Here is a 60,948-nt window from a genome sequence, read left to right as displayed (position 1 = left end):
TTCATATCCTTTTCTCCTCTATGAAATGAGCAGTTTATCATACCTAAATGCTTATTCTGAAATAAAAAAATTATACAATTTATTTATTTTAATTTAGTTCTATACCCTTGGTACTCTTAGCAATACCCATTTATTAGCTTGATGAATTTGAGAAAAATTAGTGCCGGCAGGTGACACTATCATGGATGTGAAACCTGTGTGAAAACAAGAATAAAACACTGTAATCTAACCGGGGTTTTGATCAGACGTGAAACTTGATTCGGACATATGAAAATCTAATTAAAATTAAAACTTGTCAGTACGATGGCCGAATTGGGAAGTCCGTAGTGATTCAACCGGAATATAGGCTTGCCCGATCCTTCCGTGAACCTATATTATCTTTTTGTTTTGTTTTGTTTTGTTTTTTTCTATATTTTGTTCGCAACATCAGAATGCAATAAAAAAGAGATTCCATTCAGGATTCGAGTTGAAGAACCGTCCGTCCACCTCTTACTCATTTATCAATTCCTACTCAGTAATCTGCCAGGGACTGAGGCGGTCGATTCCCGCCCTTTATCACGTCAAATGCGTCCACCTTGAGTTGTAGGAAGCCGTTGCCCAAAGTCCTAGAGACTCGAGAGGGAAGAAGATGGACTCGGTGCTGGAGGGACTGTGGGGCTTGGCCGATCTCCACGAGAAGAAAGGGGAGATTGGGAAATCGGTGAAATGCCTGGAAGCTATTTGCCAGAGCAACACCTCGTTGTTGCCCATCGTCGAGATCAAAACCCGTCTAAGGATAGCTGCGCTGCTGCTAAAGTACACCTACAACCTGAGCCACGCCAAATTCCACCTCGAGAGATCCGTAATTTCTTAGACCCATTTTGTTTTTCTTCATTTTTACGATTAATTCTTTCTTTATTCTGTTTATTTTGATTGTTACGTTTGGGAGCTAGTTGCATATCGCTGAACTGGAACTTGACCATGACCCTGGCTCTATCTATTCAAAACTTCGCTGCTTTAACATGGCGGCACTTGGACGTGTGTCACTCTTTATCTTGCTCCACTGGACCTAGAACTTAAATTTCTTAAGGGGTCATTCGGGAAGAGGCAGCTGTGTTATTATTACTAATATATGCTCACCTCTTTGGTATTCATGAAGAAGAAAAAAGAAAAAAACTGAGAACTTTAAGATTTGTTGTTCCGATAATGTTTGGTTTGACAGTAGCTGCGAAATTCATTAAAAGCATTTACTAACTACAATTAGATATTTTGCAGCAATTGCTTTTAAAATCCATGCCTTCATGCTTCGAACTGAAGTGTAGAGCTTATAGCTTGTTGAGCCAGTGCTACCACATTATGGGTGCCATCCCCGTTCAGAAGCAAGTCTTAAACAAAGCTTTAGAGCTTACCACATCTTCTGGAGATGGGTATAACTTCTAGTCTTATTCTACTTAAAACATTTTTATATCATAGCTATTTATTTGTTGGTTTATTTTCAAATATAGGCCTCTTTTATGTTGTCTTGGAAATGTGGCCCTCTAATATGATCTATAATTAGAATCTAGCGGACAAATATGCCCTCGTTATTAGCATGCCTAAAAAAACATTCAAACTACCGTGCTCCTTCCTGGAGGTGGTCATGCTGCCCACCTTCCCATGACAGAAAGGTGGGGAAGAAGGGGTGGGCGCAGATAAATAAACCGTCGGGAGCTTGTATGAGGATGGGGCACCTGTCCTCCCTCCCCTTCTCTGGTGGGTGAAGACAGCACCTTTCTCTCACCAGAGAGAGGAGAGGAGAGAAATCGGAGCCATCCCCCCTACCTCTCAAAGAAAAGGGTCCGCTTCTCCCCTCTTTTTCTCTCTGTAAGAGAAAGTGGGTTTCCCTCTTTCTTTTGAATGAAAAATTTAATGAAATGTTTTAAAATTACTTGTTTACCCTCGATGTCGACAGATTCATTAGCATGTCTGGAAGTTGGTCATATTAGGGAGCGCAGCAGCTAGGCGGCTGTATTTGGAAATACAATATTTAAGAAGACCTTATTTGGAAATTACATTTTTCTCCAAGGACCTTATGATGATTGTTTATCACATAACATAATTATGAAAACTAATATTGTTTACCTTGTCTACTTAGTACCACAACTATTGCCAATTAAAATGGTGATGATGTAGGAAGACTTTTATCGGATCCCTCCCTTACTTTTTGCCCCCGTTGATCCAGTTGAAAACTTAAACATTAAAACATTGTTTTGCACTGATCAAGAAGCATAAAGTGGGATGACTTTCTAATTGGTACCTCGTGCGATCAAAGTTGTGGAATTGGTGCCTCCTGAAGGTGAAAGTGGATCGACATTGAAAAGAGGTTTAGATGCTGAAGTTTATTTGCATCCTAAGTGGCTTAAGTTAAGTTATTAATCATTTTTTTAGTATTTTAGTTTTCTAACGTAGTAGTAACTGCAATGCACCTTTCATTCTCCTAGTAGATAATGTGGAATTAGATTGTAATTACACATTTGGAGTGAAATCTTCTTATAATGTAAGCTACAGGTCCAGTAAATTGTTTTCCTTTTTTGGAATTTCAATTAGTAAATTAAAGTGAAGCTACCTAAGGCCGTTTGGTCTAGTGGTATTCTCTTTACATTAGGTACGTCAGGTGGCGAGTTCGAATTGCGCCACGCCCCTCTAAAAAAAAAATAATTAAAGTGAAGCTGGGAACTAATCATTGAGTCATAAAAGATTTTTTTATAGCTGTTGACATATTTCCTTTAAACAGAGATCAAATTTTGAGCTGCATGAAAGTACTCTTCCTTGTCTGGGCATGCTTCAATTCCGTTTCTTCTTTTCTAAATATAAGTTGGATTCAGAATATGTGTATCTCTTTTCTTGAAGTTTGACAGGGAAATTGTGGGCATGCAACTTCAATTCACAGCTTGCAAACAGTTTAGCAGTTTTGGGGGACTATCGAAGTTCTGTTTCTGCTTTAGAATGTGGATATGCTTGTGCTACTGAGATGTGTTATCCTGAGCTTCAGGTTGGTAAGTTTGCTTCACTGATATAGTGACACTGTTTTTTTTTTTTTTTGAACATTGACGCTGTGTTTTGGTTAATCACTATGCAATGTTACAGTTTTCTAAATACATGTAAAAATATATTATAATTTCTAAATGTTTTGGCATGTTCTTGTTGTTTAGATGTATTTTGCAACGTCAGTATTACATGTTTATCTCATGCAATGGGAGAATGTTAATGTGGTAGAGAAAGCTGTTGAGAGATGTGATCAGATTTGGAATTCCATCCAGCCCGATCAAGTAAGTTCGCTTCTTCATACTAATATTGACTTGTTATTATTCATTTATCAAAATAAATAAATTATTTTCAATCAGAGAAGGCTTGAAACATTAAAAAAATGATTATATGTAATACATGCAACGTCCGGTACCTGATATTTGTTGTATGTGTTCCATCCAGAGACAACACTGCCTTGGTCTGTTCTTCTACAGTGAACTGCTGCAGACGTTTTATAGACTTAAGATATGTGACTACAAGAATGCAGCTCCACATGTGGCCCAGCTGAAAGGCCTCATGGAGAAAGTACGAGAGGCCCAAAACTTGAATGCCGAACTTGATGCCATAAACGAAAGGATCTCTGAATCTAATCCGCACCATAAGGAGAGGTTACAATTGTATGAGAAGCAAAAAGAGATACTAGAGCAGTTGAAGCTGCTTCCTGTGTGGGGCGATAGGTTAGAACTGGCACCTTCCCCTCTAGATGGTGAATGGCTGCCTAAAAATGGTCTTTTTGTGTTGATTGATCTCATAATTGTCATGTTTGACCGTCCAAAGGGGTTATTTAAGGAGAGTGGAAGAAGGATACAGTCTGGACTCCAAGTGATTCTAGGTAAGCTTTACTATTTTCTGTTTAGTGTGAACAAATAGCCTGTCAATCACTGAATTAGCTGAGGTGTAGTGGTACACTTCAAGTAGGAAAGATTAAGGGGGTAAAACTTTTGTTTTTTTAAGACAATGAGAAAGGTGAACTTCCTTGCTCATACATATTAATCTGGACAACTTGGTGTGAGATTTTGTTGGGGTATAACATTAAACCCTTATTCATCTACTTGTCCTCTAGTCATAGTCAAAAAGAAAAGGAAAAAGAAGGCACCATGGATATCAAGTTTTCTCTCATGAGGTAATGGTTATGCTATGGTGTTTTGGTTGGTATTAAGAACCTAAGTTGAGAAAAATCTGAGCAAAATTATGAGTTATTCACATTCATTACTCAAACAAGTGATTGTTAAGGATTCTTTCCTCCTCACCATTTGATCTGTAAAAAGTTTTTTTCTTTGGTTTATGTGCAGAGGAATTGGGGAAGCTCAAAATAACCGATGGTGTGACAGGTAAGCTCTTTTGCTTGGTACTGTGAAATTTCATGATATTACAATAAAAAGACAAGAAACGTGGGAGGAGAGAGAGAAAGCTGGAAAAGAGTAATTCACGTTGATTTGTGGGAAGAAGATTTGTTATGGTTCCCTCTTGTCTACTATTTTTAACATAAAATAATGATAAAAAACACTAATACCCCTCTCCCCATACACCCTTGGAAATAAGTTTCTATAAGAAAATACTTTCCTAAAAGGCTAATTAAATAGAAATTACATCTTCTAACACTCCTCTCAAGTTGGAGTTTACAACTTCAGCCTGTTGCATAGCATATATAAAAAACCATGATAAAAAGATTTCCCACTTGAGTCTTCGATATCTTCATAGAAACAATGAGCTATCAAATTTTCAGCTTGCATTTGGCCAATTCTCAAAATCTACATCTTCCGATCTCCTCCTTGGATATCTTGAGAAAACTTGACTATGGTCACCAACTTTGATAAAAAAATACCTCTTGGAACACTTCATTGTAAGCTCTCCCAAATACCTCATTTCTTTGTACTCCTACTTCTCCCCCTCAGGCTAGGGATCCATGGGACCCAGTTTGCAATAACATATATGAGAGAAAAAATCACTCCTAGCTAGACAACAAATCCATTACTCCTTGCTGATTTCTTAACTCACCACAATCTCTTGCAGTGACAAAAACCAAAGCCAAGGAAGAAGGTCATGCTCATCAACTTTGGTTAGATGTACTTCTAAGCAGCAAAAAAAACATGTACATCCTTGAATTCTATAGAAAAGGCATGTCATAAAGGCTGAAATGAGTAATGGGTGTGTGGGCATTGCTACGAAGTGATAAAAACAAAGCTAATGAGTATGTACTACTAGAGGTTTCACAACCTACCATTGAACAAAAACTCGATTGCTCAGCCATGAGACAAATTCTAACAAGGTGACCAATGTTGCCATCAAGGAGAGAAGGAACTGCGCACATCCTAACGGGACAATAGTAGCTTTAAAAGGACTCCAAAACTAGGAGAAACGAAACACAAAAACACACTGGCAATTTACCAAACAACAAGACAAATTAGGCCAAAGTTAAGCAAAGAAGCCATGAGGAAGAAAATATGAAACTCATATTACAATAAGAAACTTGAAACTTTCCAAAATAAGAAGTTCACGTGGACATGGAGAGTTAAAGAAACTAACATGTATGGAGAGAAAATAGAGGAGAAAAGATGGTAACATGGAGTCAGTCTGACCAAAATTCTTTGATTGGAAGAGAAATTTGCCTAAAAGAATAGGACACTAGGAGAAAAGAAAACTCAATTCACGTTATTGCATGAAGAAGTAATAGGAGAGAAAATAGGAAAGGAGAGATTTTTGGCATTATTGACCTTCTTGAAAAACCTATCTAGGGGTATTTTGGTTATTTCACCTCATAAGTAGGTTTATTTTTTGATGTAATCTTGTTCCTCATGTTGAATTATGTCTATGGTTCAAGTTTCATATACATAGGACATATAGAATGGAAGATATAAGTAGATAGGCATCTTGTTTAAGTAAGGGCATTTTTGTAACTTATTAAGACCCACTTAATTAAATAGAGAAGGGGTCGTGCACGACCCTGAACTAGCTCTAATTTTGAGCTTCTCTTCCTTCTCTCCTCTCTTCTACTCCTCAATCTTCAATTTTGAGATGGTTTCAGAGTAGTAGATCATATCTGGGAGCATCTTGTTTCAATAATCACTCTTTGAAGGAGCAATCTTTTAGAAGAGGGATTTCTCAAGTTTTTCGGTTACTAGTTGGTAAAAACTCAAGCTTTTTCTCTTTTTTCTTATGACCCTAGCATTACTGGTTCTACTTCTCATTGAGTGGTTTCTTATGATTTGACTTCCCTAAGAGGGTTGACTGGTGCTTCCTTGGGATGTGCATCACCTATTCCTGCACCCTTGCTTGCCTCATCCTACTCTAGGCTGATGTCAGCCCTAATTAAGGGTTGTTTGATATTGTTTTCTTGGAAATTGGACTTTATGTACTGATTTGGGTTTTTGAAGTGCGCACATCCTACTTTTGCCCTAACCCTGATTTCGTGAGGTGGGCCCACATTGGTGATATACTAGAAACTACTTGGGGAGTATATTATTGTGTGGATTTGTGATGCTATACATATAATATGGTGGATTCAGGTGAAGTGGGTACACCATCTAGAGATTTTTTGGGGTTAGATGAAAGGATAAAATTGTTTTTTTTTTTTTTTTTTTTTTGAAAAAGATGCATTTATATTAACAAGAGAAAAGTTACAAAGGGAGAGGGAGCAAATCCTTAACAACAAGAGATTGCAGCGTCGCTCCCTATTGGTTAGCACATCTGCTGCCGAATTTGCATACCTGGGATGTGAGATCAAATACAAGAAAATAATGAGGTAATTTCTAAAATCTCCCGAAAGATGTCCCTATGGCTCCACGGGGGAGGGGAAGCACACTCGCACCGGCTAATGACCACCTTCGAGTCCCTTTCGATGTGAAGGGGACCACTACAATTGTCTCTGAAAACACGAAGTCCATTGAGGAGGCCATGGAGCTCAACTGATGTTGAATCGGAAATGCCTAATGGGCCGGCATAAGAGAAACACTGATTGCCGGATGGATCCGAAATAACTCCCCCAAAGCCAGTGATCCCAGGATTACCGAGAGAAGAGCCATCAAAATTCAACTTTAGGTAACCAGCTTCCAGGGGAGTCCACTTCTGCATGACTTGGACCTTGGTCCCTATGTGCATCTTTGCCAAATTGCTCTAGTTTTCACAGATAGAGGTACCCTCAAAGGAGGAAAAAGACTTCTTAGTCAGAAGCCAAGTGGAGATTAGGCCCGACACCCTGTCCGCTACTCTTACCACTGATTCACTTCTAGTATTGAAATGCCTTCGGTTATATTCATTCCAAAGCTCCCACAGAACGAAAGTGGCATAGGCGGAGATCATCACTTTTTCGAGACTAGGAATGGGATAGCCAATGAGCGACTTGCTGAAGGAGATAAGATCAGTTGACATACAAAATTGCAACCCCAACCTGCAGAGAAGGACTATTGTAGCAGTATGTGACTGGTGGTTTCAACCTCTGTGTTGCAAAAAGGACAGAGGGGGTTGATAGATGGGTGACCCCTTCTTCTAAGCACGTCTATCGTGAGAATCGTACTTTGGCAAGCGCTCCACATGAAGAATTTTATCTTTGGCGGTGCACAAAGACGCAATACAAAGTATATCTCATGCTCCTTTTGAGTCGAATCCCAACCATTGATGTATTTGTATGCAGATGAAACTGAGAAGGTGCCGCTTTTGTCAGCCACCAAATGAGCTTGTCAGCATCGGAAGGTCTAATTCTTACAAAATTTAGAGAATCCATCAAGTGGCTTGCTTCCAAAGCCTCTGTGTCAGAGAGACCCCTTCGGCGATGTAGACTCAGACCAACTCCCTCCAAAGCATCAACTACTGATATCTCCCTTTGTGTAGAGTGGAAGAATAGATTCTTAAAAGAGATTCGTAGAGGTTCCTGTCTTGACCACCAATCATCCCAAAATTTAAGGGATCTACAGTCTCCAACAAACAATGTACTGACTGAGGATTGTTTTTGAAGAAGTGAGTATAGTGATTCTCTAGATTGAGGATTCGCTACCCAAAAGATCGGCCTGTTAGGAGCGGAAGACAGGTACTTAACCCCAGAATCGTAAAAGTACACCCACCTTCACGAGTTGACGACCACAGCGACCGGGATTAACACACGCAGCCGCCGGCCGGGATTAATCACACGTAACTTTCGGGATGCCCGGGATTAATACACACAAACGCCTTGCGCGGGAGTCGAACTCGGGACGTAGCGCCAACTTTGATACCAAATGTTAAACACCTAGCCAATACTACCCAAAAGACCGACCTATTAGGAGAGGAAGGCATAGGTACTTAACCCCATGACCATAACAATAGGCCTCTCTGATTATCACCTGACATCCACCATGGGGAATTCCAACCAAGCTTGACAAGAACCATTTCCTTCCAAAGGTTGGAGGAAATTGTGTTGAACTTCCATATCCATTTTAGGAGCAGAACTTGGTTCATTTCCTTTGATTTCCGAATCCCCAGCCTTCCAATCTTTTTGGCAGACAAACTTCATCCCATCTGATCAGGTGATATTTAAATGCATCGCTCGATCCCCTCCTGAGAAACCTTCTTTTTAGGTTATCCATGATTTTACATAGAGAAGAAGGGCAAGGCATAAAGGAGAAAACATAATTCGGGATGTCCGCAATACAAGACTTAAGGAGGATGAGCCTTCTAGCTTTGTTGAGTAGATGCCCCTTCTAGGTTGCTAATCGGGACTCAATCTTTTCAACCACCAGATTCCATTGACTTTGGGATATGCGGCCATTGAATAGGAGCAGGCCAAAATAAGTTGCTAGGAGGCTAGATGTTGTACAACCAAATATATTTGCCATCTCTGCAAGAAGTTCAGGGCCAACATTGAATCCCATGAGAGATTTTTTCCTCCAATTAACTTTCTGCCCAGAGGCTAATTCAAAAAGGCCCAATACTGCTTTGATCCTTCTGGATCCTTCTATATTTTCGATTCCAAATATAATGGTATCATTTGCATACTGAAGTATGGGGATATTAAAAGCCCGTTGGGGACTAGTGGGGGGAAGCCATCCAAGGTTAACAACCGAATAAAACATAGAGGAGAGGAATTCTACTACCATGTTGAATAAGAGCGGAGAGAGCGGGTTACCCTGTCTGATCCCCCTGGTACCTTTGAAATACCCACAGTCCAAACCATTGAGGATGAGAGAGTAGGAGGCCAAGCCCACACAGCTTCTGATCCAAAATCGCCATTTTTCACCGAAACCCATTTTTTCCATTATCTCATCAAGTAGGATCCAATTAACTTTGTCGAAAGTTTTTTCCAGATCAAGCTTTAGGTGATTCTCGGGTCTTGGTTACGGTGGAAGTGATCAATAAGCTCATGTGCTGCCATTGTGGTATCTAAGATTTCTCTCCCCTTAAGGAAAGCGCCTTGCCCTCTGTGGATGACAATAGGGAGCAAAACCTTTAAACGGTGAGCCAAAAGTCTGTCAATTATTTTGTAGGCACTCGTAACAAGATTGATTGGGCAAAAATCTTCTGGTTTCTCAACATTTGCTTTCTTCAAAACCAAAGTGATAAAAGATGTGCCAATGCTGTGGAAGGTGATGCCATTTCTGAAAAAGCTATGGATCATTGCTATGATATCCTCCTTGAGACGGGGCCAAAATCTTTTTAAAAAATCTCCATTGAAACCATCAGGGTCAGGGGCCCTATCACTTTCCATGCCCAAGACGGCCCGCTCAATTTCTCCAGTAGAGAAGGGAGATTCTATCAGTGAGGCAGCTGGTGGAGAGAGACGAGAGAAGCTAATGTGTTGAAGCTTTGGCCTATTTGGACACTCCTCCGAATATAAATTAGTGAAAACTTAATCAATTCATTAGTGATCGAGGTCTGACATGACGATACCTCATTATTAATACATAATGAGGTAATTCAGTTGGATCTCCTCTTTGCCGATGCAACGGCGTGAAAAAATTTAGTGTTTGCATTGCCCTCCTTTAGCCATTTAAATCTGGCTTTGTGCTTCCAACATATCTTCACTTGATGCAGGATGGTATTGAGATTAGAATTTAGAGAAACTCGAGAAGAGAACTCAGCAAGGTACCTTTGTTCCTCCATCAGGTCCAGGGCAGCAATCTGAGAGAGGAGGGAAGCCTTCTCGGCACCCAAAGAGGTATGACGAGTTGCGGCCCACTCCTTTATTTTTCCTTTTATGAATCACTGCTTTAGAGGGAAGGCCCACTCCCTTCTTCCAAAGATTGAACCCTTCGTCCACCATCCATCAATAAGAGCTTCAAATTTTTTCTCCACCAACCATGAATTTTCGAAATGGAAAGGAGAGAGCCCCCATTTTTCAAAATAGGCGGTCAACATGATAGGCTAGTGATAAGACCCAACCTTATGGAGAACTCTTTCAGTAACATTCCCGAAAAGTTGCAACCAGTCATGACAAGCCAGGAAATGGTCCAATTTTGAGAGGATAGGTTGTTGCTGGCTGTTAGACCAAGTATAGTTCTTTTCGGAAAGAGATATCTCATCCAGCCCACATCCGCCAATGAAGTCCGAGAAGCCTCGCATTGAGGCAAAAATGCGGGTTGTCGGAGGTTTCTTCTCATTACAGTATCGGATAGCATTGAAATCACCCGCAAATAGCCAGGGGAGATTCCATGTCTAGTGAAGCTCATTGAGCTCTTCCCAAAAGAGTCTTCGCTCCATATATCTGGTCGGACCATATACACCACCCCCACACCATATTCTGTCGGAGGAGAGATCCCAGAGCTGGATACCCAGAGAGAAACGATCCTCAATGACATTGAGAGAGTCAAAATTCGCTGAGTCCCAGGCTACAAAGATTCCTTCGAAGTGGTCAATGGCGTTTACCACCACCCACTTGATTGAAGGGCACGACCTGAGCTCCTTGGCTATGGCATCGGTCATCTCTTGACATTTCGTCTCTTGGAAGATAAATATGGAGGGCTTGAATTGAGAGAGGAAGCTAGATATCATGTCGCGCTTCGGATAACACCAATTCTTCTAACATTCCAAGATAACAAAATCATTTGTTACCTCGTCTCTAGACTCTCGACCTGGTACTATATCCAGGCAACTGACCTCTATAGACAACACCCATAAGGCGCTCCAAATTCATCATCTGATGCCATGTCTCATCATCATATCTATGACATTCCACTTGGAGTTCCTCCACTAGACAAGTTGATCTGTCATTTGGGGGAGGGGGAGGTTGAGTACTGCTATCTCTCTCAAGGAGATTGGTTGAATTGGATTCACCCTGAGGATTATCATTTTCCTGACTCCTTCTTTGATATGTAGCTAGGATAGGGGGGGGGGGGGGGACTGGGTGTAGAGTAGGGGAGGTTTCTGAGTCTGGATGATCTGGATGCCGGGGCTCCATGTGAGTGTAAGGGGGTGAGTCAAGGGCCGACGGCCTTTTAGTTCTCAAAATGGGGGGAATCTTGCTCAACAGGAGTAAGATAGAAGCTGGAATCAACGAGAGCAACTCCTGGTAGTTGGTCATTCCATTCCTCGAAAGATACAAAGTTTGAGGGGAAGAATGCTTTGTCAACTAGAGGATTCCCGATATTCTCGGTGCTCGAGGTGTCAAACCACGAGAGTTGGCTGTTGATAGCACGGTTGGGCTTTGGGATGAAGCGTGGGTGGGGAACTTGTCTCGAGGTTCAGACTGACAATCTGCTTTTTTCTATTTGTCTTCCCAAGGTAATCAGTGTGCTTGTGACCAGCGGGTATCTCCCAAGATCTCGAGCTCTGCGGAAGGGTTTCTTGGGGAGAGGGGGGAAAGGTGGAAGTACCACTGTTCGTGAAAGGACTTTTTGGAAAAGAGGGTTGGATAGAAGGTTTGAATTTGGACTGGGGATTTTTTGGAAATTTGAAAAAAAGGAAGCGGACATGGGGGAATGTGCATTTTCGGGGTTCAAGAAAGCGGGGTGGGTAGGCATTTCTGACAAGGGGCTGGACGAGAAACCTAATGAAGTTTGAAAACTTGGAGCTGAAGTGCGAGAAGATTCAGCGTTGGAGATCGGGAAAGGAGGGATGGGGTCTGACATGTAACCAACTTTCCCTTTTTGGGACTCGGGATTTAAATTTGAATTAGTTGATGGAGTGGCCTCATTAACTGAGACCACAACAGAAGGGGCAGATCTCGGGGAACTCGCCAGGTGATTCAAATTTGAAAATTGAAAATTTTGGGCCTCGTTAACCAAGACCACAGCAGAAGGGACAGATTTCGGGGAACTTGCCAGGCTATTCAAATTTGAAATTTGAAAATTTGGGGCTGAAGATCGAGGTGCTTCCGCATTGGAGATTGGGAAAAAAGGGATGGATGGGGAATCTGACACGTTTCCAACGTTTTCTTTTTGGGAATCGGGGTTTAAATTTGAGACATCTAATGGGAGAACTTCGTAAGCCAGGACCACATAAGAGGAAACAGATCTCGAAAAGCTCTCCAAGAAATTCAAATATGTATTTGAGTTTGAGCCAGAACTCGGAAGCGATGTGGACTCACCTGAGCAAGAGGTTTCCTGTTGAGTGTCTTCTGAGTTGACTCGGCGGGGAGATAATGTCGTGAACTCAGGAGGGGTGCATCCCCTTCGTGTCCCGCGACACTTCGGTGGCCTCAGGATACAGATTTCCCGGAAAGACGCCTCGATGTGTACAAACTCATCGCCGAAGATTAATTTAAAAAAGAAAGACTCGATCCAAAGGAAGTTTGGGGCGACGAAAACCGTCGCGACATCTAGTTTTGTTCTCTCCGACATGGTTTCCGTTATCAGCTTTCCTAAGGAGCTGAAGATACACTTTAGTATCACTTCCGTCCATAGTTTGATCGGGAGGCCTCAGACCGAGACCCATTGTTCGAGAGGTTGACACAACGGGGTCTCCTCCCACTTCGACACAGACATCCCTTCTTCTTGCTCCCATTTTCTAGTATCTAGGGCAGCATCTACCTCCTCCCTCGATTTGAGGAAAACCAGCCATTTCTGAGATTCTATCGAAGCTATTTTGGGCTAGTACTCAAGTTGGAAAGAGTCTCAGATCCATGGTGCGAGACTTGTGCTATTCCATCAATCAGATTTTTTTGTCGCCACAATTAGGCCTGCATCGAGCATCTTCTTTCCCGTTACGAAAATGTCGGAGGGTAAGTGTATACTAGGGTTTTGAGCAGCGGGGTGGGGGAAAGGTTTTTTTTTTTATTTGGTGTCTTAGGGGTTAAACTTTCCTGGCCAGTAGTTGGAAGGGGAGGGAAGGGACAGAGGTCGTTTCTGGGGGGGATCTGGGATTTTAAGGTTCTCGCCGGTAGAACCTCTACAAACTTCTGTCCGATGGTTAAGATAGTGTTCCGCAACACTTTCCAACAAGGAGAAGAACCGAAAATTTCTGGTAAGTAGACGCGCTCCATGATGATCGTCCCCCTTCTCTTGATGATCTTGAGTTCTCTAATGCCCTTCTTTTGAAACACAGAAAGGGAGAAAGAAATCTCCCCGATTCGGATTTCACGAAGTCTTGGCGCTCTCCCCGTGTCCCCTTTTTCGAAACATCGAGCAAAGTCTGAAATCGCAGCCAAAGGGATCGAGATGAAAGATCTTCTTCGCCCATTTCTTATAGTTATACAGATTACCTTTTCACTTCACCCTTGTTTTAGTTCCAACAAAATCTCAGAGTTGCCGCAGACCCACGATGAGTCCCAGGCTTTACGTTTTTCTTTCCTCTCCGTAGTTCTTCCTCTTGCCGTGCTCCAAGGTCCATTGTCCTCCGTCACCATTGATTTGCCGAGGACGTCTTACCCCATATGAGTCACCACGACTGGAATCTCCTCATCGTCAGCAATTCTAGGTTGGGAAAGTCAATGTGTGTCACCCTCCTGCCCCTCGAAGCTGAGGAGAGTAGAGGGGCGACCCCAACCTCAGGCATCAATGCTTGAGTAAGAGTGGTTCTGAGATGAGCGCACTCCTCCCTACGTCATCTCATCGCGCTCCCAGGTGTTAAAATTTAACTTTTGAATGCTAAGTGGCTCACCATACCAACTCCATAGAACATTGGATCGGGATAAAATTGTTATTACTTTTGAGAAATTGACAGGGTCAAATTATCTTAATTGGGCCAAATCAGTTAGGATGTATTTAAAGGCCACGAAGAAGACAAAGTTCATTTGAGACGATCCCCCAATTCCAACTAATGATGATTGGGAAGCAAAGGACTACACAATTATGACTTGGATTGTCAACAATATTGATTCTACACTGATATGAGACTACGAAGGCTATGTGGGTATCTTTAGAGTCTCTGTTTGCTTAGGAGAGCAATCTTGCACGAGTGTATGAATTATACACAGACTTCTCTGGATTGAAAAGAGGAAGCAAGGTAATTATAGAGTACTATAGTGCATTTTTTTGGCAATTGGCTAGAGATCAATGTGTATCATCCATTCACTACGGATGAACATGAATTAAGAAAGCAGCTAAATTAGCTGTTGATAGCAAAATTTCTTCATGGTTTGGATGCTGAGTTTGATGGAATAAGGCCCAGGTACTAGCCTTTGATGAAATTCCTACATTATCCACCACGTTTAACAGGATTATGAGGGCTGAGAAAACAATTGTACCCAAGGCAGGTAAAGATGTTAGGATGATGGAGGCTACGACTCTTAATACCTCAGATATTGTATCAGGTTCATTAGACTCCTCTAGAGGTCGCACAGGTACTGGCAGAGGTAGAGGCTGTAGTGATGGTAAATCTGAGAGGAAGTGTGTCCATTGTGGATGTACCAACTATTACTCAGATAGATGTTGGTTAAATTTAGGTAACTCGGATGGGCTAACTCTACTATCACATGATGGTAGTGAGAATGTATCTGATGTTGTAACATTTGTTACACTGAGAGCCCTAGATAAAATGCAACAGTTAATTCAGCAACAAAAACAGATTGCACAATGTATGGCTCAAGTTTTAGTTGCTTCCTCTTCTGCATTGTGGCTCATGCTTCTTTTCCTACAACCATCGGGACCCATTCAGGTAAATCATCTCTGTTTTCGAACTTGAAGGAGTCCTTGAATATAAAGCATGTCAATCTTTTCGATGGGTCTATTTCATCAGTTCAGGGAGTGGGTACTGTCACTCCAATGTCTTTCATGTCACCTTAGTTAGCCCTACTTGTCTTGAAGTTTCCTTTGAATATATTGTCTGTTAGTCATTTAGCACAGTCTATGAATTGTTCCCTAACATTCTATCCCACTCAATTCGTGCCTCGCGGGTATTCCAAACTATTTTCTCTCATTCTTGCCATGCTCTGCCTCCATCAGTCGGCGCATTGACATGATCAAGAGACACTTCCTGTGGTGTGGCATCGGAATTGAGTTCTGTTACCATCTTGTCAGTTGGGATGATGTTTGTATGCCTAAGTCCTTGGGCAGTCTTGGGATCAGACGCACCAAGAAATGGGTCAGGCCTTGCTCCTCAAATGGTTTTGGAAACTCAACTCCCCTCCGGGAGCCTCCTGGAAGCCTATGGTGGCCTCCAAGCTTCAACATTTTGGTGATAGATAGATCACTGATGGCAGCAGACGTCTCCTCTCACCTATCTGGAAGGCCATGTTTCATCTGTTTGCCACATTCCATGGTGCTATTTGGTTTTTTGTTGGGGATGACTCTAGCTTTCACTTTTGCACGGATTGGTCATCGGGCGATGGTCCTCTTGCCTCTTCCCACCCAACTCTCTTTTAGATCACCTCTTGTCGTGACTTCTCGGTCTTTGATGCGTGGGGGAATGGCTCCTGGGATCTCCGTCTGAGACGTGGCCTTACTGATGTGGAGGCCATATTTGCATGTGATATGATTGATGGTCTTGGCATTGTTAAGGTTCGTCCTCTGGTGACAGATCAATTGATCTGGCTTTGTGATGACAGCGGATGCTTCTCGGTCTCTTCGGCATATCATCATCTTATGGGTTGGACTCAGCCTCTCGCCCCTCACCCGGCTGCCTTTGCTTGGCAGCTCTTGGCTCCTCCAAAGGTGAAAATTTCCCTCTGGAGTGTCTGTTGCAATAGGATTCTTACTGCTGACAATCTTATAAGGCGTGAAAACACTACTCTTGACCCTCTCTACCCCCTCTGCGAGGTGGATGCCGAGACCATTAGCCACCTTCTTCTCCATTGTGCTTTTGCCTGGCAGGTCTGGACTTCTATGATTGACAGCATGAGCCTCAGTTTTTGCATCCCCCCTGATCTAAGCACCACGTGCAGTTTCTCATCTGGGACTCATCTCCCCAGCCTCGGTAAACTTCTGTTAGCTGCTTGCGTTGCTTAAATCCCCTTGTGCCTTTGGACGGAGAGGAATTCTAGACGGTTTAATCGAGCATCATGCTCTGTTGTTGAGGTGATCGGCACTGCTACAGGCCTTATATCTACCTGGATTCGCTCTCGGAAAGAATTTGGCTGTCTATCATATGCCCCCTTCCTGCACCAACTGAAAGATTATTGCTCAGATGTCCACTCCCTTTGTGCCCCGTGGAGTCGATATTTGGGAGCCTCCCCCCACCGGTTATTATAAGTTCAACTTTGACGATAGCACTTTTGGGAATTTGTGATTGGCTGGCTTTGGAGGGGGGGGGGGGGGGGGGGGGGCAGTTTTTGATCCTGAAGGAACAACTATTATGTCATACCCTGGTCCTCTCAGCGTTGCGGACTTGACCACAACTGAGTTCTCTGGCCTCCTCCACGGGCTTCGCATCTTCCAAGATCACTTCAGAGGTCCACTTATCATGGAGGTGACTCCAAAGTCGTCATTGGCTGGTGCTCCACCGCCTCTTTCCCCTTGTGGCGTTGTCGGCAGTTTTTTCTTGATATTATGGACATTGTTTCTACTACCTTTTGTACTTGGTCCCATGTTCTTAGATCGGCCAATGCGGCTGCTGATTCGTGTGCTAAATTGGGTTCTTCTCTGTAATCTCTTGTTGTTAGGGGAGGCCTCCCTTGATGTATTCTTTTGCTTTTCTTCGTAATAAAATCATCACCGTTTAAAAAAAAAGGATCTCGTGACAAGGTAGACGATTGGTTTTGTTTGTGAGAGAAGCAGATTGAATTATTTGGAGAGCCACCCACCAAATAATATTTTTCATGCACTACACTATAGACTCACCTTTCCAGTGGCATCTGAGATTAGGTCATCCATCCCCAACAAAACTGATTCAAGTTTTTCTAAAATTTCCTTCCAATGTTTCTTTTTAGTGCGAGTCGTGTCAACTGGGCAAGCATCGCAAGAGTTCGTTTTCAATCTCACATCATAAGACCGGTCAACTATTTGAGATTGTACATTTACACGTCTAGGATCCTTGTCCTGTAACTAGTTAGTTTGGTCATAGGTATTTTATGTCGTTTATTACTGATTTTAGTAGGTGCACTTGGATTTATCTCCTTAGGGAGAAGTTTGAGGCTTTTGATGTATTCCATTTTTTTATAATGAAATAAATAATCAGTTTGTTGGCTCAATTCATCATTTGTGTATTAACAATAGTCTTGAATTCATGAATAAAAAATTTCATATTTTTTAATCAAAGCCAAAGGATCATTCATTAAACTTCTTGTGTATTAACTCCTCAACAAAATGGAGTTGCTGAGCATAAAAATCGTCATTTGCTTGAAGTTGCTCGTACTATGATGATTCATATGAATGTCCCAAAGTTGTATTGGTGATGTTGTTCTCACTGCATGTTTTTTTATCAATAGAATTCTTTCTTCTATTCTTAAAGGTAAGATCCCTATTTAGGTCTTGTGTAATGGAATAGGATCCAATGGGATATCAGGCGAGGTAGGAGGATGTGTGTAATCCTTGTTTTCTACAACAGAAGATGAAGCAACACCTGATATGATGCGACCACTATGTAACTGCATGTACTAGTGGATCTTAGCAAGTAAAGCCCAAACAAACTCAATGCACATTAAAGTTCGCTTGATTGGTGACTAATCAAGATTCAAATCAACAAAATTGCAAATTACTAATGCTGAAACTGCCACCCATGCCCTCTTACTCTGCCCTTTTGCCCATACTGTTTGGACTAACCTCCTAAATAAAATCGGTCTACAATACTGCTCCTCACAAAATCTGCCATCCACTATTCTTTCAAGTACCAGTGTTAGACTACCAAAGCTTGGGAAGCTGCTAATCTTATGCTGCGTTGGTCATATCCTTTGGGCCTTATGGAAGGAAAGAAATAGCCGAAAATTCAATTTTAAATCTATCCCTATTTTTTTTTATTTTTTTTTGAAATGTGGTGTATAAACTATTCAAAGATAGAGTAAAGTACAAACAAACCTAGCTAGGCGGGCCTTCCTCCACAATAAGGTGTTGGAGCGAAATGCCCATCTTAGCCTGAATATTTGCCAAATGATTGGCATAACGAGGAATGTGCTTCCACTTACAATTTAAAGAAGAAATTAAGTTACAAATCTCTGAAAACATATCCCAATGAAGCCATGGTGGTTTGATAGACTTTGCACACCAGTCAATGAACGTCTTTGAGTCCCCTTCGAAGCAAAGGGGTTAAATCAACCCCCATTCTATTGAAATATTGATAGATAATAGTGTTGGCCATGTAACAACTTGGCTCTTGACTCGAAAGGAGTTTACTAGCATTAGCGGCTCCAATCTTAGAGGGAACTGGCAGTAGATAATTGGTTTGACGCAACCTTCCCGTCCCCCAATTATGGCAATCTGGGCTCCCCCACCGGCAGGCCACTACAAACTAAACTTTGGTGGTAGTGCTTTTGGTTGTCCTAGTCCTGCGGGTTATGGCGGAGTTATCCATGATGAAAATGGTTGTCTCCTTTTCTCCTTTGCTGGGTCATTTGGAGTCTTCGACTCCACCGCTGCAGAACTCTCTGGACTGCTCAATGAGCTTCAGATTTTCCAAAGCCATCTCGCGGCCCCCCTCCTTATCGAAGGCGATTCTAAAATTGTCATAGATTGGTGTGCAAAGTCAACCCTTCCTCCCTGACGACATTGGGATATGTATTTTGATATATGTAATTTAATTTTTCTTCTAAACTGTACTTGGAAACACATCCATCCCTAGGTTTGCCAATCATTTGACACACACTCGAGCTTAGTTGGGTGTTTCACTCCAACAACTTGTTGTGGAGGAAGGCCCACTTAGTTAGGTTTTTTACTCTTCTCCCTCTATATAATAGTTTATACATCATTATTCAAAGAAAAAAAGATACCACTAAAATAAAGAAAGGATCAATCCTATGCAATGATGCAGATAGCACCGATGGACTGGGCTCTAAAAATTAACACTAAAAGATTGACCACATAGGTGCTACAATTACTCAAATGAGTTTTTTTTTAGCACAAATTTTGAGGTCAAATTCGGTTCTAGTGGGCCCTAATAATGAAGAAACTACTTATCAAATCTTGCCTCCATGGTATTCCTTCTTATCTTCTTTCTTTGTATCGATGCCTTGCTTCTGTTCAAAATAGAATTGAGTTCCTTAAAAGGAGATTTTTATGGGGTGGGTAAAATGGGGAAAGGAAATATTGCCTTGTTAAATGGGCAGATGTTTGTAAACCTATTGTAATGGGTGGTCTTGGGATCTGTGATACTCTAACAAAAAATTCTGCCTTGCTTATGAAGTGGATCTGGAAATTTAATATGCAATCGACTTTGATATGGCGAGGCATAGTTGCGGCCTAAGCAGAAAAAAATTCTGGCTAGTGGACAAAAGGTGGAAGATATTATAAATTATCTCGTGTGGAAAAATATTGCACAGATGTTGCCCGCTTTAAAAAATGCTGTCAAGTGTTACAATGGTACTGGTTGTCAGACAAAATTCTGGACAGACTGGTGGGTGGGCCCAAGCAGCTTCAGTACCAGCCATTGTCAAATTTTTTCTCTTGCTAGAAACAAAGATGCGACCATATCTACGATCGGGTTAGATTCTAGTGAGTGGAACTTGAACCTTCATAGAGCACTGACGGATGTCGAAGCTCTTGAAGCTGCTGATCTTGTGTCAAGTTTATCGTCGGTTTGACTCAGAAATGCGCCGAACTCTCTCATATGGACTCCATGCCCGCAAGGTACGTTTTCTACTTCTACTGCCTACAACTTCCTACTCTCTCCCCCTTCTACCCAATCCAACCATCTTGCTACCATAGCATGGTCCTTACTCGTACCTCCGAGAGCGAAGTTCTTCATTTGGACCTCGTGTCAAAACAAAATTCTGACATCTGATTCGTTAATTTGCCAAGGAACAAATGTTTTGGATCCCTTGTACCCGTTTTGCCAAACCACTTCTGAAACCGTGGATCATATTCTGTTACACTGCGATTATGCCCATTTAGTCTGGGCCGAACTCATTAACAAAATTGGTCTTCAATATTGTCCCTTTCAAAATCTCACATCTACTATACTCACTGTTACAAGCACTCATCTTCCTAAGCTCGGAAAATTACTTATCTCATGTTGCGTTGGTCATATCGTCCGGGCCTTATGGAAAGAAAGGAATAATTGGAAATTTAACAGAAAATCTCTTCCATGAAATATATTGAGCAATAGAATTGTTGGGCAAGTTACCTCCTGAATACTCATGCGGAAAGAATTCCAAAATCTTAAAGGAACAAATTTTCGTGGAAATTAGCAACTTATAGTGGAAATGTCTTACCCCTCTCGCCCCCTGGCCATGGAAACTTGGTCTCCTCCTCCAATGGGACATTTCAAATTAAATTTCGATGGAAGGACCTTGGGCTGCCCCGGACCTGCTGAATTTGGAGGGGTCATCCATAACGATAATGGAAATCTTCTGTTCTCTTTTGCTGGGCTAATTGGCGTGTCTGATTCAACCACTGCCGAGCTTTCTGGGTTATATAATGGTTTAAAATTTTTTCATCAACGACTGATGGGGCCTCTTTGCGTCGAAGGTGATTCAAAAGTCGTCATCAATTGGTGCAAGAAGTCTTCTAAGCCTCTTGGCAGCATTGGGATCTATTTGAGGATATCTGTAATTTAATTTATCATTTGCAATGTAATTGGAATTATATTCCAAGATCCGCTAATCACCTAATTAAGCTAAATTAGGTGTTTCCCTCCAACATCTTGTTGTAAAGGAAGGCCTTGTTTTGTAAAGTATTTGTTATTTTTCTTTTTAGTAATATATTCACACCTTTCTATTAAAAAAAACTAAAAAAGAAGCTAGCTACCAACACAAAATAGATACTTGATGCAATTTAAGACAAACAATAGAATACCAAGGAAGGGGTAGGAATGATGTCACCTCGTAAATCGATCTGGAACTGGCTGAGTTGACCTATGTAAAATAGGCAGTGAGTTGGAGCTGAAAACAGCAAGCAGACAGTCTTCTTCCTTTTTTTTACCTTTTTTTTTCCCGCATGTGTCACTTACTCTTGCTCACACGTGCGAGAGGCCTTCTCCTTTCCGTGCTTCTATTTAATCAGAAGCTCTATGGCCAACGGTGTGAAGGGTGCATTGGGGGAGTCCTCTGGTGATGGAAGTCTGGATGGTGTCGGCGGCTTCGGGTGCTGTAAACGATGGTCGCCGACGATAATTATGGACATCAGCGATGGTAAGAAGAATGGAAGAGAGAGGAGGGAGGATTGGTGATGATGTCTCACATACTTGGAGCCTCAACGAGCCTTTCTGAGAGATTTCGGCGCCGACAAACTTCCGTTCAAGGACAACCGCGTTTGCCGTCAGTCGAATAGAGGCTTGTGATTGCGAGCTTGCTGCTCTTCACCTTCTTTTATCCGATGACGATAGCGGCGAGTTGGGTTTTGAAGGTCAAGTGGGCTGAACGATAGGGTTTTGGGCGAGTTATGGCAATGATGGGAGGAGATGGTAGGTTCAGCTGTCTAGATGGGTTTTTAGCGATAGAAACGTTCGCTTTGATACCAATTGTTGTAGTGAATGTGAATGGAGAAAATAGAGGAAGGAGAAGAAGAAGAAAGGAAGAAGAAAACAGCTGGGAAAAAGAGAATTTTCAATCCTTCAATAATCCTCAATGACACACATAACGGATTTAAATAGCAACCCAAAACCCTAAGACATTTCAAAATGACCAAAATACCCCTGATAGTAAAAATACCCCTAAAGACCAAAACGCCCCTGAGAAAATAAAACAATTACTTCCAAGGACAGTACAAAATATAAAAAAATAAAAAAATAATTATTCTGTCCTAAACATTTCACTTACTAACTACAATGTGGTGGTTCTTGTCGTAGTCCGGTGTTTCCGAGTATAGACTTGTGTAATCGGTGGCACATGAGGGGTGTCCCCATCAATATCTTTTCCCATTTTAATAATATGTATGGTTCTTAATACATCTTTTTCAAAAAAAAAAAAAAATAGACTTGTAGGATGTAGGGGAGCCAACACCCTGCATATCCCCCTAATTTCTATTTGTGAAAAGGAATTTTCTTTTTTCTCTCTTCTGAAAAGTGTGAATTGCTTTATTGAGGAGACAAAGTCTATGGAAAGATGATTATTTCATACATTTTTATGGAATGCAGAGAAGGATTTGTACCGCTCTTCAATTTGCATGGCAGGCCTCTACTTGATGCTTCTGATGCACTTTTTGGAAAATAAAGTGGCACTAGAGCTTACTAGATCAGAATATGTTGAAGCACAGGAGGTAATCTTCTTCATTTTTCTAAGTTTTTCAAAAAATATAGTTGATTTGTCCTAAAATTCTCTGAAGCAACTCTTTTAGAGTGAAGCTACAACATGTTTTTTTTTTTTTTTTCCAGTTTTTTCTTTGGGCTTGAAATCCCTCCTAAAGCAGTTAAATATCTCTACAAATAGTGCAGTTACAGTACAATGCACTTGTTTCCAAATAAAAAAAGTATGTATTTATAGTATTTTGGGAGCAAAGCCCCACTACAGGTAGCAGGATAGGACCTTCATTGACAGATTACTCCCATTCCTTTTATGGGGCAGTCTTAGCAATATGTATTGCTTCTTTTTAATGGAAAGATGGCATTACGGATATCTCTATTTTGTTATATGAAGATTGGTGGCCATTCTGCCATGTTGTAAAAAATAATACTCCTTTTGGTGCCTTTTATTCTTTTCCTGGGTCTTTCTGATGTTAGTTGGAAATGTTATTTTCATTATGGGCTTGCATTAGTCTTCAAATGCCTGGTTCAATGTTTTGATCATCTACTAACTTGATGAAATGTGGACATTTTCTAGGCTTTGGTGCAGATGAAAAATTGGTTTATGCGGTTTCCTACGCTGCTGCCTGGATGTGATAGTATTATTGAAATGCTTAGAGGGCAGTATGCACATTCTCTTGGCTGCTTTAGTGAGGCAGCTTTCCATTTTATTGAAGCTACTAAGGTTTGTAACTCAATTCTTTGTCCTAATGACTTTGAACTGGACAGCCTGAGAGTGAACCTTCCTTGCACTCACAATTATTATATTTAAGAAATAAACTTGCTGAGGCACTGTGGTAGATATATAATGAAATTGAGTTATCTAATAATTTTAGAGGGACTATGATCTTTTAATCGTGAGATACGGCTGTGATACTGTCTAGCCGACATGTCATTGTAGTTGGATGAAAGCAAACTATGTTTTCAACAGTAGGTGAATTTTGTTAATAGCAAGGCCCTAGAATTGGCAGGCACAAAAAGATGGTGCCTCCTCAGCCTTCAGAAAATGAAAATAATCATAAAATTAGGGATCAAAAAACAAGTTATCGGTGGATGATAGTAAGAACTGTAGTCCAACAATAATAAGAATCATTTAAAAAAAAAACAATAATAAGAAGAACATAGTGATAAGATGATGCAGAAGAATAGGTTAAGGTTTCTTATAAAACATTGAAATCTCTCTACCAAAGATTTTACCCGGTAGTGTTTTTTCTTTTTTTCTTCAGGCAATATCTTATTGACTATATTTTTTCAGGGTATTGATAGCAAGTCGATGCAGACCATGTGCAACATATATGCAGCCTTGTCCCTAATCTGTATTGGAGATGTAGAATCATCTTCTCAGGTGATGAAGTCTGTTGAACCCTCTTTATTTCTTGATTACCAATAAAAACATCTCTGAATCTAAATCTTCTTGTTTTTTTAAGGCACTGGATTTAATAGGTCCCATCTACAGAGTGATTGATTCTTTTGTGGGAGTGAGGGAGAAAACTGGTGTGATATTTTCTTACGGGCTCCTGCTGATGAAACAACATAATTTTCAGGAAGCTCGGTATGCTTGGTGTTTCCTGTCTATCTATTTTTCTCAGTTTTTCATCTTGCCTTTCAAGGAAACAAGTTGGGTGTATGTGTTCGAGTATTCTAGGAACTGTTAAGAAAATTGATACTACTTAATTCTGTTTTTCAGTGTGTTCTATAAGATGAAACATTTGTTCTTGTCATGGTTTGAAGCAAGCATTGTAAACACCTTTTGTTTGGTTATTTTAATTGGGCGGCTTTGCTGTTTTCTCTTCCTGCGAGTTTCACGTACGATGGTTTTGTTTGGTATGAGGTTACATAAAAGTGACTATGAACTAATTGTAATGGATGTTGAATTTGTTGACAATGTAGTACACTGTATCAAGTATAACTATGTTGATTTGTAGGAGTGCAATTTCAGTGGAACATTTAAAAAGAAAGAGAAATCAAAGTTTTTACCGTCTCAAATAGATGCCAAAATGAGTATCAACCATAATTGGCCAATGATCAGAGACAACTCGATTGAGCACTTTGTCGGAGATATTGCTGTAGAGTTGAAGCCAATCATTGCTGGCCAAGAATCGATCTAACTATGTTTAATTAAATAGATGTTGTTATTGTAAAGTTGCAAGATTGAATGGAAGGAGAAGAAACGGAGAAAAGAAAGAGACCAGAGAGGGAAAGCAACAATGAAAGCTGTATTGAATGAGGGCTCAAAAATTGAGCCCTCTCTTTTAATAATCTCATTTAAGTGGAAGTTACATTAAAATGGACATTTTTACCCTTCATGACAAACATTCTCATAACTTTACAAATACAAGTCAGAATTCAATGAAAATTGAAAACTAGATTCCTAATATGAAGTCCACCTTTCTCTAGCCAAGTTTCTGTCTGTCTTCTAAATAGAATAGAATTCAGAAACTTCAGTGATACAAACTTCAGGGGAAACTCTGTCCCCCTTTTGTTCACTCTCATTGGAGAACAGTTAGCCGCAATGATCCGTCTGGCTAAAACGTCTGGATGGTTAAGCCCTGTCTCTCCTAACCCTGCTCTCGATATTAGCCTCCTCCAATATGCAGATGACACTATTCTTTTCTGTGATGGCTCTCTCAATCAAATTCATAATTTAAGTGTCCTACTGAGCTTATTTGAAATCTCAGCTGGGCAAAAAACAGTTGGGAGAAATCCTCTATCTTGGGTTACAATATTGAGGCTGGTCTTCTCAACTCTATGGCCAATTATCTTGGATGTTGCATTGAATCATCTTTTGGAACCTATTTGGGGCTTCCTCTGATCCCCTCCCTCCCCCGTCTCCCCTCTAAGGCTTCTTGGCACCCTGTCGTTGAGCGTTTGGAAGGGAGGCTAGCCACCTGGTGGGGAAAATTCCTCTCAAAAGCAGGCAAGTTAATTCTCATCAAATCATGCTTACAAGGAATTCCTAACTACTATCTATCTATGTTCCATTGTCCAACTTCAATCAGAAACAGAATTGAGCTCCTAAAGAGACGTTTCCTCTGGGGTGGGCCAAACGGTGAAAAAAAATATCATCTGGTTAAATGGGAGGAGGTATGCAAGCCAAAAGTGTTGTGTGGGCTGGGTATCCGAGATACCTCCACAACAAACTCTACTCTCCTTCTTAAGTGGGTTTGGAAATTTAATATGCATCTTGATTTGATTTGGAGAGCTTTTGTTATGGAGAAGGCAAATCTCCACTCTGGTTGGTGGACAGAGGGAGGGCGAATTCACTCTCTCTCACCCGCCTGGAAAGAAATAGCTCGACTTCTCCCCAAATTCGAAATGGCTACAAAATGTTACATTGGAAATGGAAATACAACAAAATTCTGGAAAGACTGGTGGGTTATTTGGCAGTCTTTCTCCTACCATCCTTTATTTGACTCTCACATACCCCTTTGGGCCAACCTCTTGTGTATTGCTTCGGTTGGTTTACCTTTATATATATAGGTATTTTAAGTCCATTGAGACTTTTTATATGTATCTGTGGGTCTTTTATCTCCGTCTTGTGTATGACAAGTGTTAAGGAATAGTCCCACATGGATTAGTGAGTACAAAGATTTTGAGTTTATTAGTTGGGAAAGAGGTTTCCTAAGTTGGCTAGTCATTTTGGGATAGGGCCTTAGGCCCAATTTAACATGGTATCAGAGCAGGTACTCATATGTGGACCTGCACCTAAAAACTATCTTCTTGTAGAGCCACAAAAGAGGGCCTACACCTAAACTATCTACTTGTAGAGCCACGAAAGAGGGCCTACACCTAAACTACCTACTCCTAAATTATCCACTTGTAGAGCCACAAAAGAGGATCTACACGTGAGGGGGAGTGTTAAGGAATAGTCCCACATGGATTAGTGAGTACAAAAGATCTTGAGTTTTTTAGTTGGAAAAGAGGTTTCCTAAGTTGGCTAGTCATTTTGGGATAGGGCCTTGGATCCAATTTAACAATAGGCATTACCCACTTATCAACCACCTTTGAGAGTCGGTGCCCAGGTTGGGACACCGTGATGGAGGAGCTTATTACTACATCTATATTATTTGGTTCAAGCTGGGATTGTTGCCATTACCTCCCAGCTTGAGGGGAGAAGTAGAAGAAGAAGTACAAGAAAGAGGTATTTTATGTTTTAGTAAGTTTTATGTGACCAAAATATTCAAGAAAGGGGGAGCACACAAGACGAAGTTTTTTCATCTATGAAGAATTGTATTTGTCAAGAATTTTTTTTCAGCAAAAGAAAATTGAAGACCAAGAATCCTTTTCATGGCAAACCGAAGTTATAAACTCCACCTTGAGGGGGAGTGTTGAAGAGCAAATATGGAAGAGTCTTACATGACTCTCACAATAAGAAGTCTTACAGAGCCACAATTATTATGGAAGGAGGTCTCACAGAAGAGTTTCAGTTTAAAGGTGTTTTAGTTATGTTAGTCTTCTATTTATGTTGAGTTATTTAATTATGCTAGGACTTAACTTCACCCCCCAGCTTGGGGTCGATCTCCGTTTCAATTTGAGAACTCTTGGATCTTTGTTGAATCCTTCAATTCCAATCTTGCTGTATGGTGGCAAGAACTCTCTCATCACCCTAACCCAGGTTGGACGCTCCCCCTTAAACTCAAAGCCTTGAAGGCGAAGATTCGCACATGGTCTCTCAACCACCGCGCTGCTGCTGCTGCCTCTCGGAAAAATTCAATTTGCCGCCACTTATCTGAGTTTGATCTCCTCGAAGAGCAAAGGTCCCTTTCTTCTCCCGATTTACTTCTTCGATATAAATTGAATCTAGTTTTCAAATCTTCTTCAAAATGATACCATGCACTGGAAATAGCAAGCTAGATTCTGCTGGCTGGCTGAGGGGGATGGAAATACAAAAGTTTTTCCATGCTATTGCCTCGGCTAGGAGGAGGGCTAACCGTATCACATCTCTCTATCTTGGAGATTAGGTGATCGCGGATAGCCCCTCCATATCTAACATTCTTGTCAAGTTCTTTTCAGATCTTTATTCAGATGAATGCTTCAACTGTCCTTCTCTATACCAGCTTGAATACAAGCGTATCTCCTCTTCTGATGCGGATTATCTAGAATGCCCTTTCAGTCCTAAAGAAATCAATCTGGCCTCTCTTGGCCTTCCTAACGACAAAGCCCCTGGTCCAGATAATTTCAACGGTGAGTTCTATCACAAATTATGGGGAGTAGTAAAAATTGATGTATATGCATTTGTTCAAAATTTCCACCGAGTCGGTATCACTCACAAAGCAGTTGGTGCCTCTTTCATTGCATTAATCCCAAAAAAAGCCAAGTCAGCTATTCCCCAAGATTTTAGACCTATCAACCTCACCACTAGTTTTTACAAAATCATAGGTCAAATTCTTGCCAACCGCCTCAGATCCCTCCTTCCCAAAATCATCAATCCTTGTCAAAGTGCTTTTATTCGTGGTCAAAATATCCTTGATTCAGCTATGGCAGCCCATGAACTCCTAGATTCCTTCAAAAAATCTAAGCTGCCCAGATTTATCTTGAAACTTGACTTTGAAAAAGCCTTTGACCATGTCAACTGGAAACTAATGGACCAGTTTTTTGACAAAATGGGTTTTGGGACCCGTTGGAAATTCTGAATGAGAAGTTGTATCTCTAATGTGTCATACTCTGTCCTTGTTAACGGAAAACTTTGTGGTTATTTTAGCTCAACAAGAGGCACTCGGCAAGGGGACCCTTTATCTCCTTTCCTCTTCACTCCCATTGTAGAACACTTGGCATCTATGGTCTATCTTGTAAAAAATTTCGGTTGGCTTACCCCTATCTCTGATGACCCCAGTCAAAATATTTCCCTCTTTCAGTATGCTGGCGACACCATTCTCTTTGGTGAAGGAACTATGAATGAAATATCTCATATTAACTTATTTAAACTCTCATCTGGACAAAAGGTAAGCTGGACAAAATCTTCTATCATTGGCTTTAATATTGATCCTAATGTGTTGAACTCTATGGCTTGTTATCTGAGATGCAAAATTGCTACACCTCCCTTTACCTATATGGGCCTCCCCATGTCGTCTACTCTGCCTTCCAAAAGCTCTTGGCATCCTGTTATTGAGCGTCTAAAGAACCGTCTGACTTCCTAGAGAGGAATATTTCTCTCCAAAGAAGGTAATCTTGTTCTTTTTAAGTCTTGCCTGCACGGTATTCCATCCTATTTCCTCTCATTATATCGATGCCTTGCTTCTGTCCGGAAAAGAATTGAAATACTCAAAAGGAAATTTTTGTGGGGAGGACCGAATGGTGAAAGGAAGTATAGTCTTGTGAAATGGGCTGAGGTATGCAAACCAAAAATCCTTGGAGGTCTCGGGATCCATGATATTGCTACCACTAATTCGGCCTTGCTGCTTAAATGGATTTGAAAATTTAATTTGTGCTGATCTGATTTGGAGGACTTTAGTTGCTGCTAAAGCAAATAAATTATCTGGTTGGTGAACAGAGGGTGGGAGACGTAATAGGCTGCCCCCATGTGGAAAAAAATTGTAATATTGTTACTTGATTTCAAAAAGGTTGTCAAATGCTACACTGGTAAGGGAAGTCTGACAAAATTTTGGTCAGACTGGTGGACAGGTCTCTGCAGTATCAACATCAGCCATAGTTTGATTTCAAACTTGGCCAATGGAAGCCTCTATCTCTGACCTGTGGACCGATTCTGGAGGATGGAATTTAAATCTGCGGAGAGCGCTTTCGGGCACAGAGGCTCTGGTGGCATCCAACCTTATCGCTAATCTATCCTTGATAAGCCTAAAAACTGTGCCTGATACTCTCATATGGACACCATGCATTTAAGGTACTTTTTCCACTTCTTCTACTTATAATTTCCTGAGCTGCCCCAACCCCCCACAAACCAATCATCCTGCTGCCATCGCATGGATCTTGCTTGCCCCTCCTCGTGCAAATTTTTTTATCTGGTGCACCTGTAGGAATAAAATCCTCACATCCAATTCTCTAATCCGACGAGGAACCCCTGTCCAAGATCCCTTATGCCCCTTCTGCCAAACTTCCCCAGAAATAGTCACCCATGTCCTCTTACATTGCAACTTTGACCACAATGTATGGACTAGCCTCTTCAACAAAATCGGTTTCCAGTACTGCCCCTCTCAAAATCACTCATCTACAATCTTCTCAGTTACTAATGTTAGCCTCCCAAAACTCGGGAAATTACTTCTCTTGCTGTGTTGGTCATATCATTTGGGCATTATGGAAAGAAAGAAACAATCGAAAATTCAAATTAAAATCTATCCCTAGCGATACACTGATAGAAAAAATTGTTGGCCAAGTTTCTATGTGGATCCTTTTGCGTAAGGAATTCCGAAATCTAAACGGCTCCAACTTTCGAGAGAACTGGTGGGTGATAGCTGACATGTCTTATCCTACTGGCGGCCCCCCCCCTGATTATGGAAATTTGGTCTCCTCCTCCGATGGGCTACTACAAATTCAATTTTGACGGAAGTGCTCTTGGATACCCAGGCCCTGCGGGTTTTGGTGGTGTTATTCATGACAGTAACGACACTCTTCTTTTCTCTTTCGTTGGGCCAATTGGAATCTCAGATTCAACCTCAGTTGAGCTCTCCAATTTACTTAATGGGCTTCAAATCTTTAATCGCCATTTTGTGGGGCCTCTCTGCATTGAAGGCAATTCAAAAATTGTTATCAATTGGTGTGCGAAGTCAGCTCCTCCTCCATGGCGACATTGGGACATGTTTTTTGATATATGTAATTTAATTTCTCTTTTAAACTATTATTGGAAGCACATTCCTAGGTCAGCTAATCATTTAGGCTAAATTAGGTGTTTCTCTCCAACACCTTGTTGTGGAGGAAGACCCTGTTTAGCTAGGTATTGTAATCCTTACTCTTTTAATAGCTTATACATCTTCATTTAAAAAAAAAGTGTTAGAGTTTGGGTGTAATTGGGACAAGGGTAGTTTAATTGTAATTGGACTCTACTACTTTCCTCTATTATAAATAGGGGTTCATGTACTTACATCAAGTCAATGAAGTTTTTCTTTTTTCCATAAATTCAACACATTACAAATTCTCGTAACTTCACAAATACAAGTCAGAATTCAATGAAAATTGAAATTAGAGTACTAATGTGAAGTTTAGCTTGTTGTGACATACAAGTTTGCAAAATGACCAAAATACCCCTACATCAGTATTTTAGAAGTTAACAAATTTTAGCTAAGTTATCTTTAACTGAAATTCGGTACTGTTATTTGATCACGGATAATAATTATAGTAGTTTGTAAAAGAAAAATATTATATTGTGCACATGGATTTGCAGAGTCTATGTTCCATTTTTGTTTTATTTCCTACCTATCTTTTCTAACAATATGCACACTAATCATTTTCATAGTGAGGACAGTCTCCATAGTGGGCATGTTTTTTTTTTATCATAAAAATATGTGCACTAACCATCGAGACTGACCTCACAATGGAAATGTGAGTACGTTTTTAACACTTTCTAGGTGCATCGATGGGAATACTAAGCAATTTTGTTACAGTAGTGTGCTTTCTATTGACATCAATTAGTACCATATCAACTTCTTAAGTTTTGGAGAGTAGATTTCTGAGCACATGAAGTAATAATCTTTCCTTTGGCAGGACTCGGTTGGCCTACGGTTTGAGAGTCACACACCAAGTCCTGGGCAACATTCAACTTGTTTCACAGTATCTGACAGTCTTAGGTTCTCTGGCTCTAGCTTTGCATGACAATGCACAAGCCCGAGAAATTTTGAAGTCCTCTTTGACGCTGGCAAAAACCCTTCATGACATTCCCACACAGATCTGGGTGCTCTCTGTTCTGACAGGTAATTAAAATTTTCCACAGGAGGAAAAGATTGGACTGGTGTACATTTGGGTTACTTTGGAACTTTGGTGGCAACCTGTCTAAAATAAACTGTCTAGTTTATGTTTTTATTCATTATTTCTATTTCCTCTTTCCTGTGGTAGAAATGTGATTTTCTTGTTGAAAGGAGCAAATCTTATTTCAGTTCCTTCTTTCTGATTTTACAATCAGAGTATTCTTGTGACTTGATAAGTGTATATAAGAGACTAAGTTGGGAGAGTATATGAAAGTTGAGTTTCTTATGCAACTCGTATTACAGGTCTGTATCAAGAATTGGGTGAAAAGGGCAATGGAATTGAAAATTCTGAGTATGAAAAGAAGAAAGAAGATGATCTACAGAAGAGGCTATCTGATGCACGATCCTCTATTCATCATCATGAGCTGGCAAGGACAAACTTTATTTAGCATTAGATTATTCTATTTACTAATGGCATTATCATTCTTTGTTATCTTCATCCTCATTATTATGATTTTTTTTTTTAAATAGAGTCGACTTTTTTCTTCCAAACCACAAGTTTGCTTATCCAAAAATGGTCTAAGATTTCACATTCTTTATTGTAATAAGGTATCCAGGTTTGCTATAATAGTGCAAATCCTATGATTGTGAAAAGACAAAATTACCCTTTTTATCAAGTTTGCACCAGCTCCTTTTATGGTTGCTTTTGATTCCTTTTTGTCTGAGTATGAAGAACATTAATGTCTAGAGATCTGGTAAGAACTTTTCCTCTGCTTTTTGCTTGTTTTAATTGAACCGATGTGGGAAAAAAATCATCTCTTTAGAAATATTTTGAACTCTAATGACAATGTTACCTCAATTATAGGTTTCATCTAGGAACATGACCATTTCTTGAAACACAAAAAATCTATGGCCCTTTTGAAAAAACCCTGAAGCTGGGAGGCATTTTTGACAAATGCTTATTATTTATATTACGGCTATGGAAAAACAACTTTCGCTCTGGAGATGATCCGTTGAGCCTCTGGCGATGTTATTTGCTTCGTCTCGTCCAGTGGCACGAAGAAATCCTTTGTCAACATTCTGGTGGTTGCAATAGGTACTTTCTATCAACTGTTTACACAGGTAACATTCTAAACAGAAATTCCTAATAAATCGTGGGAACTCTGGACGGGCTGCTATACTTTCTATGTCTCTGTGACAACCTCCATAGCCAGGGAAAATGCAAGATCATCCAGCATCAGGGCGATCTAATCATGGCACGCATATATGTTCTGGAGATGACCAATGCCAATTTTGGATGGAAGACCTTCTACAGCTGCCTAACCAGCCTCTCTGCTATCCCTCCTTGGATGTCGGCCAATCCCTCATCTGCGAAACAAACTCTAGCCTTCCCACCACTCTTGCAAACTCCAAATGCCGCCCTATCCCCCCCCTCCACTTCCTCAAACAATCCAAACGAGCCCCCAACCGACACCCTTCACTATGCCCCAGTCAAACTTCACGATCTCCCTTCCTTCAAACTTTCTTCTAAATGGCCGATCGGCACTTCTGCGATCTATCATCATTACCACTAATCCCGAAACCAGTAAGCATGCCATAACCAATTGGTTTACCTCTCAACTCCACTTAAACTACTCACCACACATATCACACCTGGAGTTGCTCTGCTGGCTTGTTCACCTCTGCTCAAACTCTGACAAGTCCTCTGCCCTCCTACTCAACTCAGATCCCAACTCCCGCATAAGAGAAATCAGAGAATGGCTTCCTTCAGCCCCCTCCAGCACCTTCAGCCAGTGGCTTTCCATCCGTGGCCTCCCTATTGAGCTCTGGCAATGTGGGGTCTTCACCAGCATCACTGCAGTCTTTGACACTCTCATTGCACTCAACCGGACACGGTGCATTGGCACCGGTTGAACGAAGCTTGAATTTTCATTAACCCCCACAGTATCTGCTCCAGCCAGCATTTCCTTTGCATTGCCATTGACAATGCCCGGTTTTGGATCAGTGTTACCTTTGCAAACATGGCGGACTTCCGACAGCATGATGACCTACTCAGATCCGGCGATTTAACTCAACGTCAGCTGCACCCTAACTCTGACTCAATCCTGCTGAGTCACAACTCCAACCCGGATCACCCCCCGACGAGTGAACTCTGTCCCAAACCCATGTCTTGCAAATCCCACCACCCAATTTCAAATCCCCCTCTGTAACAACCACTTGCTTCCCCTTGCAATACAACCATAACTGCCACCTCCCCTGACACCCTGACAAAGCGGACCATGCTTTGTTAGCCTCCCCCCTCCTGTGATGACTTAAATACCCTCCCATCCATAGAGAAAGACGACCAAATGCATGGTCAACCATACCCCAATCAATCCCAACCTGCCAACTTATCCCATCTTCCCATCCATTTGAACTTGGATTTATTTCCATTTTCAGACCCCCCTCTCTCCATCTGTCCCCCCCCAGCACTCACCCCCCACTATATAGTTACCAACTCCCCCGAACACACCCCTACAACCTTTCCTCTTATTACCCCCCCCCCCCCCCCGACAGTGCATTGAACACCAAATACCCCTTCTGATTTTGAATCGAGCTCTGAAAATCGCTATTGACCTCCACAACCTCCAAAACACCAACAAAATTTATCCCCTCCCCTCATTGGCACCTACCAGCAGCAAAACTATGGTCAACCCAGACAACTCTTACAAGGCAAACCCAGTACTCGTTCTCTTTACCCTAGAGACCCGGTCAGGACGTTGTATCTTCCCCGAGCCTAGAGAGCGTGCCCAAACCTTTATCTAGACTCTCCAGTAAGAGAAACACAAGTTTGGCAAGGAAACATAGGCCCAGATGATGAAGTTGGCCAAAATTATGAGCATTGTCTATTCTGGTCCTCTACTTGGCGATCAACCATCTCCGAAAGTTCAAAAGAAGCGTGGAAAATGATAGTCATCTCTTGGAACGTGCATGGAAGTTGCTTTGCCCGACGTCTGGCAAACATCAGAAATCTTCTATCATCTTCTAAAGCAAATCTTGTCATCCTTTAGGAGACAAAGGCCTCATCATTGTCCTTAGCTACCGTTCGAGACATTTGGCCGTCTCAGGACTTTGATTGGCTGAAGCTTGACACTGTTGGCACTTCTGGTAGCATCCTCCTTTTTGGGACATGGACCATTGAGGTTTCTGACAACATCCTGGGAACCTATTCTATCGGTATCAAGATTCATGATAAAAATCCTGGGAACATTTGGTGCCATGTTGGTGTATATGGTCTGACAAGATACCATGATTGACAACTAGGATGACCTCCTTACTATGTGCGAACACTAGCAGCTCCCCCTCCTTGCGGTAGACTTTAATGCCACTCGGTATTGCCATGAAAAGGCCCCCCTAGCTAGCCGAATTACAACCTCAATGTGGCAGTTTGCAGACTTCATTGGAGCCTGCGATTTGGATGAGATAGCCCTCTCTTGGAAGTCTTTCACATGGTCTAACGGTCGTCAACCGCCAATTCTATCTAATTTGGACCACTTTTTAGCCAATGAGGACTGGCTGCAGCTTTATGATAATGTGTTTGGTAGAGTTCTCGGGTGCACCGTCTCTGATCATTGGCCCATCTTGCTTGACACTTATTTCGGATGCTGGGATCCCTCACTATTTCGGTTTGACAATTCTTAGCTCAACTATAGCAGCTTCATCTCGGTTGTTTCGAATGGTTGGAATGGTCTCGGTGTTCATGGACCAAGAGGTTGGTTTCTCCTTCAAAAACTAAAGTTTCTCAAACAACACCTCAAATCCTGGTCCTTGGGGCATCGGTCTCAACAATTAGATGAAAATAACTCTCTCCTCAATCAGCTTGCTATCTTGGACGCTGCTGAAGAAACCAGGTGTTTCTCTTCCAAAGAATTAGTTCAACATTTTTCCATTCAAAATCAACTCCAAATTTTCGCTCATAATGAGCTCATCCGTTGGAAACAAGAAGCTCACTTTAAGTGGCTCTCAGAGGGCAATGCCAACACAAAATTTTTCCATGTTGTGGCCTCTACTAGGCGTCGTGCCAATCGAATTACCTTGTTGTGTGTTGATGGCGAGGTAACTTCCGATAGGCCCACCATTTTTTTTTTTTTTTGAAATAGTCGATAGGCCGTCCATTACTAACCTGTTGGTGAGCTTCTTTGCTGATCTTTATACGAAAACTTAGCCCTCTAGACCTTCCATTCAGAGTGTTAACTTGCAAGAATTCTGGCTGTTGTTGCCAGTCTGATTGAGCTACCCTTCTCTGCGTGTGAGACTCCTGGACCAGACGGTTATAATGGAGAGTTTTATCGATGCTGCTGGCCTATTAATCAAGAGGATGTTACGGCCATGGTTCAAGACTTCTATCATCGAGGCATAACATATCGAAACATCGGGCCTTCTTTCATTGCCTTTGTCCCCAAGAAAACTAATGTTGAGCAACCCTTGGATTTCCGTCCAATCAGTATCACCATGAGCACTTACAAGATCCTCGCCAATCGGTTCAAAGCTGCCCTACCCCTGGTCATCTATCATGGGCATTGTGCCTTCATTAAAGGTTGAAATATTCTTGATTCTGCAATGTCAAACCATGAACTTCTACACTACTTCTAAATGATGAAACTCCCCCATTGTGCTTAAATTGGACTTTGAAAAGTGTTAAATTGGGTCCAAGGCTTTGTCCCAAAATGACTAGCCAACTTAGGAAACATCTTTACCAACTAATAAACTCAAAATCTTTGTACTCACTAATCTATGTGGGACTATTCCTTAACACTCCCCCTCACGTGTAGACCATCTTTTTGTGGCTCTACGAGTGGATAATTTAGGAGTAGGCAGTTTAGGTGTAGACCCTCTTTTGTGGTTCTACAAGTGGATAGTTTTTAGGTGTAGGCCCTCTTTTGTGGCTCTACAAGTGGATAATTTTTAGGTGTAGGCCCACATATGAGTACCTGCTCTGATACCATGTTAAATTGGGTCCAAGGCTTTATCCCAAAATGACTAGCTAACTTAGGAAACCTCTTTACCAACTAATAAACTTAAGATCTTTGTACTCACTAATCTATGTGGGACTATTCCTTAACAAAAAGGCTTTTGATAGGTTTAATGGAGGCTTCTTGATAACCTCCTCACTAAAATGGGTTTTCGCCAAAAATGGCTCTTTTGGATTAACAGCTGCATATCCTCCACCTCATATTCCCTTCTCATCAACAGTTCTGTATGTGGTCTCTTCAAGGGGCCTCGTGGCATTCGGCAAGGCGACCCCCTATCTGCGTTGCTTCTCAATGTCATCGCTAAGTACCTTTCTTCTTTGGTTTACTCGGCCAAAGAGAAGGGATGGCTACTGCCAACTGTTGATCATGCTGATTTTGACCTCCCAATACTTCAGTTTGTGGATGACACGGTTTGTTTTGGTGTTGGTACTATGGACCAAATTGAAAATCTCCAAACCCTTCTCGAATTATTCGAGATCTCTTCGGGTCAGCTGATTAACTGGCGGAAAACAATCTTTTGTGGATATCACATTAACTCAAAGACTTTGATGTTTATGGCTGATTTTCTGGGATGTTCTTTGGGCACCACTCCATCAACCTACCTCGGTCTCCCTCTCTTTGACAACAGACCAAGTGCTAATCTCTGGTCACCTCTGATAAGAAGTTCGATCATCGGCTGGGTACCTGGCATGACAAGCTTCTCTCCACTGTAGGCAAACTCACTCTTTTGAAATCATGTCTTGCTGGCCTCCCAAACTACTATCTCTCCTTTATGCCATGCCTAGCCTCTGTATGCAAAATAATTGACACCATCAGAGAGCACTTTCTTTGGCGAGGATTAGAGGAATCCTTCTGATATCATCTTGTCAATTAGAAAGATGTTTGCCTTCCCCGATTATTGGGTGGAATTGGCGTCCACGCCACTGAAGAAATGAATCAAGCTTTACTCATCAAGTGGATATGGAACTTCAATACCCAACGTGCTTGTTATTGGAAACCTATGGTAGCCTTTAAGCTGCAATGTCCAAGTCTTTGGTGGACTGAAGGGGTGAGACGCCAATGCCTATCCCCCATATGGAAAACCATCCTCCCCCTGCTTCTTCTATTCAAAAGTGCTACATCTTTCTTTGCTGGTAATGGTCAGAGACTCATTTTCTCGCCAGATGCTTGGTGTGGTTATCGCCCCCTTATGGATGCATTCGGTTCTCTATTCGTCATCTCTTGATGGCAAGACCCCTTATTGCGGATATATGGCGCAACCGATCCTGGGATTTTCACTTCAAACAAAGTCTTCGTGAGGATGAGACCAATGATCTCTCCACTCTCCTATCTACTCTTGAGCCTGTAGTGATCCAGGGCCACATACCAGATAGGATGATCTGGAAACAAACAAGAATGGCCTCTGCATATAATCATATCAGAGGTTGGTCGGCTAACCCCTCCAGGCATGATGCGACTGCAGCTAGGAAACTATCTATCCCAAACAAAATTAAGTTCTTCATATGGACAGTCATAGGAGAGAAGATACTTACAATTGACAACCTTTACAGGCATGACTTTTCCAGCCTCAATACTGTCTGCCCTCTCTGTGATGCCTGCAATGAATCGGTCCAGTCCTTCTCCACTGCAGATATTCACGGAGAGTCTAGATGGACATTTTTCAGAAACTTGATCTCCAGCTCGGCCTTCCACAAGATTTAATTTGAACCATTCGTTTGGTTATGAGCACTCCTGTCCCCAAGCTTGACAAAATCTTCTTATCTGCCTGTCTTGCTCATATACCCTGATACATTTGGCTGGAGTGTAACAACCGGCATTTTAATCATAAGTTCAGCAGTGTCGACAGCACTATTGACTCGGTGTGGGCCTTATTTCCAGCTGGCTTCACTCTTGACATGAATTCTCTGTGTTCACAGGGGGCCAATTCGAATTAATTGGCATATCTTTGCGCACTTGTCAGGTTGAATGGTCCTTCCTCCCTTTGGCAGCATTAAGTTGAACTTTGACAGAAGTGCTTTGGGCTGCCTGGCTCTCTGGGCACCTCCTCATTGAAGGTTATTCCAGATTTGTTATTGGCTGGTGCTTGGGTTAGGCATCCCCCCGCTCTCCTGGCGTCACAAACCTACATTGTATCTGTTGAACCTCCCTCCAATCCCTCATTGTTTGCGATAATCCCCACCCCCTCTTGATGTAATTGTTTCTTTCTAATAAAATTCTCAGCACCATTTAAAAAAAAAAATTATGAATTTTAGCGAAATACCATGAACCTCCATCTGTTGCAGGAATCACTAGTACTGCACTGCAGGGTCAAAGTTCGATTGTGTTACCTGGTCTTTTCATTTGATGATTTATTAACTGTCTACCATCTTCTTGAAATCCAATGCAGATTGAGAAAGTCAGAGTTTTAGCCCATCGGCCGAACGAGCTTGACATCAAGCGAGCTATTGCAGGACCATCTACAAGAGCGGATCTTGATATTCCTGAATCTGTAGGCCTCTTTACTCCACCTCCTGCCCCTTTCTTGTCAAGGTTATCCGACTTTGACTCAAGCAGACTTGGTAAGAGGAAAGTTTAGTCCGCACAGTTGTTAAGACTTAACTGCAAGAGCAATAAGTTAAAAGGCTGATAATACTACATAGGATGGCTTAGGACATGCTCTCTTGTAACTTCGACCTGCAGCTGTCTTCAAATACAGCAGGCTTATGTGAATGTTTGTAATTGTATTGAAATGTGAATGTAATGAGTGCTTCATTGTAAAAAGAATGATAAGCTAATCAGTGCAAGATTTCATAATCTGTGAAAGGCATCTTTCTTTGACTACTTGGATGAAGATCAAAAGTTTTTGTGCTTCTTAACTATAATTTCTCTCGTAGTTCGGATTCTGAGGCTGAGTTGGATCTGTGTAGGTGGGTTGTTGTGAAATTATTGTTATGATACCCAAATATGGGATGTTTTGCTGTTGCAGTATACTGTTCTCTTTGATTTTTTTTACCTGAGATAGGCCAATGCGGCCCAGCATATGTATCATATTTTTCTTTTCAGGATCCTTATAGCTGGATGTCCACACTGGGTAAGGATCTACGAATATTTACTGGTGGAGACAAGTATACCCATCGGGCTCTAATGCCTCCACCCATGTGCCAGTTTTGGGTTGCATTCGAGTAAATTCGGGCCTGGGTATTATCCAAACCCTCGGAGCTATACTCGATGGGGTTGAGTTCTCCAACAGCGGGAGAATTGGTGGGGACAACGTGTCTGTTTATGTTCCCTGCCTCCCCTTCCTTCTTCCTCTTCCCTTCGTTTTTTATCTTCTAAATTATTCTTTTTAATTTTCCTATTTTATCAGACGCAGCAGCTGTCCGGCATCATCTACTTTATGATCCACCAATTTTAGGTAATTCTGAAAATGTAACTAAGAGAAGAAATATTGCAAAGAAGATGGAAAGAGGCGTGCTAAAAGCACCAAAAACAATAAACTGACAAACTAAAGAAATAAAATACAAGGAAAAGGAAACGTAGCTCCCATTTTTAAGGCAAGCTAAAGCCACCCACTGAACCAAAGAATCCACCCTAGTGTTAGAACTGCTATAACGTCCTAGAATGAGCCCAGGTGAACTTCAGAAGTAGCACAAATGTTCTCAATCCCATCACGAGTGCGAGGTAACCTGAGTATACTGTCCCACTGGCCGAATTGAAATTCAGGTTTAATGTTTCAGTTTCTGTTCATTTAGTTACAGTATTTGGTCTGTGGGGTTGCCTTCGTTATTAAAGAGTTCTCCTTTTAGCGCACTGGTTTCTTACATGATATCAGAGCAGGTTTGTTTAGCCCGCCTCGCGTTCGAATCCCCACGGGTATTTTGCATTTGGTTTGGATTAGGTTTGGACTTTGCATTTGGCGGGGTGGGTGTTAGTTACTGTATTTGGTATGTGGGGTTGCTTTTGCTATTAAGGAGTTATCCTTTTAGCCCACTACACCATTGGCCAAATTGAAATTCAGGATTAATGTTTCAGTTTTTGTTCATTTAGTCTCAGAGAGACCTTTACATATTAAAAGTTACATTTTTTAAAGAAACCTTAGAAATTTTCTTTTATCTTTTTCTATGGTATGTATTGGGATTACAGGGAACCTATCTTTCTGGGTTAATCAAATTCCTTTTATGCCAGTTAATGAGTTTCCATATCAGATATGTTTTGCACAACAATGTGTCAATCTTTTGCTGTTGCTATTCATAAATTCCGGTTGGGACTTTCTTTTAACTTCTCATGAAGTTAATTTTATTGTTGTCCAGTATAAAAATACTCGCCACAACTTTGATTTTCTTAATAATTAGTTTGTTCTTGCATACTCTCTTTATTAATTTTACTACTAGTTTTCTTATAGATTGTAAAGATACTTATGATGTTTCCTCTCCACTTATTACCATTTCTACTCTTTATGTCATTTGAGTCTATAAAATTTGAAATTTAGACGACTACTACAATGCTCTTAAGGGAAGCACTTGCCTTGGGCCAGACCAGTAAAGAGATTTTTTCTTGTACTTCAAGAAACCTATGTTCTGTGTGAGAAGAACTTCAATGGTTGTTAAATATATTGCTAGAGATAACCTTAATGCATTTTGAGGTAAGTTGCGAGGGTTATTTGGCATATGAAAGTTCTATCGGCTCCCAACTTTTGAATTAGCTGCACAATTGAAGCAAAGGAAAGCCTTAGTAGTAGCTCTATTTTTGGCATGAATGAAACCATATTTGAAGCCAGTAAGTCTCATATCTTATATACACTACAATCACCATCCTTAGATAGCATGTTCCATCATGTATTAAGAATTTGAATACTTCCTTGGTTGGTAGTTCTGCATTGAGTATTGCAATTGGGGCAAATGGGAGTTTTTAGACGATGATGTTAGGTATAAAGAGATGGCTATATAGCGACGATACAAGAGGGAGTGGTAGGAATAATAATTGTGGTTATGTAGTGTGGACAACAAAATTTATATTTTCATTGCCACAAAACTAATTATAATATTGACAAGTGTTGGAAATTTCTTAATACTATAGCTTGGACTAATAATAAGCATCACTAAATGGTCGTATTGTAGTTACCCAATCATTGACTAAGTAGTCCTCTGATATACATTAAATTCTGACACTTCCAACTACTTTAGTTGCAACAAGTACAACCATAACTTCTATTTCTTCTTTAACCTCTTGTGTTATTGATTTTGGTGCTACTGATTATATGGGTGGGTCAGCTCCTAAACTAAATGATTTGATGCTTTTGTATTGCTCTTGATCAATCTCTCAAGATGATAGATTTTTGTCTCCAATTATAACAATATGTATTGTTCATCTTTTTTCATTTCAATATTTCTCTTCATATCATATGTACCTAAATTTCTTTGAATATAATCTCTAACCAATTTGATAAAACTTTAAATGCTCTTTGTTAATTTTTTTCTAATCGTTGTGTGTTTTAGAATTTGATATATAATGAGAAAGTTGGTTAGCGGATGTCGTGAATCACATAAACTCTACATATTTGTTACACCACCATCTTCAAAGGTGTTCCTTGCAACTTTGTCCACATTAGAATGACATTGTGGATTGAATCATTTGTCATTAGAGTCCTTGAAGAAGTTTATTCTTTCATTGTAATCAATATTGTTGAATTTCTGAAAAAGAGAAAAATTTCACTGATTTGATATAATTTGAGTGCAATGAGCCTCTATTTATAATAGAAAAAACAAGTAGAATCCAATTATAGTTAAACTACCCTTATTCCGGTTATATTCAAAGTTAAACATTAAAAGATAAATCCTACAACAATTGAACAACTGAACATAAATAAAATACTAACATAACAAAACATCTTTTACTGAGACTCTTCCGTGATACCTCTTCTTGTGAGACTCCTGTAAAACTCCGCCATATTAATTCTAACTCTATGAGACTTCTTACCGTGAGAGTCATGTAAGACTTTCATATCATCTCTTCAACACTTCCCCTCAAGCTGGAGTTTATAACTTCAACTTACAAACTTACAATGAAAATGATTCTCGGTTTTCAATCTTTGTTTTCTATCTTCATTGGTTAAAATTTTTTTATAGATGTTAAATTTTCATCATTTGTTCTCCCCCTTTTTTGAATATTTTGGTCACATAAAAATTACTATAACATGTGGAACAAGATACTCTTTCATGTACTTCTTTCCTTCAAGTTGGGGATAAAAAAGACATAGAGACCTAACTTGGACAAAACACAATGTGGGAAAAGAAAATCACTCTTAACCGTATGACAAAACTCTATACACCAGTCAAAATGATCATAGTCTGAAATTCCATGAGACACATTTTGTGCATACGCTCAATGAAATGAGTTGGCTAAGAGGAAGCAATGATACCATGCAACACAATGTCTATTGACACCTAAAGATTCCTAAATATTTTTGGAGTTTTCTTTTAATTTTGTCTGCTCATAAAGATTCCTGCACAATATATATTTTTATTTTATGATAAGCCCTAAACCCTCTGCTCATATTTACATCAAAATGCTTTGCAAATACAAGAAATAACAATTAACTTTTTGATACAAACAGGCATGATACCATTACATGCACATTGCTACAGCATTCTCTGATTCACAATCTGGCTCCTAATCCGTCATCCGATTTCAATGAGGTATCTTTCCGCAATGGCGGCATGAATTGCAGCTCCGGTAGAGAGAACATCTTCGTCAATCATGAAATGCGGAGAATGGGCAGAGTGAGTCGAACCCAGAGTCTCGTTCCTGATACCTATGTAGAAGAAGGCGGCGGGAACTAGTTCAGAGTAGAAAGAGAAATCTTCAGCACCCATTATGGGTTGCACCACCCTGAAGCTCTCAGAACCCAGCATATCAATGGCTACTTTCTTCACATGCTCACTCATTTCCTCGTCGTTCACTGTAGGTGGGTAGAATCGTTCCTCCTTCTCAAAGAAATCAACTGTGGCGGAGCATCGGTAAACACTGGCTTGTTCTACGATTACCTGGTCAGATATATATTGACAGGTAATTAAGAGTCGAAGAAGACGTGAACAGTCCTAGTGATGGAATGGGATGCTGGATAAAAAGACAAAAAATAACTATCCTCAAACTGTTCTCTTGGTTGGAATCTCCAATGGGAGAGAACCAGGAGACGAACTGATTTCCAGACTAAAATTCTCACTAATCGGACTGATGTTAAATAGCCTACCTCTTCAATTCTTTGTCGGACTTGGTAGAAACTTGCGTTGGAAAAAGCCCGGAAGGTGCCTCCGAGAATCACAGAGTCAGGAATGAGATCGAGATTATCACCTCCATTAAAGGAAGCTACAGAAACGACCTGAAACAGGCGAATTAAAAGATGCTGCATGAATCACAAATGCCGGAAGATGCATGCAGAGAAGTTCGACTTCAAATTAGGCAATTTACGTGGATAGAAAGACGCACCTGCGAGTCTAAGGGATTTGCTTCACGAGAGACGATGTTCTGCAGACTTATTACAGCAGCAGAACCGGCCAAGATCGGATCCAGGGAGCGGTGCGGGCTCCCACTGATCACCGCCCTGAAGAAGCCACAGCCAGCGAGTAAAGGCCCCGGCCTGGTTCCAATCACTGAAGTGGGATGCTCGTGCGAGACATGAACAGCAAATATGGCCTGCACCTTATCCAGCGCCGCCGCTTCGATCATCCTCTTCGCTCCATTGCCGGCTTCCTCCGCAGGCTGGAACATCAGCACCACCGTTCCCTGTCGCCAAAAGCTACAACTTTAGATCGAGAGCGCCCAAGTGTCAAACAAAGAATCATTCTCGGCCTCAATGATGTTAGGACCCCTCTGTTTGTTACGATGATACGATTTGAAAGCTCTTGCTTGAGTCCCTTCAGAACTAACGTCAGTTCATGAAACGGTTGGACGGCAACACAGTGCAGAATTTCAGCGCCATTGATGAAATTCGAAAACCAAGTTTTATTTTTATTTTATTTTTTGAAGTTTTCGTACGAGCAACTGTTCAGAAATCATGCAAATCCCATTAACTTGTTCTAACACAAACACTAAATAAATTCTTTCTGAAGCGCTATTACTCCATTTTCAGCTAGTAATAGTGACAGAGTCGTCATATATTTAAGATTTATCTTTTCCAAGATTCTGTTCATAATAAAGTATAAACCGATTCATTAGCCCACTTCCACAGGTGAATAAACACAATAAACTAAAAGCAGAAACATGCGAATAAACAAATAACCGACCCACACAGGTGAAGAAGAATAAAGAATTTCCGCTTTTCGTTTTCTTTATACTTTCTTTTGAATATTATTTTTTATGGACATGGGAGAAGGGAAGAAGATCAACCTTGAGAAGATGCTCGCGACTCCTCAGAATCTTAGCTGCGCCCATCAGCATTGCCACATGAGCATCGTGCCCACATGCGTGCATTTTTCCGGGTACTCTGCTCTTGTGCTCCCAATCTACAGCTTCCTGCAACAATTCCAGTAGTAAGTTCCATCTCAATGTTCTTGAGGAAAAAAAGAAATTTTCTTCACTTGTTGAACGAATGAGTTCAATACAATCACTGAAAATTTTTCAAGCTCAGACTGAATTAAAAAGCTGAGAACCCCTGGAAATAAGAGGGAAACTTCAGAGACTCAGGTTATCGCAAAGGGAAGAAAACAGCCAGTGGTTGCCATAGTACGTTGAACGTTTAAGATCAGATTGATAGAAAACTCAAGAGTCTTCCATAAAAACAGAGTAATAAAATAGTGAACAGGAAGGAAGCTTTTCGGCTTTGAGCAAACAGAAAGAAAATATAAAGAAACGAAAATTTTCCAGGTACAGAGTTGAAAAAAAAAAAAAAAAATCGCAGCTGCAGCGTCATAAAATGTAATTAAAAGAGGAAAATTTTTAGACGTACAATCGAATTACTGGGTAGGACTTAATACCGGGTTTGAACTCACGACAGGAAATTACGGAGGAACAAAGCTCAGCGAAGAACTAGATAGTTTTCATGTTTAAGCTAGCGAAACAGAAACATCAGAGGAACAAACTTCGGAGTTGAAATAGAACCCGCCTTCCGAAATGCAGCATCAAAATGCATAAAGATTAATACCAGATTAATCAAGAACTCTTAGCACCTCTGTAAAACAGTGTAAGAAAATTCCAGGTACGAGTTAAATGTTTGAAATCCGGAGTAAACGAGAAGAAAATAATAACAGAGGGCGAGCAGTCTCCAAATCCCCGACCTGTATCGGTAAAGCATCCATATCAGCTCTAAGAGCAACAAAAGGGGGTTCGCCACTCCCAATCACGGCTCTGACTCCAGTCCTAGCCATGGGAAACCGGTAACTCACACCCATCTTGTCCAGTTCCTCCCGTATCAACCGACTCGTCTGAAATTCCTCAAAAGCCAGCTCCGGGTTCTCATGAATCCTCCTCCTCACCCACTTGAGCCACTCCACCGTGTCCCTCCGCTTCGCCAGCGCCATAATTCCTTCCGAGTGCTCCCGAGTCCAGACCCCCCGAGTCGGCGGTTGAGACAGCGGGAACGTCCGGTTTTTCCCGGTTGAACCCTTGGTAACCGGGTACACCGCATCGAAAAACGGATGCTCGAGGTCGGAGCCGGAAGTCCGGGCGAAGAGGGAGAGGAAAACGAGGAAGAAGAGAGGAGCGACGGCAGTGAGAGCCATGTGAGCCACGGGAGAACTTCCACCGGTGAGAGTAGAGGAAGAGAGAAATAAATAAAGAATGGACGGTGTGAGTGAGGAGTGTGAGGGGAATAAATTCAATGGGGCATCTTTCCCTCGTGGTCGTGGAGGAATGGACACGAGGTGTGGCTCTCGCCCAGTCTGAATACGCGGTGCGGCCCATATTGGCCCATGTTTTTGGGCTTATCCAAATAGCTGGTTAATGGGTTCAAAATTGGAAAATTAAAGTTTGGTGTATATTTAGACGGTGGCTTAATTTCTTATTAAAAGAGAGGTGTGACACACGTGGTGTATTTGGTGGGCCGGTGGGGTGGGTCCGCCGCTAAGTGTGGAAGCGGTTGTCCGATATAGATGTCGTATCCGAATTGACGTCTCGGGTTTGGGTTGGTCAGCGGCGCATTTGGGTCGCTAAGCTGGTGTTTGAAACGTATACGGTCCAGTTACAAAAATGAAATTGACTACACCGTTTAACACGAGGCAAATCAATGAAGACAGACAGAGAGAGAGATTTTAAAAAACTTGTGTGCTTTCTGGGTTTTCCTCCCACCATCCAACCCGACCCGTCGCTGGTCCGGGTCGGGATCCACTCTACCCATATCACTGATATCAGGTAACGTCATTAATTTTTTACAAACAAAATTTGAAGAAAATCAGAAGCAAATTGATCATTTTTTGCATAGTTTAAGGCCAGAATAGGGTGTCATTTGAGCCCAAATATTATTTGATGTTTCGCCTTTGGAAAAGACTTTTTTTGAGGGTTGTAAAGGGGTGGAAGGTGCAGTTGTTTCATTTGGAGATAATGTGTTTGTAGTAAATTTTGCTGCCATGTCAAATAGTATAAACTTTCTATTAATTAAGTGGTCACTAGGGGGTACCGTATTTCTATCCTCTCTTTCTCTTGTCTCTTCTTATATTAAGTGGGCAAATCAAGTGGGACCCAAAAAAATACTACGAGCTGAAATCTTATCAATATGAGTTGGAAGATCATGTGGCACCCACAAGGATAAGGCCACGACCTGGCCTCCTCCCTTATGTCCACGTTATTGAAAAAGAGTTATAGTTCAACTTATATTAGAACTCTATTAGATTGTGTTATCCTTTCATGATAGACTTATCTTAGAGAGTTAGAGTTGGAATGTAATTAGGAGATTTAAAGGTTAATTATATAAGGACTCTATCATTTCCTCTACTATAAATAGAGGTATTTTAATTCAAAATTAATAAAGTTCTACAATTCTCTCTTAAGTAAATCTCTCTCTCTCTCTCTCTCTCTCTTTGCTTGGCGCACACCTTGTTCCTCTTCTCTTCTTCTCTCTACCTGAGTTTTTTAGAATTAATTATATCATATGATTGTTAATCCTTTAGTATGTGTCATTTAGTATGTATCTTAAATTGTGAGCACAATAAAGTATTACAAACCGATGCTACAACCAATTTGGACCAAAGATACGAAAAAGAGTTTGTCATTTGGTTTAAGCATAAGGTTAGTTATTTCTATTAAGATTAAGTTCGCTCAAATATTAATTTTAGTAAGTGTAATGATTATGGATGTCATGTAATATATTATAGGTTAAACCATAGTAGCTCATGGCCAATTTAACTTAAACACTTATGTCTTACAATCTTAATGATTAGTTATTTGTTGGCTACCCATAAAAAGCGAAATGAAGGCCATGGTTGTGAGGGTAGACAAGTTCAAGGCCTACATTAATGATTAGTTATTTGTTGGATACCCATATATCAAGGTAAATATTACAAATTACTCGATTAATTTTTTTGTACTTGCCTATATTGATAAAAATTATTTGGTGTTATTCTTTTTTTTGTATCTTTTTGAGTGGTTTGGTTCATGAAGGCAACACCTAGTTTTCTTAGGAGTCCCCACATACATACTACTGTTCAAGAAGTTCAATCCACATCTCTTTCACCATCATCTACTATGACATCTCAATGGTTCTGATGATGATGAGTTAGACCTTCCTATTACTCTCAAGAATGGTGTTTGGACTAGCACTGAGCATCCTATATAGTATGTTTGTTTTAGATTATCTATTTTGCAGCTTCCTTGTACTATGTATTCATTCCTAAAACAATGTCAAAAGCCTTGAATTGGGCAAGGTGGAAAGCTACCATATGCATGCATTATTGTCTACAAGCAAATGGAGTCTAGGTTTACTGTTGCAATAGTGGGATGCTGAGGGCCAGGGGTGGCATCGAGCCGAGCCGAGCCCAAACCTGCTTATGTTCGAGTCGAGTTTGATTTAAATATTTCTAGCCGAGCCTCGTCTCGAGCCTAAAATTGTTATCGAGCTCGAGCCCAACGAGTTCGAGCCGAGCTCGAGCCTCAACATACATTTAAAACTTTTCAAAAAATATATATCGAATAAAATGTATATAAAATTATGCATATATTTTACATAAAAATTGGGCATGACCTCTACATAAAATTGGGCATAACTTATATATATATAATATGTGTATAAGATTGGGCATAACCTCTACTTAAAATTGAGCATAATCTATATATATAATACTTGTATAAAATTCGGCATGACCTCTACTTATCAATATACATAATACTTGTATAAACACTCCATAAACACTCCATAAAATTGTCTATACATTCCATAAACACTTCATGAAATTTTTTATACACTCCATAAAATAATCTAAACACTCCATACATTGCATAACATTATAAATAAACTTCATACAATAATCAAACACAACAAAATTAAATAAAATATCACTATCAATTTACAATCACCCAAATAAAAACTATAAATCCTTTAAATAAAATCCTATTACTATTACAGACTTACTAGAAAATTACAAGAAATATTTTAAATTTTTCTTAGGAAAGTTAAATGGACCTCTTATTGCCTTTTCTAAGGAAATAAATAAAAATTAATAATTAATCTAATATATTATTATACTTATTGATAAATTTTTAATCACATAAAATGTCAAACACAAAAATTACTATGAAAATTGCCTCATGCTCAAAGTATTATATCATCAACTGTCAAATACTTATTCAAAATTTTTCTATATGGTTTTCTAAGTCATCTTGGCAAGAAAATCTTACTTGAAAAATTATATGATTTTTTAAAAAGAATTTATAATTAGAAAAATATTGAAAAAATACGAGGCACTAATGGTCCCTATATTTCTATTAAAAATGTTTTTTCAACATTTATTGAAAAAACCGCTAATAGTCTCTGGAAACGTATTTCTACTAAAATATCTTTTCAATTTATTTAAGAGCCATGAGGAAGGGACAGAGTTTTTTTTTTTCCTTGTTTATGATCTCGCCCGTAGGGGTGGCTTTGAATAAGTTATATATAAAATTATGCATACATTTTTAAAAAATATAATGATAGGGGATGTTCAGGATTGAATTTCAATAATGGATTAAAATGCACCAATATTAATATTTTTTACTCCAATTGTTGTCTAGCTTGTTTTGTAATTTTTGAATTTGGCCATAATTTATTATGGCCTCCTTAGTGCCCCTAGATAAAAATATATATTCTAGGAAAAACTAAAAATATGTTTCCTATGATACATATTCCCAAAAAAACCTTTAAATAAAATTTTATTACTATTAGTGACTTATTAGAAAATTAAAGGAAATATTTTAAAATTTTCTTAGGAAAGTTAAATGGACCTTTTACTGTATCTTCTAGGGAAATAAATAAAAATTAATAATCAATCTAATATATTATTATACTTATCGATAAATTTTTAATTAAATAAAATATCAAACACAAAATTGCAATGAAAATTGTTTCATGCTAAAAGTATTACAGCATCAACTGTTAAATACTTATTCAAAAATTTTCTATACAGTTTTCTACCCCATCTTGGTACAAAAAATCTTACTTAGAAAATTATATGATTTTTAGTAAAAAATTTCAATTAGAAAAGTGTTTAAAAAAACATGAGACACTAATAGTTTATAGAAAATTATTTCTATAAAATTTATTTTTATTTTTTTCCAGAGGAAAAAGTTTTTTTTATTTTATTTTATGATCTCGCACGTGCGAGATCATCTTCTCGCGAGGAAGGGGGAGATTCCGCCGAGATGACACAGAGGGAAGGGGCTTATGGCGCCGGGGAGGATTTATCGTCGGAGATGATGGCCACGACGGAGTCGGCGGCGATGGAATTGGCGGTGACGGAAGCGGCGGCGACAGAAACAAAGGCGACAGCGAGGAGAGGAAGAAATCGAACGGACGGCCACAGAGGCGGCCGGCGAGCAGCTGCGACGGCGGTATAGACGCCGGCGAACAGCTACGACGTCGGTAGAGGCGGCGACAACAACCGATGGGAGGGGTCGGCGGTGACGAGGGGGGAGGAAAAATTTTTCCCCCCCTCGCTCTCGCTCCCGCTCCTGCTCCCCCGTTCGCTCGCGATCCCGTTACCGATTCATGCTGATCCAACTCATTTCAAGCCTGCTCGCGAGCCGACGAACCGAACCTAACTTCGGTCGAGCTCGGCTCGTTAAGGTAAACGAGCCGATTTCGGTGCTCGAACTCGGCTCGAGCTCGATAAATGACGAATCGAACCGAGCCGATACCAAGCCGGCTCACGAACCGGCTCAGTTCGAAGCCACCCCTACTGAGGGCATATACTATGAATTGTGATGCTAATGGTTTCTATTGAAAGATAAGACAAGACTAGTTGCAAAAGGGTACACCTTGACGTATGGAGTGAATTTCTTCGATACTTTCTCTCCGATGGCAAGATTATGCTCTATGCATATGTTTCTCTTTAAAGAATACATTTTTATATGGGGATCATCAAAAGGATGTATATATGAAGCAAACCTCTAGGTATGTTGCTCATAAGAAGACAAGTAAAATGTGTAACTTGCATGAGGCAATCTATAGTTTGAAGCCAACCTGAGAGTATGGTTTGAAAAGTTTAGTGGACTTGTGACTGCCTTGGGCTTTTCTTAGAGTCTCCATGATCATTTTTTCTTTGTCCTTAGACTCTTGTTTGGGGTTATAGTATTGATCGTATGTGAATCACATAATACTCTCTAGGAGTTATCTAGTTGGCATTGAAGAGGTGATGTGGCTCTCAATATCTTCATTCATATGTTTGGGGTTACTGACTATCGCCTCTGTCGTCCACTGGACTATGATTGAATACCTTGCGAAATTTAAAAGCCCGTAGTGAGGTTGTAAGAAGTCAGCAGTGTCAGTTTCTGAGACACGTCTAGCTACAGTCATCTCCCATCGTTTCCTTTGGATTTTTGCTGCCTGACGACAGGCGGCAACTGCTGCTGTCTGCGCAGCTGAAACAATCACGTGTTGAAGCTCAGCCTCCTGGTGCTCTTGAATCCCACAGGTACCCCGTAGGTTCGAGATTCCTTTCTTTTAAAATTTTCTTACACACAAGTGCGAGATTCCTCCTGAACATGCAGGATTTCAGGGTTTCTTGTCTGCTCAAATCAATCTTGTTTCTTATGAATAACCCAATCTTGTTTTCGTGTTTTTTCAACAACGGAGACAAAGAAACGAGGCGGTTTACAAATTACTGTTCAAGATTGGTATTATTTTATGTCAATCGTGAGTCAGTTTTCATATCTTGATTTTGAAAAAAAAAGACAACCGCTCCTATCTTTGTCAATCAACAGATACACACTAGTGGGCGAGGTGAGGTTATGTAGCCACAGTGAGCAATATGTTGCTGGCCAAAGACACATTATCCTCTACTTGGATGGAGATGATATTGTTGGAAGGTAGCTACTACTTGCTGGTGTTGTCAATGGAGGTCCCATGTGAGACTATAAATCAAGATGCCGTATCGATGAACACCATGATAGATTTACATATGACGTTTATAGTGGACTGAAAGATGCATCGACAGTTTGATAAAGGTAGCTGGAGAGGAAAAGGGTGAAGTGCTCCGATGCACGATGCCGTCATTGAGGTTTTTCCCTAATGTGTTCTTCAACTTCAATTATCTTTTAGTGCAAGGAAGAGTTTGTGTCCTGGATGTATCTTTCTTTTCAACTAAATTGAGTCACTTCTCCCCACATTGGTGGATTTCAGCTGGAGAGATGTGAAGAAGAGTCACTGGTTATTATGTATGAGATCTATGAAAGCTTGCATAGTAAGCCCGTTTCGTAATGTTTCTCAGTTTGTCTTCTTGTAGTTGGGCTAGTTTGATGGCTGGAGACATTGTTGTTGGCCAAAATGCTAGAACCTCTCGTCGAATCTCTAGTTACTATCAACGACAGTATCGGAATGAACGTGATTAGCAAGTATTTCGAAGTCTGTGTGATATTGAGTGGAGGAAGATTGCTTAGTTTAGCAAGAGTCGCAAGCCCACTGAAACTGGAACATTCTAATTTGATGGGTCAAATTGGTAGGGGTTGGTGTTAGAATGGAAGTGCTGTGGGCCGTGGTACGGCGATTTGTATTGAATTTAAGCCAGTTGATTTGGAGGAGTTGGGTGACTTCATCTTTCTTAGTGCTCGTTCATACAAGAGCTTAAATCCAGTGCCTTTCAGCCTGGGGATGTATGAAAGCACCAATGATAAATCTTAAGGAAAACGATATAGTGATGTTGAAAAAATATCTTCTAATACATTTTTTGAAGATAGACTAAGGTTTCTAAAACCATGTTTTTCAAGCTTACTCAAATACTTTAGAACCTTTCATTCATTTAGTTTTGGCACATGTCGTGCTTAGAGCCTAATGTTATACACTACAAAATAACATTGTCGATCATCTACTTAGCTATATGACCAATCATCCACTATGTAGCAAACCTTCAATGTAAAACATGATCAATCAAATTCTGTAGCCATAATCTTCATACAATATGCTGATAGGTACACTTAAAATGCATGATCCATTAGCATGATCAATCATACAAAATGCAACAAGGCAGAAGTTATAAAACATGATCGATCAACCTTTGTAGGCATGATATATCATATAGAATCTTATTAGGCCATTGTATAAAGCATAAGGCCAATAGGAACTCAAAGTTTTCAAAGTTTATATTAAGTTTTAGTATTATCAAATGTGGACTAGATCGATCAATTGAACTAGGTTCAATCAAAACTAGTTCCTTATCTGAGTTATAGGGGTAAAAGACCCAAGAAAATAAAAAAACCAACTAACCTGATTGAGTTTATGAAGGGGGCGTTATCAATTGCCAATGGTCGAAAGCAGCAACTCCTCCACCATCTCAAAACATACAGATGGGGAGGGGGACATAGCCCTTCCTCTATGGCAAGGCCCTCCTCCTTTCATTTGCAGACATGACATGGGGAAGGGAGCTTCCCCTCTGTTTCTTTTTTATGTTTTTTAAATAACATTAGATGATCATAGTAGGTTAATCACTAAATCTTGTCAAATTGGGTTGAATCAAACTTGGTCATCTCACTAAGTCGGTGATAGGGTCGGGTTTTGTAACATTGCTCTACTTGCTTCTATTTTCTTCTTCTTGTTTCTATTTTTTGCTTGTTTCTGCATTATACTTATTGTTCTTATTCTTCAGTTGTTTGGATATTCATCTTGTAGTTTCAATTTTATGTTTGTTTATTTTTCTCATGTTGTTTCCATTTTTTGCATGTTTATTTTTTATTCATGCTATTTTATTTTCATCATAATGTCAATAGTCTGATTATGGACTGGTCTCGGTAAACAAAATTTCCAAACCGATAAAACTATTTTGATAGTTCCTTCTAGAGAGACATGCATATCCATAACATAATAATATGAAAGCATTCACATATTCATCCTTGGATCATCTGCTAAATTTGAAAACCAGTAGCATAAAAAAAAATTGTGAACACTTATCTCTCGGTTTGTGTTCTTCCTTCATAAAAGAGCCTTCCTTGAATGGTGTTGATCATCACTTTTCTAGAGCATTCATTTAACGAGGGATCCTAAATATAATGATCTGATACCATGTTGGATATAGGATCCCTTTTTCATAATTTCGAGCAAGAGAAAGAAGAAAGAAAAAAGAGAAAAGGGAAGAAGAGCTCTCGGGTAGAGAGAAAAAAAAATAAAAGATTAAAGAGAGGTTGTTCCAAGCAAAGGGAGAGAGAGAGAGAGAGAGAGAGAGAGAGAGAGAGTAACTCGAGAAAGAGATGTATAACTTGATTAATTCCGAATTAATAGTGGAGGAGGAGGTAGAATCCTTATACAATTAACCTCTCAATCCTAATTACATTCCAACTCTAACTCTCTAAGATAAGTCTATTTAAACGAAACTACTAGAAGCATAATATAAGTTGAACTAGAACTCTTGCTTTCTTCACGTGACTATAGGGGAGAAGGGTAGCTCGTAGCCTTATCCTTGTAGGTCCCTCGTGATTCTCCAACTCATCTTGATAAGGTTGGCAGCTCGTGAGATATTTGTGGGTCCCACTTGATCTCCAAGTATTCTAACTCAATTCTGCTTGTGCTTCTTGATTCCTTAACTCGTGCTTGGTTGGGTGAGGACTCTTCTTGGTGTCCCACGTCCTCATGTGGGTCCTACCAACTCGAGCACCATGGTGGGTCCCACATTGTAACATTCCTCTTTTCTAAAAACTTCTCAATTGCATATGCATTAGACAAACTTTATCATTTACATTGTGCTACAAAGGTTGGAGACTTGGATCTCTCAAGGAGAAAGTTTCACTCCATTTGATAAAGCGTGTGAGTTTTTTTATCCCTTCTTTTGTATTTTGTTTTGAGAAAGGTTAATCTAGAACATATTTGAACCTACAAAGAAAGGGCATAGCCAGAGATAGAATCTAACCAATCTCTTGGGGAGATTATTTGTAAATCGTGTATTTGAGCTACACGTGGCTTAAAGAAACCCAAAATCTCTTTGATGTAAATTCCAGCTAATAGAGTCAGATTAGTGGAATTTTCCAAGATTGAGTGTTTGGGCGGAGAATACCAATAGGAGAATATCGATAACAAACATCTTATGACAACTATTGTGCTATGTGAATTTTTTATGCTTTAATTTGCTTATTTTTTATATTCCATGCCATAAAGAATTTTAAACTTGAAATTCTCAATTCACGCCCCCCCCCCCCCCCCCCCTTGAGAAGCTACTTGGGCCAACAAACCAGAGGGGGTTCATGGTCTGTTCACAAGTGGGGGAGGAGCCACTACCATAGCTGACAATAGAGGTTGGTAACTCCATTGTCTCAAAACATAAAGATGTGGAAGGGGTAGAGCCCAACCCCTTTTCCCTTCCTCTGTAGTGGTGCCCTTCTCCTTTCATTTTTAGTGATGACTTCCCCTCTATTTTTTTTTTTTAAATATTGTTAGATGATGTCATACCTGGTCAAATCGATAGTGAAATCCAATCGAATTGGGTAGAACCGGACCCGGTCACCTTACTAAGTCGGTGACAATTATAATATTTTTCTACTTGCTTTTATTTTCTTCTTGTTTCTATACTATACATATTGTTTATATTATTTGGTTGTTTGGATATTCATCTCATTGTTTCTATTTTCGGCTCTATTTTATCTTCATAAAGTTTTAATTTGTCTTTTTTCTATTTCTTGTTTTTATTTTTCTCAAGTTGTTTCCATTCCTTGCCAATTTATTTTTTTATGTTGTTTCTATATTGTTATTTTATTTTTTTCATATTGTTATGATTTCTACTTGTTTCCATTTTCTTGTTGGTTACTTTTTTGTTGATAGTATAAATTAGAATTTACTAAATTAATATTTTATTCCACACTAAGATAACAAAAAAAAATGAAAAAAACTCTAGTAAATGGTTGTTTATTAGGAAAAAAAATAATAACTTCAACGAGTATGTGTGTCCTGAATTATTAATCTAAATATCTCACAACATGGGGACATTGAAAGTAATATTGTGGAAATGGAAAAATTAGTAAACAATGGATAACTGAAAATGAATGAATAAGAGAAATGAAGTGGGTCCTTCCACTACTTCCACCTCTCCCATTCATGAGGAAAAAAATTGATTACTTTTTCAAATGTCATTGGTTGCTCTCACAAAGGGGTGTGCATCAATGGTGTGTTGCATACAAACTACCACCACTATCAATGATGTGTAAACTACTTAAACCTACATAGAAAAAGGGATTAACAAATAAAATTGTGTGAGTTTGCTTTTTTCAAAGAGAAAATTAACTAGAATGAGGTAATATGGTATTATTTTGTGATATAAACCATCAATTTGAGTTAAAAGATGAAGTATTCACATACTTTTGATTAATCTTTCTTTATGCTACTATTGTAGAAAAAGTACACCCTTAATAATAGATTATAACAATATTAGTGACATAAAAAAATATTAAATTTTGTAATTTTTATGTCAAGCATAAATTTCAAATAAAATGCTTAGTCCACTATTATTTGGTTTTAGATTATTTGATAGCACTAACACAAAAAAACACATTATATGAGTAAATTAAATGGCCACTTGATAGTTTTTCATTTTCATAAACCCTCCAATAAATGAAATGCAAAGATCAATGCCATAGTTAAAGGGTAATTTTGTAAGAGAAAACTTGTGGGAATAATGAATATTTGGGTCTCTAAATGAAGAGCCCATGACTTTTCTAAAATGGCATTTCTTGGATCAAACCGGTTTTTCTAGAGATATATTTTAGCTCAGAGAAATTGGTTTAACATAACTTGAAATCAAATTGGATAGAATCGAATTGGGATGTTGATATCCTTTTCTGAAATCGAATTGGCGAAAAAGTAACATATTTCTTAGTAAAATATAACAGATTGTTGATTGTGTAGACATTCAAGATAAGAAAACATTGTAGGAGTTGTCAGAAATTTGAAGTCAATAAAGTCGAATTATTGTTAGGATCCTACCAATAATAATTAGAGATCATTTTACTCCATATAAATCAATGCAGAATGCCATTAGGAGTTCAAGATTAATGGCACGATGACGAAGTTTGAAACCAGTAAATGGATGGAAAATGAAAGCGGAACAACAAAGGAAATGAAGAAATTTAGAAAAATGTCTTTTTGTAGGCGGGAGGGGAGAGGGAAAAAAGGATACATTCAGTGTGAGGATTGAGAGCACTTGTTGTTTCTGTTTTATTCTTATTATTTCAATGTTCTTGGTGTTCCCGCTTTATTCTTATTGTTTCCATTTTTTGCTGGTTTATTTTCTTGTTTTGATTTTTTTTTTACTTGTTTCTACTTCAGCTTTGTTTTCCTCTTGTTGTTTATATTTAACTTCTCTCTTTTTTTTTTTCTACTTTCAACATATTTATTCCTATTTTATTTTTCAATATTATAAAATACAGACTAGATTAGCCGATTAACCCGAGTTCAATCAAACATGGTAAAAGGTCTAAGGAAGCCAAAAAACCAGCTAACTCTGTTGGGTTTACAAAAAAGATGAGCCCAAGCCCATAGGACAAAGGAACACACAAGTCCAAGTGTGTGCAAGAATGATCAAGGAAGACCCATATATCCAAGAGAGGTGGAAGATGGGTTCAAGGTCCACAGGCCCACAAGTGATGACATAGTGGTAAATAAAGAGTCATCTCATAAAGATGACATTGATGTAATTTGTTTAAGCTATAGGGGTATTATTGTAATATTATAATCTTAATCATCTATAAATTGAGTCTTAGGGGGAGGGTTGGGACATAAGTCCATAACCCTATTATTCCTCCTATTTTTCTCCCCATGGTGTCTTTCTCTTTTTCTCTATGAGCTAAATCCATGGATTCTTGAAAATCAACATGGTAGCAAAATACTGATTTTTAGGATTCACAGCTATAGTTCTCAGGATTTCAAAAACCCACCCATTTTTTTCTCATATTAATGGTTCATTTTTCCTTAGTTGCTAGATTCATTTTTTCATATTAGTACTCATTTTCTACTGCTGCATGATGACTTGCTGTCTCAGTCGAGTCCGAGTTACCCGCATAACCAGCCTATCTCGTTCTACACAGGGTCGTCATGAACATAAGCCACCACTTACCTTACCATAATGCTAGCCTTCGGACACCATCACTTACGCCTTTGATCATCGTGATAGAAATATATTACCCATGCAACAATCTTCAATACCATCACCCTGATTTAGCTTCTTCAAGCAAACATGCTTCTATGTCTCTAGCCTCCTGCACACCCAGTATGCAAGCACATGCTCATCCCTAGGCTGACCACCCTGTCACGTGCCTCAAACAGAAAAAGAAGAAAGCGATCAGAGAAGCAACAACACTTATGTTCCAATTTCTTGCATGGATCAGTTTCAGTAGTCTCAGATGGGGCTTCAGCTGAGTCAATAATTTTGGATGTTATATTCAGCTCCAATGTCGTCGACGACGGTGACTCAATCAAGCTCAAGGAGTCGACGTTGCAGGTAGACGAAACGATGAGCTAAGAAGGGAAGAGCCAATTAATTGTTGAGGGACACCATCATTACGGCACATTCCAAAGCCGTTCAAGTTATCCTCCTCAACTGACGATCAAGTTTCCACAGCCGGCTTCGCCGCTCGGTGTCCACTCTTACTCTCCTCCATCTCACGGCTGAACAGTAGTTCACCAAATCACTCAGAAACACAACAAACCGACACCTTCGATCAATTTTCCAATCTGGATACTGTCTTCTCTTGCTGGAATTGCTTCTCCGTTGGCAAGCTGAAACTATCTTGGCCAACTGCTGAATTGACGGGATTTCATTCCATCACTGATTCTTGTCATCCTTGCTCTTTTTTCGCCGCCTTCATTGGTGAGAAAACTTCGTTGTCATCCTGCCATATCGTTTTTAGCTGATTGAGCCAGTGCCGCGGGGAAGAAGTTGCATATTTCTCGATTATAAGTCTTCCTAAGTTAGGAACCTCTGGATTAAACCCGAACCAAGTTTGCTCTGTTCTGCTCAAGTTAACCCAGCGGGTCAAGTCAACTTGGACTGAGCCAACTCAGACAGAGTCCACTCGATTCAGGTCAGTTTGTGTCGATCTTCTTAACTTGGCAGGATTTTTTTATTGACTCAGAGTATTATTACTCGGTCAGTGTATTAAGAGTTTATTATTTGGTATGTGATATTTGGGCCCAAACCTATTTCAATTGCTGCTATTGAGTCTCTTTGGCTGAGACATTATTATTGAAGAATGACTTATTAGTTACTGATTGTTGTCAACATTGATTATTCCAATGAAGAAGAAAACACATGGTGGCCCCAAAATATTATCTTCCACTAATGACCCTTTTACCTCCATTATTTGGCTTTTTTACTCTTACCATTTGAGAGTTAGTGCCTTGTGGAGGGATACCATGATGGAGGAGTTTATTACTACACTTTTGAGCAATGCCTAAGACCCACTACCTACAGAGGATAGGAGTGAGCCTAACATCCAGTATAAGTCAAGTCTATTTTCCACCCAAAAAGTGTTTTTTTAGCTACCCTGAGAAAGTGGATAGAGTCTATGCCCCACAGTAGAGCTACTTTTATGCTTGTGAAATTGAGCGAAAAATATTTTTTACTATGACCATTTGACTGAAGTATGGAGCGATGTCTTATGACTAGGAGTGATTTTACTCTCTCTTTTATTATGCTAGTTGGGTCTCTTGGAAGAGACCACCAGCTTGAGGGGGAGAGTTGGAAAATATGGTGGATTGTTATTTATAGGAAGATCCCATACACCATTTACAGCAAGTTGGACGTTCATGATGTTCTCTCACCCTTAGTTTGAGAGGGTGTTAGAAGATGGGCCCAAGCCCAGAAGTCCAAGTGTATGAAAGATGGGCCCAAGCCAACAAGACCAAGGAAGGTCGACATATCCAAGAGAGGTGGAAGATGGGCTCAAGGTCCACAACTGATGGCATGATGGTAAATAAAGAATCATCTCATAAAGATGACATTGATGTAATTAGTTCAAGTTTTGGGTATATTATTGTAATATTGTTATCTTATTCATCCATAAATTGAGCCTCAAGGAGAGGGTTAGGACACAAGTCCATAACCCTTTTGTTCCTCCTATTTTTCTCCCAATGAGTGTCTTTCTCTTTTTCTCCATGAGCTAAATCCATGGAGTTCTGAAAATCAACATAAGAGATGGAGAGGAGACGAGGTATAAATGGCGAGGGCGCATAAACCCACCCCTCCCCCCCCTTACTTTGATAAGGGGGGTCTCTCTCCATTGATTTTCAGAGATATTGAGGGGAAGAAAGCTTCCCCCTATATTCCAAAATTTCTCTTTTGAATATCTTAAATTGGTCAAGTTGTATTAAAAAGTGATTCTCTTATATGAGAAGTCTAATTTTAAAAATTTTTCATATTCCATCTCAAAATTTTCTTATTGAAGCTTTTTAAAATTTTTCTCAATCATCATGTTCAAAGATGAATTATTTATTTATCTCCCTCTTGAGTCAAACGTGGTCACTTTTTATCCATCTATTGGTATAAAAGAGCCTCATTTTAACCTAGAAGTATGAAAAGTTTCATTGTGCATTTCCTTCCTTTTGAACTATAAGAGTTGTTATCTTTTTATTCACCCCATTAATTACTCAAAGTACTTTCTAAAATTTGTGTTTTTTAAAATCACTTCAAAACAATGTATATAAATCCACTACCTACAAACATTAGGATTGCACATAACATCCAACTTTATTCAATTCAATTTTTTTCCAAATGGTATACCCAAGTGGTATCTTAAGCCACTCTTAAAAAGTGAGTAAGACT

General features: G+C 39.9%; 2 protein-coding genes across 2 annotated transcripts; one reads left to right on the top strand and one right to left on the bottom strand.

Moving 5' to 3' along the window:
* The first annotated feature begins 335 nt into the window (after positions 1–335).
* LOC137945886 (sister chromatid cohesion protein SCC4) lies at positions 336–39,466 on the top strand. Its single transcript, XM_068791960.1, has 13 exons — positions 336–841; positions 1,255–1,406; positions 2,869–3,010; positions 3,171–3,287; positions 3,448–3,877; positions 4,338–4,376; positions 22,549–22,670; positions 23,231–23,377; positions 23,948–24,037; positions 24,120–24,244; positions 31,348–31,553; positions 31,851–31,975; positions 38,946–39,466. Exons 1-13 carry the CDS (start codon positions 629–631, stop codon positions 39,132–39,134), a joined length of 2,097 nt encoding a protein of 698 aa, XP_068648061.1. The 5' UTR covers positions 336–628; the 3' UTR covers positions 39,135–39,466.
* A 3,595-nt stretch (positions 39,467–43,061) lies between these two features.
* On the bottom strand, positions 43,062–46,122 carry LOC137946343 (IAA-amino acid hydrolase ILR1-like 6). Its single transcript, XM_068792602.1, has 5 exons — positions 45,811–46,122; positions 44,924–45,049; positions 44,024–44,320; positions 43,788–43,916; positions 43,062–43,581 (listed from the first exon to the last, which is right to left on the bottom strand). Exons 1-5 carry the CDS (start codon positions 46,051–46,053, stop codon positions 43,216–43,218), a joined length of 1,161 nt encoding a protein of 386 aa, XP_068648703.1. The 5' UTR covers positions 46,054–46,122; the 3' UTR covers positions 43,062–43,215.
* Between the last annotated feature and the right edge of the window lie 14,826 nt (positions 46,123–60,948).

The sequence above is a fragment of the Aristolochia californica genome, unplaced genomic scaffold (assembly GCF_029961685.1).
Source record: "Aristolochia californica isolate CCGP_79_NKW_82.1479 unplaced genomic scaffold, dmAriCali1.0.hap1 SCAF_12, whole genome shotgun sequence".
Classification (NCBI taxonomy): domain Eukaryota; kingdom Viridiplantae; phylum Streptophyta; class Magnoliopsida; order Piperales; family Aristolochiaceae; genus Aristolochia; species Aristolochia californica.
The sequence above is the reverse complement of the archived record's forward strand: the minus strand, read 5'-3'. Positions and strand labels throughout refer to the sequence as shown.

Bases quoted from the DNA above. Each gene is read 5' to 3' on its own strand.
- LOC137945886 (XM_068791960.1), top strand. From the start codon at position 629: ATGGACTCGGTGCTGGAGGGACTGTGGGGCTTGGCCGATCTCCACGAG. The intron at 3,878-4,337 runs GTAAGCTTTACT...GTTTATGTGCAG, and splicing joins TGGACTCCAAGTGATTCTAG to AGGAATTGGGGAAGCTCAAA. The intron at 24,038-24,119 runs GTGATGAAGTCT...TGTTTTTTTAAG, and splicing joins ATGTAGAATCATCTTCTCAG to GCACTGGATTTAATAGGTCC.
- LOC137946343 (XM_068792602.1), bottom strand. From the start codon at position 46,053: ATGGCGCTGGCGAAGCGGAGGGACACGGTGGAGTGGCTCAAGTGGGTG. The intron at 45,050-45,810 runs GTCGGGGATTTG...GAATTGTTGCAG, and splicing joins TGGATGCTTTACCGATACAG to GAAGCTGTAGATTGGGAGCA. The intron at 43,582-43,787 runs GTAGGCTATTTA...ATATCTGACCAG, and splicing joins TCCGACAAAGAATTGAAGAG to GTAATCGTAGAACAAGCCAG.